General features: G+C 49.0%; 2 protein-coding genes across 4 annotated transcripts; one reads left to right on the top strand and one right to left on the bottom strand.

Annotated features, from left to right (window-relative positions):
• Positions 1-836: 836 nt before the first annotated feature.
• On the top strand, positions 837-4,511 carry BOLA1 (bolA family member 1). 3 transcript variants are annotated; one of them, XM_083477433.1, is made up of 2 exons: positions 837-909; positions 3,698-4,511. In XM_083477433.1, the coding sequence occupies exon 2, from the start codon at positions 3,708-3,710 to the stop codon at positions 4,155-4,157; it is 450 nt and encodes a 149-aa protein (XP_083333559.1). In that variant the 5' UTR covers positions 837-909; positions 3,698-3,707; the 3' UTR covers positions 4,158-4,511. The 3 variants fall into 3 exon arrangements, with proteins under 3 accessions (XP_083333559.1, XP_083333558.1, XP_083333560.1); XM_083477432.1 differs by having other exon boundaries at positions 849-957; XM_083477434.1 differs by lacking the exon at positions 837-909 and adding an exon at positions 2,826-2,899.
• Positions 4,512-16,304: 11,793 nt separating this feature from the next.
• On the bottom strand, positions 16,305-67,782 carry SV2A (synaptic vesicle glycoprotein 2A). Its single transcript, XM_083477057.1, has 13 exons — positions 67,457-67,782; positions 50,916-51,994; positions 35,738-35,918; positions 34,300-34,451; positions 33,702-33,835; positions 31,674-31,763; positions 29,141-29,251; positions 28,794-28,882; positions 24,996-25,160; positions 23,841-23,974; positions 23,297-23,500; positions 19,408-19,567; positions 16,305-16,647 (listed from the first exon to the last, which is right to left on the bottom strand). Exons 2-13 carry the CDS (start codon positions 51,502-51,504, stop codon positions 16,464-16,466), a joined length of 2,193 nt encoding a protein of 730 aa, XP_083333183.1. The 5' UTR covers positions 51,505-51,994; positions 67,457-67,782; the 3' UTR covers positions 16,305-16,463.
• Positions 67,783-70,704: the final 2,922 nt, after the last annotated feature.

Here is a 70,704-nt window from a genome sequence, read left to right as displayed (position 1 = left end):
AGTCAATCAGCTTCATCTGCCATTCTTCCAAAGGTGCTTACAAACCATGGCGCAAGAGAGGATGCGTTTGCTATAAACTTCATTTTAACTACCTGGATTAAGTCCTGGGTGGATCGGATATTCTTCCATCGATTCTAAAACACAGTACTCCGAAAGGTCTCTATTTGTACAGTATATCCTGGCAGAAAGGCTCTTAGGGGCGAAGTTTGCGCCACTCCGTGGTCAAGCAGCAAACTGCAGCCTGATTCCAAAACTCCGTACGCTTAAAAAGCACGTGGCTTTTTAAGAATCCTGGGAAATGTAGTTTAGCGGGGCCGGGCCGAGCTACAATTCCCAGCGCCCTTAAACTACAGTTCTCGGGGTTCTTTCGAGGGGTGTGTGTGCAAAGACAGGCATCCCCAAACTCGACCCTCCAGATGTTTTTGGGACTACAACTCCCATCATGCCTAGCTAACAGGACCAGTGTTCAGGGATGATGGGAATTGTAGTCCCCAAAACATCTGCAGGGATGAGTTTGGGGGTGCCGGATTTAAGAAAATCTTAAAGCTAGGGTTGCCATATTCCCAAAAATGAAAATCTGGACAGAGTTGTGGCTGTTGTTTTTTTGCTAATAAAGCGTGCAAGTAAATTCTTGTTGCATTATAGGGCGTAAGGATGTGTTACAGGTAACAGGCAGCCGCCACTTCTCTGCGCATTCAGAGGTCCCACATTTCGCAGAGCAAAAAAACTCGGATCCCTTTCCCATTTCGCATTAAAAGACCCGCTTTTGCCCACGGGAGCAAAAAAAGAACTACAGTTCCCAGAATGCACCGAGGAAGCAAGCGAGAGGGGAGGGGCGAGGGCCCCGAGGCATGCTGGGAACTGTAGTGCTGTTGACGCTTCCTAGAATCCCAGCCGAGGAGAGAGAAGGTCAGCGGTGCAGGAAGCGCAGTTTGGAGACTCTACCTTGAAGGACAGGTGGGGGGGAGGCGACTGTTTTTGGAGGGTGGGGGGGGAGCTTTGGGGGTTTGGACCCCGGCGTTGCAGGGATGCTGGGGGCGGGGTGGGGGGGGAGTGACAGGCTGTATTTTCCATGCACTGCGTGTAAACTGGAGCTACCTCGCTCGCCGTTTTGCAATGCGCTCAACTAGCAACACCCCCCTTGTTTTTGCAATGCATGGGCAAAATTCCATACCAATCATTTGTTTGCATGCTCGCTAATAATCATTCCAACCCCGCCGCCTTCCCCTTTATTTGCAAAAAAGCTTGCATGCCTGCAGGCCACCTCCCACCGGTAATGACCGCCCGCCTCTCCAGAAAGCCCCCTCCCCTCTGTTTTCGCATCTGGCCTGCTAGAGCCATCATCGCCCCTCTCGTCCTTTCTCAAACCCCCAGGTCCGGATGCAACCCCGGAGTTTTAATTTCGGAGGCAGACTGCCCTGGAAACTTAGCTTGGTTACTTGTTCTGGGATGTGTGGAAAGGCACTTTGCACATGCTCTGGGGAGCAGCGGCTCCTCCAGTTCTGGGCCTTTTGCCCAAGAGATGGGTTCCAGGACTTAAAAATAGAGGGCCCTCATTTTGCTGTTTCACAAACCACATATGTTGTTTATTTGTTGCATCTGTATTTATTTATTTATTGCATACCCAAAGAGCTCAAGGGGGTGTATCGATAGTCCCCCTTCCACCCCGATTTAATAGTTCACCTTATCCAGAGTTTGGATCATTCGTCATCTCTTAAGCGTATTTCCCTGACAAACATTTGATCTTCTGGATGCTGAACAAACAAAGTTTGCCGCGCAATCTCAGTCATTTCACTTATCTCTCATCCTTAACCTGATTCGAAGGATTTTTACGGGGGTTTCAAAACAAAACAAACCTAGCCCCCACATCAGTCTTCTTAAGGAAAAGGTCAGAAGACATAAAACAATAAATCAGCCATAGAAGAGGAAAAGAGATTTTTCCCCCTCCCGGACAGTCATTGCAAGAACCCCTTAACTAGAAAATAGCTCCAGAATTTCCCCTTTCTCCACTCTTCCCTACCCCTCTATTTTCCTTTTGGGCTGCATCTTTTTAAATATTGCAAACATGAACCCAAGGACTGTCCTGCTGCCGTGGACATTTGTAACAGCTGTGGTAAGCCAGCTAAAATAAACAAGCAAAGTTGCGGATAAAAATAAAAAAAAATGATTCAACGATAGAAGAGGGAAAGAGATCTTTCCCTCTCAGCCAGTCATCACAAGAACCCCGTAACTTAAGAAACAGTGCCAGAGCTCTCGCATCTTTCTCCCTCTTCCCTCCCCACCTGTTTTCCTTTTCTGCTGTGCCCTTTTTAAGACTGAAAACATGAACCAAAACAAGCTACCTTCTGCGTTGCAGCTGCAAAGAAAACAATTTCCCTTCTGACCGGATGTCGCAAGAACCCTATAACTAAGAAAAACTTCCTCCTTTCCCCTTCCTCTTCCCTCCCCGCCCATTTTCCTGTTTTTTTCCAAAAAATGTTTATTGATTTTCACAAAATTATAAACAAACAAACAAAAAACATAACCTTATTAGAAATTACACTTATTAACATTGCTAAGTGACTTCCTCGCTTCCCCTTGGTTGAATTTCAATGTATATCCTTTTAACGGTTTTCCAAATCATAGTTCTAATAAATTAACTTCAGCGTTAACATCCTTAAATCTTTTCAATTTGTAATTAAACATATTAGTTCGTCACTTAGCTTATATAAAATCCTAAGCCAATTAAATATCTGCAAGCTGTTTCCCATTAATTTGACTTAACATATTTAACTAAATACTCATTAAATTTTGTCCATTCTTCCTGATACTCCTCCTCCTTCTGGTCGCGGACTCTTCCAGTCAGGTCGGCTAGCTTCGAAAAGTCCATCATCTTTCATCTGCCATTCTTCCACCGTTGGTAATTCTTGCATTTTCCACTTTTTAGCTAATAAAATTAGAGCAGCAGTTGTGGCATACAAAAAAAAAAATTAACATCTTTCTTGGGCGATTCCAAACCTGTTATTCCAAGAAGAAAGGCCTCTGGTTTCTTGATAAATGTATATTTCAACTTTTTTTTTCAATTCATTATAAATCTTTTCCCAGAAGTCTTTCACCTTGGGGCAAGTCCAGTACATGTGATAAAAAGTTCCTTCCTTTTCTTTACATTTCCAACATAAATTATCACAGTTATGATATATTTTTGCTAATTTAACAGGAGTCAAGTACCATCTAGGCACGCGGGTGGCGCTGTGGGTTAAACTACAGAGCCTAGGGCTTGCCAATCAGAAGGTTGGCGGTTCGAATCCCCGCGACGGGGTGAGCTCCCATTGCTCGGTCCCTGCTCCTGCCAACCTAGCAGTTCGAAAGCACGTCAAAGAACAAGTAGATAAATAGGTACCACTCCAGCGGGAAGGCAAACGGTGTTTCCGTGCGCTGCTCTGGTTCGCCAGAAGTGGCTTAGTCCTGCTGGCCACATGACCCGGAAGCTGTACGCCAGCTCCCTCGGCCAGTAAAGCGAGATGAGCACCACAACCCCAGAGTCAGGGGTCCCTTTACCTTTACTAAGTACCATCTGTACATCATTTTCATTATACTTTCCTTTAACACAGTACATGCAGTGAACTTAACCACCCGCCTGTTTTCCTTTGGTGCCGTGCCTTTTTTTAAAGATCGCAAACACGTATCTGAAACGAGTGAACCTCCTTGTCTCTTCCAGGCCTCTCCCGATGCTGTCCTCGGGCTTGCTGGCCCTCCGCCGAGCTATCTGCCGGCCGATCTTCTCCGCCGGCTACTCGGCGCTGGGCGGCTCGCCCATGGAGAACACCCCCGTGGAGGCCTCTATCCGGGCCAAACTGAAGCAGGCGTTGGAGCCCGTGCACCTGGAGATCATCAACGACAGCCACATGCACGCTGTGCCACGGGGCTCCGAGACGCACTTCCGCGTGGTGGTCGCCAGCCGGCGCTTTGAGGGCCTCTCGCTCATCCACCGCCACCGCCTGGTCAACGACATTCTGCAGGAGGAGCTGGCCGGGCCCGTCCACGCCCTCTCCATCCAGGCCAAGACCCCCCAGCAGTGGGAGAAGAACCCCAAAATCATCCAGAGCCCCGAGTGCCTGGGGGGGTCCAAGCACGACCCCCAGATGGCCGGGAAGATCGGGGGGACGCCCCGGGCATGAAGCGTTCCGCTGCCAAAGGCCGGATCGGAGCATGTTTCTGGAGCGGATAAATGAGAAACACCTGTTTGCCGGTTCATAGCTGCAATTCCCGCAATCGCAGGGGTTTGGGGTTAGGTGCCATCATCTTCTACGATTCCCTCCCTGCAATGGACACTCTGCACTATTCCTCGGAGTGTCGTTCTGGCTTGCTTTCATGGAAAAAAATGAGATCATGTGTGCATTTTGGAGCTTCCGTTTTTCTGCCGATAACCGGTGTTTTTTTCTGGGGAATTGCTTGGGTTTCTCAACAGTTCATTCTGGCCCGGCTTTTTGTAATTTGAGCAAATTAAAGTTTCGGCTTTGGAATTTGCAAGGCGCATGGCTTCTCACAGTGGTTTGTTTCCCCTTTTGGGGGGGGAAATTACAGTGCCGCAGCGGGTTGGGATAGATGACCCTTGTGGGTCCCTTCCAACGTTATAATTCTGTGGTTCTGCCTTGGGGTTTCAAAAGGAGGAGAGGAAAGCAGTGTGGTGGGGGTCATGTTTAAATCACTCCCCCCCCCTCCCCAGTTTGAGGCTTGTCCCAACAGAGGCTGGTTTGGGTCATCGGTGGCGGAAGAACCTCTTTCGCACCTGGAACGCCTTATCTCCGAGATAAGCGCTCAGGTCTTGGCACCTGGTTGGCTACTGGGAGAATAAGGTGGGCTCCCAGCTCCAGAGGCAGTCTATCTGGTTCTTTGGGATATTTGGCTACCATGAAAACAGGAGCCTGGCTTGGATAAAACCCCTTTAGCCTGATCTAGTTACAGTGGTACCTCGGGTTAAGAACATAATTCGTTCTGGAAGTCCATTCTTAACCTGAAACTGTTCTTAACCTGAAGCACCACTTTATCTAATGGGGCCTCCTGCTGCTGCCGCGCCACCGCAGCAGGATTTCTGTTCTCATCCTGAAGCAAAGTTCTTAACCTGAAGCACTATTTCTGGGTTAGCGGAGTCTGTAACCTGAAACGTATGTACAGTGGTGCCTCGCAAGACGAAAATAATCCGTTCTGTGCTTCCCTTCGTCTAGCGGTTTTTTTCGTCTTGCGAAGCAAGCCCATTGAAGGATTAGCGGATTAGCGCTATTAGCGCTATTAGAGGCTTTTAGAGGCTTTTAGCGGCTTATCTGCTAATCGGATCAGCTGATAAGCGGCTTAGCGCTATTAGCGGCTTATCTGCTGATTGGATCAGCTGATAAGCGGCTTAGCGCTATTAGCGGCTTTTAGCTGCTTTTAGCGGCTTATCTGCTGATCGGATCAGCTGATAAGCGGCTTAGCGGCTTAGAAAAGGGGGGGAGGGGGGAAACCCAGCAGGAACTCGCAAGACATTGTCGTCTTGCGAAGCAAGCCCATAGGAAATTCGTTTTGTGAAGCACCTCCAAAACGGAAAACTCTTTCATCTAGCGAGTTTTCCGTCTTGCGAGGCACTCGTCTTGCGGGGCACCACTGTAACCTGAAGCGTATTTAACTCGAGGTACCACTGTACTACAGGGGTGATGGTCTGAAATCTGTAGCGGTCCAGCTGAAGGCCAGGATTGTATTTATTTCAGATCTGGCCAATCCAAAATCTCCCCTGCGCTAGCCAATCGCATGAGCTAGTTCCTTATTCGTGGCCTACAAGGCCTAAGTCTCCAGAACGCATTCCTTGCCTACAAAACCCATGGTTCTCCTCACCTCATTTAATCTTCACAAGAGCCCTGTGAGGTAGACTCAGGGTTGAGAGAAGGCAGGGACTGGCCCACAGTCACCCCTGCAAGAGCTTCACAGGGGGGGGGGGATTTGAACCCGGATCACCCGGGTCCTAGTCTGACACTCTAGCCCAGAGCTTTCCTCCTGGGGCTGGTAAAGGGGTTACTTTAACCTCCTAATAAATAAATAAAAATAAAAATTGCCCAGTGGCACCCTAAAGCTAAAGTTACCCCTGACCGTTAAGTCCAGTCGTGGACGACTCTGGGGTTGCGCGCTCATCTCGCTCTATAGTCCGAGGGAGCCGGCGTTTGTCCGCAGACAGCTTTCCGGGTCATGTGGCCAGCATGACTAAGCTGCTTCTGGCAAACCAGAGCAGCGCACGGAAACGCCGTTTACCTTCCCGCCAGAGCGGTACCTATTTATCTACTTGCACTTTGATGCGCTTTCGAACTGCTAGGTTGGCAGGAGCAGGGACCGAGAAACGGGAGCTCACCCCGTCGCGGGGATTCGAACCACCAACCTTCTGATCGGCAAGTCCTAGGCTCAGTGGTTTAGACCACATCGCCACCCGCGTCCCTTGCATGCACACTTCTTCAGAGACATGCACACAAAAGCTTATACCCACAACAAACTTAGTTGGTCTCTAAGGTGCTACTGGACTATTTATTTATTTATTTATTTTGACTGCGTCAGACCAACACGGCTACCTACCTCATTCTTTAACCTCCGAGTAAAACTGAATTGTGAAATAATGCGTGTCTAAAAAGTGTGTCGCCAACATGAAAAGTTTGAGAAGCTCTGCTCTAACCACTACACCACCGCTGTCTCTCAGTAGATCGTCCCAGGGCTAATGTATAGCTTAAGGAAAAGTTAAACAAATCACTTAATCTTCAGATACAAAATGTAGCGGGGACATCAAGGTGGATCTGTTAATGGCCAGATAGGTTCCTTATACACCTTGGGGAATGAAGGGCATGTTGTGTTCTTCAGCAGCTGCACAGCAGCAAAATCCAACAGGTGAAGCTTCTCCCCTCCCAGGCACTCACTAAGCCATCTGTGCCCCTGTTGGATTTCTGTCTCATCACCGCAAAGCATCTTAATGGAAAAGGAGGCAAAGATGCCTTGCTGGGCTGGAAATAATCCAGAAGAACCTGTTTGGGGGGGAAACAGTTTGCAACTTTTGCATTTTCAGCTTTTAGGTGCAGAGAAGTGAGAGGCCAGAAGAAATCTGCAGACTTGTCCTCGTGAGGCTCTTATAGCATTTGATCTCCCTTGTGTCCCACAGCACAATAACAGATTTATTTGGTTTTGTTAGATGCAATGCTTCCCCTACATTGTTTTATTTACCTTTAAATGTATATCCCACCTTTTCCTCCCACGGTGGCCCCTCTCCCATTTCATCCTCACCACAGGGAGAGTTGGGCAGACTGGGAGGGATTTGAACCCTGGTCCCTCTCTCCCAGGCCTGAGGCCAGCACCTTAACCACTGTGCCACGCTGCCACGCAATTGCTGTCTGGAGCACAACGAGAACAGGACGAAAGCAAGCCAGAGTAGTACATGAAAAGTTGATGGATCCTAGCAGGAGGTTAAAGGATACGTGCTTATTGGTGCCCCAAAACCTTTGCAGGCGCCCGCACCATTGAAAGCGGGGCCAGGCTTGACCTTGCATGCAGCCGTTTGCCTGAGCGGCTGGAATGTTTGTGAAGACTCCATACTGACCTTGAGCCAGTGGTCGGCATTTAAACCATACCAGACCCTGCTTAGCTTTGTAAATAATGTTAGCATTTTATTTTGTTTTTGCCGCACCAATAACAAGGTCCCCAGCATCTCCAGGTTGCAGTGTGAAATCCCCTGCTGCTTCCAGTCTGAGTGGGCAATACTGGCCTAGGCAGTCTGACGGTTGTATAAAGAAAGGTTCTTATGTTACTACCTGTAAATCAGGCAGAACCATGAGAAATAATAGCTTACTCTTGTTTTTTTAAGGGGAGGACCAGAACGCAGGGTCAGGCATGCAGACCGTGCCAGGCTGAGTCCCCAGTGTCATCGCTAGGTAAGACCGGGAATAGTCCCCCGCCTGTGGAGAGCTGCTGCTAGCCAGTGTTGGCGCAACTGTTCTGTCCCATAGAAGGCAGCATCCCGTTTCACATTTTGGAAAATGGGCACAGCCGCTGTTTTTCTCCCCCTTAACAAATCTATACAGTGGTACCTCGGGTTACATACGCTTCAGGTTACATACGCTTCAGGTTGCAGACTCCGCTAACCCAGAAATAGTGCTTCAGGTTAAGAACTTTGCTTCAGGATAGAAATTGTGCTCCAGCGGCGCGGCAGCAGTGGGAGGCCCCATTAGCTAAAGTGGTGCTTCAGGTTAAGAACAGTTTCAGGTTAAGTACGGACCTCCGGAACAAATTAAGTACTTAACCCGAGGTACCACTGTACATCCTTGCCTTCGTTTTCACCCTTCTGATTTGCCGCCGCTGCGTCGAGCGCTTTCAAAGTTTATCCAACGGTCCGTTGCAATTTTGCAAATGGGCACCTGTCTCGATCCAGGGTGCGAGGAGGACCTTTGCAAAGCTCAGTCGGCGGAGCATGAGATTCCTAATCTCAGAGTTGGGGGTCTGAGCCCCACGTTGGGCAAAAGATCCCTGCATTGCGGGGGGGTTGGAGTAAACCAGACATGCCCAACTTGAAGTAGGCTGTGTGGTTACATGCGAGCAGCACCATAACATAGCTGTCAACCGTCCCTTATTTGGAGGGACAGTCCCTTATCTCAGCGCCGTGTCCTGCTGCTGTCCCTCATTGATGATGTCCCTTAAATTTCCCGGGTTTCAAAGGAAGCAGCTCCTCTCCCTCCCTCCCTGCCAGCCAGGGAGGAGGGAGGCTCCAACTGTGTTGCTTGGCTGCGTTGCTCACCCAATAAGGAGTCTAAGAACGACTGGGGGGTGGAGCTTGCATGCCTTGTGCCGATCAAATCGGCCATGTTGCCTGGGGGCTCGCCTTTGCTCAGCGCTTCCCAGCGGAGAGGTGACGGTGGTTTTCCTTGCTGCATCCCCTTTGCCGGGTTGCTGCACTGTGGGAACCACCGCTTGAGGCTTCATTTGGCTGCTGGCTGGGCTTTCTGCCTTTGGCTCGGAGGGGCTCAGAAGTTGAACATACCTGTGCTTGGAAAATCCCTTATTTTGGCTGTTGATCCCTTATTTTCGAGGCTGCCGGTCCCTTATTTTCAAATCTGTAAGTTGACAGCTATGCACCATAACAGCCTGTTTCCTCTGAGCTCAGGACAGGGTAGTGGTTGCTCAGGACCATCACCAGCGAAGGGGGCGTTGCGATCGACCAGAATTCATCTCAGGATCGATTGCTCAATCACAATCGATGCCTTGGACATGTCTGGACTAAATGACTCTGGGAATCCATTCCAACCATAATTCTATGAACCTTTCGTTATACCCAAATTTCTTTGCACATCCCCAACAGAATAACGAAAAGGAAAAACTCAACACGCACAACCATCGTTCTTTCAATCTTTTATTTTATTTTTTCATTTTTACATAGATTTTTTTTTCTTTTTTTTACTATGAGTTCATAATTCCAGAGGGGGGGGGAGATTCATGTGTAGGGCCAGAGCCAGACTTACATATTTTTAAATCCTTTCCCTAGCAATCAAAAACTGTGCACGCACCACCTCTTTTATTTTTTAAAACCTTAAATCATTATCATCATCCACAGCACCTTTAGGAATATTTATTTCTCGACGCGGCATTTAAAACAACCGTCTCATCTCGTCGTCATTCTTGGCTTCTGTTTTTTTATCTTTTATTTTTTATTATTAATACAAAATGAAACAACCCGGAGACGACAACTGAAGTTAATGACTATTCTTATTTTTTTCCTGATTTTTTTTTCTTCTCAATTGTTCTTTTACAAACATCTAAAAACAGCTAAAACCACAACACAAGGTTTTTTGTCATTTTTTTGATTTTATTTTGCATACAGACAGAACTACGTATGGTTTGGATGTGGGGGGGTTTTGTTTTTGTTTTTTTGTTTTTAAAGACCAGCTACACTGTAAAGGATGGAGAGAGACCGAAGGGTAGGTGGGGGGAAGCGTCACAATTTTGGGGGAAGGCGCAAAGGAGGGGCGTGTGCTTTGATTGATAAATACTTCCCGTGTGGATCTGTTTCTTCCCAAAAGCAGCTGCTTAAAATAGGACCTTATTCCAGAGGCGTCAAGATTCAGAAAGGTTAGGTTGCATGTAAATTTATTAGCTGCGTTCTCGTTCAACGTTGCAAGGAGGCGTGGCTTCAGCAGGGCACCGCTTAACCAGTGGAACTCCCTGCCTATTGAAGTTATGCAGGCTCCCTCTCTATATTCAGATAACTTAAGGGCTGTCGCAAGGGGAGAAGGGAGCAAACTTGTTTCCTGCTGCCCTCGAATGGAGGACCCAAACGAAGAGATTCGGATGACGAGAAAGGAGATTATGACCAAACATTAGGAAGAACTTTCTGACGGTAAGAGACCTTTGACAGTGGGAGGGACGGCCTTCGTGGGAGGTTTTTAAATAGAGGTTGGATGGCCTTCTCGGTGGTGGCGCCCGCCCTGTGGAACGCCCTCCCACCAGATGTCAAAGAGATAAACAACTACCTGACATTTAGAAAACATCTGAAGGCAGCCCTGTTTAGAGAAGTCTTTAATGTGTGAGATTTTAATGTATTTTTAATCTTTGTTGGAAGCTGCCCAGAGTGGCTGGGGAGACCCAGCCAGATGGGCGGGGTATAAATAATAAATTATTATTATAGTTGCAATGCGTGCATTGTAGGAGGTTGGAGTAAATAACCAACTTGACTGGCACATCCCAACACATGATTTAGTTACTTGTAGCCTTTTCTCCCAATTCATATTTGCTTTTAAGTGGTTTGGGAATTTTTGCTAGGTTTTATTTCTAATATTATTCAGACACTACTTGGAGATAGATAGATAGATAGATAGATAGATAGATAGATAGATAGATAGATAGATAGATGATAGATAGATAGAGATAGATAGATGATGATATAGATAGATAGATAGATAGATAGATAGATAGATAGATAGATAGATAGATAGATAGATGGATGATAGATAGATAGATGATAGAGAGAGAGAGAGAGAGAGAGAGAGAGAGAGATGATAGATAGATAGATAGATAGATAGATAGATTATATGCTTTTTAAACAAATGACTTTGAAGGAAAGCCCTGCTTGCATCAGACTAAACCAGGGGTCAGCAAACTTTTTAAGCTGGGGGCTGGTCCATTGTCAGACCGTGGGGAGGGCCGAACTATATTTTGAAAGAAGAAGATAACCCAGAGATGCAGTTTAAGTAAAAGGACACATTCTACTCATGTAAAAACAAGCTGATTCCTGGACCGTCTGCAGGCCAGATTTAGAAGGCAATTGGGCCGGATCCATCCCCTGGGCCTTAGTTTGCCTACCCATGGACTAAACTATCTGGTTCTGTGTCCGATTTCCTCAGTGGCCGCCCAGGTATCTAGAGATTTAACTGGAAAGGGGAGGAAATTCGGAGGGTAGATGGGCAGCTGTGGGAATCTCCTGTATTGTCACTTGAGGATGTTTTCCTAAAGCCAAGCAAATGCCATTCAAGGTGACGGTCACCTGGGCTGCCCACAGTTTGGAACAGGAGACTGGGCAGAAGTTACCAAAGTATAAACGGGCACAAATGAAGGCCCAAGGTCTACCGCTTCGTAGCTTCCTTAAAAGCGTAAGAACAGAAGGAGAACCCGCAGGATCAGGCCAATAGCCTGTCTAGTCCAGCAGGCTGTTCTCGCAATAACCAGCCCGATTCCTGTAAGAAGCCAACAAGCCGGAGCGCTCTCCCAACCTGTGGTTTCCGGCCGCTGCTATTCAGAAGTATTGCTGTCTCTGATCGATGGCTAGAAGCCTTCAATGGCCCTCTCCAACTCCATGAATCTGTCTAATCCTCTTTGGAAGCCACCCTAGGCCATCGCTGCCTCTTCCGGAAGGGAGTTCCACAGTTTAACTATGTCCTGCTCTGGCCAAGAACAAACCCATGATGTGCACACTGAAAACTGCAAAATCACATTTGCACCACCTCCAGCAATCTGTTCCCAGGATTCCTTGCAAAATCGAAGTGTTCTCAGCAATTGCAATTTTTAAAAAAATCTTGCAAATAAATTCAGAATTTGACTATACGGTTTTAGGAGAAAAGGAGCCCTAAACCACACAAGGTTTTCCGGAGGAGGGTTTGTGTGTCTCTCGGAAACTCCCTATTCTGCTGCAGCCGGAGGGAAAGACCGTTTGTTTGTGCTTTAGCGCCACCCCCTCCAGCTGGCCAGAGGGGGGTATTGCAGCTGCCGGGGGGCCAGGTGACAAAGGGGAATGACACCTGGACCTTTGAAGATGCTGAGTTTGACTTAGTGCTTCATTTATGACACAGGGTTCCTCTGTGCTTCCCCCCAGACTACTGACCAACAGTATTAGCCCTCTCCCTCCTGGGGAATTGGGGAACCAGAATTATCCTAAATGGATAATTCCACAGTGTGAGCCAGGGGCTGTTGGGACTCCAGCTCCCACCATTGGTCACGCTGGCTGAAGGCTGAGAGTCCAGCAGATCCTTGCCACTTCTGGTATTTTTTCTGCAAAGGGGGGGGAAAAACCACACCGCTTTCTAAAAAGAGAGAGATTGGAATGAACGAGAAGACCGGATTCGCTATCCTGCTGAGTTAAAATGTGCTTTGCTGGGCAGTTTTTGGTCCACAAACGTTAAATTGGAACAGCGATTCTCCCACCTTTCCTCTTGGTCGTGAAATATAGGGCTAAGAATCTCTCTGTTTGTATTAAGAGTCCTGGCCCCCGGCTGCCAATGAGGCCCCTGAGTGGAGATGCGAAGGCAGGGATGGGGAACATCTAAGACCATAAGAATAGCTTGCAGGATCAGGCCAGCGTCCCGTCTAGTCCAGCATTCAGTTCTCACCGCAGACAAGTGGGAGCTGAGCGCAGGAGCAACAGTCTTGCCCCTCTGTGGTTTCCAACAAAACAACACCACCACAAACTGGCTTATAAGTATAAAACCAAATTTACTTGAATCATAACTAGAATAGAGATAGACTTGTAATCATTCAAGCAACAAACATACTAAGGTGCCATGTGCAAGACAAAGCGTGGAGATACTGTAAACATGGAGTGGATAAATGTACAACTGTATCTTAACAAGTTACATGTGCAATAAACGTTATACAGACTGGATAAATGAACCGTTCAACAAGTAGCGTAAGTCCAATCACAGAACGGCAACCCCGTGCTGCCACAATGGCAAGGGTAGCACACTGGAGAATATGGAAAAGTTTTTCAAAGCTGTTTTTCAAAGACTGAACTGGATGAGATGTTCTTCAATAGGTCTTGAGTTGGAAACACAAAGCAAGTGGACTACTTGTTGAACGATTCATTTATCCAGGCTGTATAACGTTTATTGCACGTGTAACTTGTTAAGATAAAAAGGTAAAGGGTAAAGGGATCCCTGACCATTAGGTCCAGTCGTGACTGACTCTGGGGTTGCGGCGCTCATCTCGCTTTATTGGCCGAGGGAGCCGGCGTACAGCTTCCAGGTCATGTGGCCAGCATGACTAAGCCGCTTCTGGCGAACCAGAGCAGCGCACGGAAACGCCGTTTACCTTCCCGCCAGAGTGGTACCTATTTATCTACTTGCACTTTGACGTGCTTTTGAACTGCTAGGTTGGCAGGAGCTGGGACCGAGCAACGGGAGCTCACCCCGTCGCGGGGATTCGAACCGCCGACCTTCTGATCAGCAAGTCCTAGGCTCTGTGGTTTAACCCACAGCGCCCCCCGCAACTCTTCTTAACAAGTTACAGGTGCAATAAACATACAGACTGGATAAATGAACCATTCAACAAGTAGCGTAAGTCCAATCACAGAACGGCAACCCCGTGCCACCACAATGGCAAGGGTAGCACACTGGAGAAGATGAACAAGTTTTCAAAGCTGTTCGACTTACACTACTTGTTGAACGGTTCATTTATCCAGTCTGTATAACGTTTATTGCACCTGTAACTTGTTAAGACACAGTTGTACATTTATCCACTCCATGTTTACAGTATCTCCAGGCTTTGTCTTGCACATGGCACCTTATAGTATGTTTGTTGCTTGAATGGTTACAAGTCTATCTCTATTCTAGTTATTATTCTAGTAAATTTGGTTTCATACTTACAAGCCAGTTTGTGGTGGTGTTGTTTTGTTGCATTATTATTACTGTCACCACGTTTGATACTTGGTGTATATCCTCTGTGGTTTCCACCAATTGGCACTGCAGAGTCTTAATTTGTCTTGGGATCCACATTAAATCAAAGTCACATGAATACACGCCCCTCATCTGAGAGCAGTTGGTGGCAGTCAACCATGGGGCGAGATGTTCCAAAGGTCTGGGCCGGAAGATGGTAAGTTCTTCCGTCTAGATAGGAAACGAGACCAACCAAGCGAAAGGCAAGCTCTCCAATTAGACTGGCGGTACTTTATTGTCATCATCTCTGGATAAAGGGCCATCATATTGTGATAGGAATTTTATGGTCTTAGATATATGGTAATGTTCATAAGTGTACCAACCAAGCACGTACATAGATCATCACAGGAAGACCAATCTGGAACCATTTTGATTCCTAAACTGAGCAAATGTTTTCTCTGCGAGGTCAAAGTGGGAAACCTCCCATTGTCTCTTTCCTCACAAATCCTGTCTTAAGGGCACATTTAAGATATGAATAGGGTGTGAGCCTGTGACCTGGCTCAGGAACTAAGTGTTTATCATTACAAAATACTGGCCAGGCTCCCCAGGCAATCCAATCAAGTAACCTGCCAGACAGGAGATAAACAACGACAGGAGAAAAACAACATTCAAATTTCTGTTTTAAGACCGCCTTTTCTGTGATGTAGGTATGATGTATCTGAGGGGTGGTCTTAGGTTACACCCCTTCTGTGATGTATGTATCATGTTTCTGGGGGTGGTCTTGATCTACAGGGTGGCAATTTCAAAAGTCTTTATAAGGCCTTGCATGCCATTTTTCTGGGTTCCTCTTCCTCTCCTGCTGGTGAGGGGAGACCCTGTTGCAACAGATCAATAAAGCTTACTAGCTGCTTTGCTTCTCAATATTCTCTGGTTGGCCTCTGTTATTTTCTCCTACCAATAGGGAACCTATGTAAGGACTCTATATGGGCTCTTGGATACCCCATATGGGAAAAGGGCAATTTTTGTTTACAACAATAGCTTGGCCTTGCAAGCAGAAAGTCCCAGCTTCCACTCTTTGAAGGCATCTCTGCAGAGCTGCTGCCAGTCCGAGTGGACAATACTGACCTCTTGGGCCAGCTTCAGATGTTCCTATATCTTGGGAAAGGGCGGGGGCAATCTCAGCGGAGGAGAACCCCGAAAGGCCCAGGCTCCAATCTCTAGGTAGGCCTGGACGAGACCTGACACCCCCGGAGCGCCGCTGCTGTCTGTCAGTGTCAGCAACACTGGACTAGATGGGCCCAAGGCCCCTGGCTCGGAATTATGGCAGCTGACTCGAGTCCCAAAGCAAAACAGATCCACCAGCCACCAATGACACAGATGCACAATGAATGTACAGATTGTGGAGAGGCTCACAAGAGCGAAGCCCGGTTTGCGGGACGGCGGGGCCTGTTTTGCACCGCACCCAGAAACCCAAAGGCTCTTCTGCCGCAGCGGCGCCAACCCCATCCGGAGCCCTGGAACGTCAAGCTAAACAAAATCACACACCCGAACCGACGCTAGTTTTACACACCCAGAAACGGACGCTACAATGTGGGGGAGGTTGTTTTGTTTGTCTCCCCCCGCTGTATACACACACACACACAAGTGGGATGGGTGTGCACCGAGACACAAAAGCGTGCCTCTTGAGAACCCCTTTTTTAAAAAATAAAAAAGAAGAAGAAGATGAAAGGAAAAGGGGACGTTGGGAGCACGTTAACACACCCGAGATCTGTGAGATTCACTGTTTTGTACAAGCTTACACATTGGTGTAAAACATCGTCACATGTCCTCTACCAGATAGTTGGACACACATGCACACATACCCCAGCTTGGATTGGCAAAGTGGTTTGCGGGGGGGTCACACACCCTGAAATGCCGTGGGTTCGGGAGGGGGGGTCACGCCGCCCCCCCCGATGTTTGACCTCTGACCCATCTGCGTCTCTTTTGCGCAGAGAGACAGAGAGAGAGAAAAAGAGAGAGAGGCGACTTTGCGCCTCGTCCGGTCCCCCTGCTATTTCCTTGGGGTTGTTTTTTGGGTGGGTGGAGCGGGGTGAGGATTCACACGTACACCGATAACCACAAGAGGAAATTGGGGAGAAGGGCCGGGGGTGAGATTTGTCTGCGGGCGAAAGCCCGGACCACGGTTGGTTCCCCCCCCCCCGGTTGAAATGGTACGACAAGACAGTCACAGTGTCTACAACTCTAGATCTGCCACTTGCCCCCCTCCCCTGGCAAGTGGGACGGGGCAGGAGCGGATGAGGGCCGAGTGCGAATCTCTCTCTCTCTTTTTCACACGCTCGCACGGACGCACGCTCACTGCAGCACCTGCCCCCGTGTCTCCGGCAGCTTGAGGGCCAGGGAGCTCCCCACGGCCAGCGCCGCTGAGGCCAGAAGGATGGGCACTGCTTTCGTGATGCCCACAAAGGACGTGAAGATGCTGATGCCCAGGACAGCGGCCAGTTTGCACAGGGCATTGAGGAAGCCGAAAGCAGTCGTCCTAGAAGCAAAGGAAGAAATAATAATAATTTTATTATCAGGAGGTTGGCGGTTCGAATCCCCGCGACGGGGTGAGCTCCCGTTGCTCGGTCCCTGCTCCTGTCAACCTAGCAGTTCAAAAGCACGTCAAAATGCAAGTAGATAAATAGGTACCGCTCCGGCGGGAAAGTAAACGGCGTTTCCGTTCGCTGCTCTGGTTCGCTAGACGTGGCTTAGTCCTGCTGGCCACATGACCCGGAAGCTGTACGCCGGCTCCCTCGGCCAGTAAAGCCTGTTTGTGCTGCTCCTTTGAAATGGACCTCAACCACTGTGACCTGACCTCTAAGCTTTTGCCCCCCTCTCTCTCCTCCCACCGAAAAAACGCAGCACTGGGTTTCTGCTCCTCTTCAGGAACCATTCATCCTGCCTCCTCTCTCTCTCTCTCTCTCTCTCTCTCTCTCTCTCTCTCTCTCTCTTCCCCTCTTTCATCCCCCTCCTCCTTTTCTCCTGTGCTGCCAAGGTCCCTGCGGGCAGCCTGGGCTGGCGTGTGACTGGCAAGCTGGATGCGTCACTTTTTCTCGGCTTGCCCTCATTTCCAATGCTAGGCAGCTTCTCGCTTCCCCCCTGCAAAGTGTTTATCCCTGGAAGGACATTGGGGGCGCTGGGAGGGAAGGGACAGGACTGCACCGTCATGAGATTTGGATTTTACACTTTCTTTTCTAAGATGTTGCAATGCAGGGAGAGATGCAATTAACCGCTTTGGGCCACCTCTAGAGTCCTTAGCAATCTAGACAGCTCCCATAGTTCTGGCGTTGCAGAAGCATTTGGGCAGTGCTTCTGAACCCTCCTGTCCCCATTCCCCGAAAAATCATATACATTGTTGTCCTTGTAAACCATGAGGACTATCAACTTGGGATTTGGGGGTTCTTTTAAGAGAAATTCTTGATTTGCAACAGGAGGGTTTGCGGCGGCATCTGAATTCATAGGAGCCAAAAGAAAGATCCGTGACACACTTTGCGAGGACACCTTCCCCCTACTTTGTACAATCGTAGAGTTCGAAGGGACCGCAAGGGTCATTTAGTGAAGTTGGTGGCGCTGTGGGTTAAACCACAGAGCCTAGGACTTGCTGATCAGAAGGTCGGCGATTCGAATCCCCATGACGGGGTGAGCTCCCGTTGTTCGGTCCCTGCTCCTGCCAACCGAGCAGTTCGAAAGCACATCAAAGTGCAAATAGATAAATAGGTACCGCTCCGGCAGGAAGGTAAACGGCGTTTCCATGTGCTGCTCTGGTTCACCAGAAGCGGCTTAGTCATGCTGGCCACATGACCCGGAAGCTGTACACCGGCTCCCTCGGCCAATAAAGTGAGATGAGCGCCGCAACCCCAGAGTCGATCACGACTGGACCTAATGGTCAGGGGTCCCTTTACCTTTACTAACTCCTCCCAAATGTTCTGGATTGCAGCACCCATCACCCCCTGCTCAGATGATGATTGCAAGGGATGTCAGCTGGTGAGTTATGATTTCGGGGAAATGGCCTCAGTGGCCAGGATTATCCTCTGGGTTCCCCAACCCCGCAGTGAAAGACTGCCCTCTGCAAATGGACACCCTGCCAGGTGTCAACTGCTGATGGACAACAGAAAGATCTCTGCAAGAAACGTCCGCACCTTATAGATCTTGGAACTTCCAGTACAATTTCCTCCTCCGTCTTTCCTCCTTGTGATGGCCTGGGACTCAGGCTCAGACTCCAGAGGAGTCTCAGTCTGCACCAGACCCTTTGCCTCAGGCATCATCTGAACCTAGTCTGGGGCCTGGTCCTGAAGAGTCCCAGTCTGCACAGATTCCCCTGCAACAAGCACCAGCTGGGCCGAGTCAGGGGCCTGAGCCTGCCAGGGCTCCAGATGCGGGGATGACCTTGTTGCCTTCAGCTGGGCTGTTACTTACAGCTGCTCCACTACCGGTTGGGTCAGGGGAGGCTGAGGCGGCCCCTGGGTCTAGTAACCCACCGACGTCTCCCGAGCTGCAGAGACTGAGTACTCGCAGGAGGGAGAGACCTGAGTACTCGCAGGAGGAGTGCTCGCCTTCGGGTGAGACAGGGAGGTGAGTCACCGGGGGATCAGGACCGGCCGTTACCCCGACAAAGGCTGTCAGACCCTGCCCCAGATTGCGGGAGCAACATTGCTGTATGCTAGATCCTGCCTGAGATCCTGTACCTGTCCTTGCCTGGTTTCCTGCCTCGTGTCCTGCCTTGCCCCTGTCGGACTGACTCCTTTGCAGTGGCGTAGCGTGGGTTGTCAGCACCCGGGGCAAGGCAAGTAATTTGTGCCCCCTAACTCGTGGATTTTAGCAGGGGGCAGAGAGCTGCGAGTGCGAGCGCCCCCCCCAGATGTTGCGCCCGGTGCGGCCGGCCCCCCCTGCACCCCCCACGCTACGCCACTGCTCCTACGGTTTCTGGACTGGTCCTGGGCCGTGTTTCACGGGTTACCCCCGGGTCCAGCACACTCCTGCGCACCTTCTGCAGAATGACCCTAGGAGCCAACCCTCAGTGGCTGACCCACCTCCTTTCCCTCTGATTGGCTCCAATCAGCACAAAGGGAAAGAGGGCTTCTTCTCATTGGCTAGGAATGCTCCCCTTTCATGCCGATTGGTCGGCTCCAGGATGGTGGAGGCGGGGTCTCTGCTGCAGAAATCGCCTTTGACCACCACTGAACAGCAGACCCCTTCAACTCTGGTAGGCTTTCCCCAAGAACTGGGGTTTCTGCGAAGAGGGGGAGCCAAGGCTTACCTTCTATCTGATGGGTAAAGCTCGACCGTGAGGACGTCCAGGGCGTTCCACGAAGCTATGCTGACCCCACCAAATAGGCAGAGGAGGGCGATCATGGCGGACTCGCTGTTCCCAAATGACAGGAAGAAGCAGCTCACGCAGGACATGACGCTCGACCCAGCTTGATGTGTCAGGGAGAAGATGGGAGGGGGGGAAGGGAAGAGAGAGGAGTCAATGGGGTAGTCTTAATTCAAGGTTAGGCATGTCTGACTGCACCCATGGCCCTCTGCATCCATCGCAGAAGCCGATCTTTTAGGAATCGTCAAACAAGTTTCTAGACCTCATGGGGGGAAAGGTTCAAAACCCAGAGGAGGGCTCGGGTTCTGCAATAGTGTTGATCAGGCATCCCCAATCTCGGCCCTCCAGCTGCTTGGGGACTAAAATTCCCATCATCCCTGACCACTGGTCCTGTTAGCTAGGGATGATGGGAGTTGTAGTCTGAAAACAGCTGGAGGGCTGAGTTTGGGGGTGCCTGGTGTTGATTAACAGGTGGTACCCAGCTAAGTCCTACTCAGAGTACACCCATTGAATTAATGGAGCCCAGTTAGCCATGCTGACTTAATTCAACCAGTCTGCAATTCCAGTTGAATACAGCCAAATAATAAGAATGTAGCAAACTTTGTTATTAGTTCTTTCCTGTATACAAAGTGTGTAAATATGTTTGTATTTATCTCAAGAGAGTAAAAGAAAATGCTCTCTCTCTCTCCAAAGCTGTCAACTTTTCCCTTTTCTTGCGAGGAATCCTATTCGGAATAAGGGTAAGGTAAAGGGCAAAGGGACCCCTGATCATTAGGTCCAGTTGTGGCCGACTCTGGGGTTGCGGCGCTCATCTCACTTTATTGGCCGAGGGAGCCGGCGTACAGCTTCCGGGTCATGTGGCCAGCATGACTAAGCCGCTTCTGGCGAACCAGAGCAGTGCACGGAAACGCTGTTTACCTTCCCGCCAGAGCGGTACCTATTTCTCTACTAGCACTTTGACGGGCTTTCAAGCTGCTAGGTTGGCAGGAGCAGGGACCGAGCAACGGGAGCTCACCCCGTTGTGGGGATTCGAACCGCCGACCTTTTGATCGGCAAGCCCTAGGCTCTGTGGTTTAACCCACAGCGCCACCTGCGGTCCTACGGGAAAAGTTGACAGCTATGCTCTCTCTCTCTCTCTCACACACACACACTCATTAATTTCCCAAGGTATCTGGGTAACAGTTAGATGCAGTAGACTTAACCTGCGCCTGCAAAAGCATCACTCTTTCAGCTCTGTGTGCTTTTCAAGGGAGAAGAAAGGTCGTCACCCTCACTAGCTCATGTTCAAAGAGGTGGAGGAGCTCAGGGAATTTGGGGGAGACCTCAAGGGGGGGCCCAGAGGGCTCCCAGGTGCCACGATGCCAACCCTCCCACGGATGTAAACTGTTCATCAGGAATCCTGCCCATGCACCAATTTGGTTCCTAGTTCTCCAGAAGCTTCATTATTCATTCATTCATTCATTCAAAATCAGCAACTATTCACACAAATGAAAATGCAGTCCTGTTGCCTAGGAGGGTCTTTTGAGCAAATCGTACGGTCTCTTTCGTGGGGAAACATTAACGAACAAGGCCAATTAGCACGAAAGTCAAAAGGGCCACAAAGCAACAGATTCCCTGCCCCTCCGAAACCTTTCTTTGCACCAAAATGCACTGCCACAGAATCGTAGAGGCGGAAGGGACAACGAGGGTCATCTAGTCCAACCCCCCGCAATACTGGAGTCTTTTTGCCCATGGGTAGGCAAACCCGGGGGCCGGATGCGGCCCAATCACCTTCTAAGTCCGGCCCGTGGACGGTCCGGGAATCAGCATGTTTTTACATGAGTAGAATGTGTCCTTTTATTTAATATGCATCTCTAGGTTATTTGTGGGGGACGCGGGTGGTGCTGTGGGTTAAACCACAGAGCCTAGGACTTGCCAATCAGAAGGTCGGCAGTTCGAATCCCCATGACGGGGTGAGCTCCCATTGCTCGGTCCCTGCTCCTGCCAACCTAGCAGTTTGAAAGCACGTCAAAGTGCAAGTAGATAAATAGGTACCACTACGGCGGGAAGGTAAACGGCGTTTCCGTGCGCTGCTCTGGTTCGCTGGCCACATGACCCGGAAGCTGTATGCCGGCTCCCTCAGCAAATAAAGCGAGATGAGCGCCGCAACCCCAGAGTTGGTCACGACTGGACCTAATGGTCAGGGGTCCCTTTACCTTTACTAGGTTATTTGTGGGGCATAGGAATTCATTCATTCCCCCCCCCCAAAAAAATAATATAGTCCAGCCCCCCACAAGGTCTGAGGGACAGTGGACCGGCCCCGTGATGAAAAAGTTTGCTGACCCCTTTTTTTGCCCAACATGGGGTTTGAACCCACAAGAGTCTCACGCTCTAGCGACTGAGCTGCATTTCATGTGCAGCGCAAGAACTGAGGGGAGTCCGATACTAGATCAGAATTGCAGTTCAGGTCTGGGGCAATCATTTTCCCCTGTGCCCTTTTCTTAAAGAAAACGCCCTCCTCCTTTGCTCCTGAAAAGAACCTGTCATTTACACTCATAGAGCAACTTAAAATTCAGAGTGTGGGGGAGCAGTTTTCAACAGGAAAACAGCACAAAGGACTTGGCTCTCGCTTCTTACTCATGCCACAATCCTGGTATGGATCTGGGCTCCCTGCAGCTGGCAAAAAAATAACTTTTCAAAAAGTCTTAAATAGTTGTTCATTTTTCTTACTGCTATTTCCTATTGTTTTATCATCTTTTTTATCATCAAGTGGTGCATGCATTTTATGAAACATAGTAAATAATATGTGCTTACAAAACACTCCCCCCCACACAAAAAATGGTGATTTGTGGATTAGTAAATGCTCAAGGCTTGACTACTCTGTGGGGGGTTGCCCTTGGACCTGATGCAGAAGACCCCCGCAGGTGCAAAAAGCTTAAGGTCCATGAACAACCATTGTTGAGAGGTCCCAGGCCCTAAGGATGTCCGACTATCCTTCGCCAGGGCCTTTTCAGTGATGGCCCTGACCTGGTGGAATGCTCTGTCCCATGAGACTAGGGCCCTTCAGGATTTAACCTCCTTCCGTCGGGCCTGTAAGACAGAGCGATTCCGCCTGGCCTTTAATTTGAATTCAGCCTGATCTTTTATTTCCCTTCTCTTCCTTCCCCCTCCCCTTTTATGAAGATCACCTGCTCTGAGACCCCACAGCTAATTCTCCCCTGGTCTCCTCACTGGCCCAAGTAGGACCAATTCAGCTGGCTAGCCCTGGGGATTATCTAATGCTTATTTCCCCTGAATTGATTTTTGAATTTTACTGTTATTCATATTTTTATACTGTATTTTATGATGCTTTTATAATTAAGTGTTTTAAATTTGTTGTTAGCTGCTCTGAGCCCAGTTTTTGAACCAGGAAGGGTGGGGTATAAATAAAAATTTATTATTATTATATCTCTTTAATCTGTCAATAGGGACGCGGGTGGCGCTGTGGGTTAAACCACGGAGCCTAGGACTTGCTGATCAGAAGGTCAGCGGTTCGAATCCCCACAACAGGGTGAGCTCCCATTGCTCGGTCCCTGCTCCTGCCAACCTAGCAGTTTGAAAGCATGTCAAAGTGCAAGTAGATAAATAGGTACCGCTCCAGCGGGAAGGAAAACGGCGTTTCCATGCACTGCTCTGGTTCGCCAGAAGCGGCTTAGTCATGCTGGCCACATGACCTGGAAGCTGTACGCCGGCTCCGTCGGCCAATAAAGCGAGATGAGCGCTGCAACCCCAGAGTCAGCCACGACTGGACCTAATGGTCAGGGGTCCCTTTACCTAATCTGTCAATGGGGACAGGACTACCTCTAACCCTTACCCAGCATCCGAAGTCGCCCGATTTTGTCCATCAGGAGCGCAGAGACTATATTCCCTGGCAGGACGGCGAGGGTGCCCAGGAAGCTGACAAAATAAATCATGTAGGCATTGTTGTCATCGCTGAAGTCCAGCTGGCAGCCTTCTTTGTTGTGGAGAAAGGTGCTGTTGATGATCCGGCTGTTGATGAACTTGTATTCAAAGAGGTCTGTGGGTCAAGAGGAGACAGACGGAGGGTTATTTTATTTTTATTTATTAAATGAACTGCAGGGGGTCAGACTAGATGATTCTTGGTGTCCCCTCCTTCTCTACAGTCCTGTGGTTCTACATGGGCTCCCACAATGTATAAAAGAATAAAAGGGAACTCACTTAAACAACTGGTCCTACCAGGAGGTGGCCTGACTTAACCATAGAATAGGAAGGAGCACCAGGATATATATATATTTTTGTTTAAATGTAATTTTCATTGTAGGAAAAATTGGAAAAAGAAAATATTTTTTTTAAGGTTTTTGTCTGCTTTTTTGGCACGCGGCAGCCTCAGACTTTACCCGTGTTGTAGAAGACGGTAGAGATGAAGGTGCAGTTCTTGAAGAACGTATTGCTAGATGTGATGTCCTCAAAATAACATTCCTCAAACAAGGAGTCGATGAAGGACACAGACTTCATTTTGAGGCTTATAAACCTGTCGTGAAACAGAGAGGTTATGGGTTTGAGTCTGGTGAAAGATTCCTGCATTGCCAGGGGTTAGTCTAGATCAAGGGTAGGCAAACTAAGGCCCAGGGGCCGGATCCGGCCCAATTGCCTTCTACATCCGGCCCATGGACAGTCTGGGAATCAGTGTGTTTTTACACGAGTAGAATGTGTGCTTTTATTTAAAATGCATCTCTGGCTTATTTGTGGGGCCTGCCTGGTGTTTTTACATGAGTAGAATGTGTGCTTTTATTTATAATTACAGGGAACCAGGCAGAGGGCCTTCTCGGTAGTGGCACCCTCCCTGTGGAACACCCTCCCACCAGATGTCAAAGAGAAAAACAACTACCAGACTTTTAGAAGACATCTGAAGGCAGCCCTGTTTAGGGAAGCTTTTAATGTTTAATAGGTTATTGTATTTTAATTCCAATATTCTATTGGAAGCTGCCCAGAGTGGCTGGGGAAAACCAGCCACAGATGGGCGGGTTATAAATAAATTATGATTATGATTATTAAATGCATCTCTGGGTTATTTCTGGGGCATAGGAATTTGTTCATATATATTTTTTTCAAAATATAGTCCGGCCCCCCACAAGGTCTGAGGGTCAGTGGTGAAAAAGTTTGCTGACCCCCGGACTAGATGACCCTCATGGCCTCTTTCAACTCTACAGTTCTATGATTCCATCCCTAAAATTCTCATCCAAGGATACGACAGGGACAAGTCATAACCCCACCCCGCTGAAAGTTGAGCACCACCATCAAGGGCAGTGTAACCACCAAAACAGAAAGGTATTAGTCTGGCATTAAAAGATAACCATCTTGGTGCTAGGCCTGTTTCCCAGCAGAAAACATTCCACAAATGGTAGAGACAGGGGCCACCACTGAAAAGGCCCCGTTCTTGCCCAGAACCAACCAACAAGGAACAAACTCCCAATGGTCTCGGTCATGACCCGTCTGGCGAATGAGAGCCAGGGTTGCCACATTTCGAAGAGCAAGAGAGAGCAGCCACCTACTTGTCGTTGAAATACTCGCTGCGGGTGTGGATTTGGTTCTCCAGTGTGAAGTTGAAGGTGATGTGGCGCACCGACTCGTTGTTGAACACCTTGGTGCGAGAGGCATATTCGATGTTCTGGAGGTGCTTGATCATGTCTGGGAACCAGACGGTCAGACCGTAGTAACTGCCGGAGGAAGGGGGTTGAAAGAGTTAGGAGGGGGAGGACTGAGACAGAAGGGAAATCTCTGGGGACTTGAGTCAGATTGAACCACAAGCGTTCTATGCAGAGAACATCTCGTAGCACTTCATAGTTGATTGCACCAGTTTGCTTCTGAATACAGTTCAGAGACCCCCCACCTATAAAATGCCCAATATTGGTTGGGGGTTTTGTGGCCGTCCGGTTGCAAGACTAATTCAGGGGCTGGCATTTTTTTGGTGTTTTTAAAGGTGTTTTTTTAATTTTTAATTTCACGTTTATACATTTCATTAGTTCTACAATCAATTTAACATTTCAAAATTTGACTTCCTTCCCACTCTTTCTGCAGTATAGAATTTATTTATTTTTTTAAATATCTTCTGCCTATCCAGGTTCATTCCACTTGCTCATTTAATTACCTACTGTAAATATATACTATTGTGAAACTGCAGGTTGTTACAATAATCCTGCTAATGGTTTTATCTGTTTACAATTTATCCGCAAATATTCAATAAACCATTTCCATTCTTTTATAAAAAGTCTGTTATCTTGATTTCTTATTCTTCCGGTTAAGTTTCACCATTTCTGCATATCCCTTTAGTTTTTGTATCCATTCTTCCTTTGCTGGGACTTCTTCCTCTTTCCACTTTTGAGCAAGTAGCATTCTTGCTGCTGTTATGTACTGAAGTTCTCACCCTGGACCAGCAGTGGGATACTGTAGATAGTTATGCAAATGAAGGATCGAAAGTGACGTTCAGTGATTGGCTAGTTACAGAAAATGGTTACTGTTGCATTCTAGTGGAGCTCTATATAAGCAGGCTGACTGAGCTCCTCAGTTCAGTTCAGTTCCAGCTTACAAATAAAGAGCTGCTTTGGAAGAATCGCTGTGTCGTCTGATATGTTTGGCCACAACTTAACAGCTGCTGTAGTAGCAATCATGAATAAATTTCCATACAATTTACAATTTAGGTAGTTCTGGGCTGGCAAACTCTGAGGGGCCTTCCCCACCTCTATTCCACAAACTCACCCCCGGTACTCCCTACCCTACAAAAAAACATTATTCAGGATAGCCGTTTCCACAACCCACTAAGGAAGGTAAAGGTAAAGGGACCCCTGACCGTTAGGTCCAGTCGTGGCCAACTCTGGGGTTGCGGCGCTCATCTTGCTTTACTGGCCGAGGGAGCCGGCGTACAGCTTCTGGGTCATGTGGCCAGCAGGACTAAGCCGCTTCTGGCGAACCAGAGCAGCGCACAGAAACGCCGTTTACCTTCCCCCTGGAGCAGTACCTATTTATCTACTTGCACTTTGACATGCTTTCAGACTGCTAGGGCTAGGTTAGCAGGAGCTGGGACTGAACAACGGAAGCTCACCCTGTTGCGGGGATTCGAACCGCCGACCTTCTGATCGGCAAGAGCCTAGAAATTGCCGATCAGAAGGTCATCGGTTCGAATCCCCGCGACGGGGTGAGCTCCCATTTTTCGGTCCCTGCTCCTGCCCACCTAGCAGTTCACGAGGGTGTCGCTTCGTTAGGCTTCGAACGGACTGTCAGCTAAGGAAGCTTTCTCCCCGCACACCTGCAAACCAAATCGCCAGCCTCCAGCCATGACTGATCCACGAGCCGTTTGCAATTATTTCCTCTTTGAAAATTATTTCACTGACAGCTCTAATTAACGAGAGCTGCCTGGAGATCAGTCATGGAACTGCGGCTAGTGACGCTGCCTTTTTCATTCTCTCTCCTTCTCTTTCTCTTTTCTATCCCCCTGAGTCATATCAGCAAATGAGCTTGGTGGTTACGGGCTTTTGGAAGAAAAGGGGGAAAACATAAAAAAAATATTTTTAAAATATTCTCCTTACACCGCTGCCTTTGATTCTGGCCGCATGGCAGTCTTCGTTGCATAAATTAAATATCAGCTCCGTGTTTAACTGTTGCAGCAGCTGGATATTCACTTGCTAATGAACTCACAGGCGAGTTAGCGAGGTGGGAAGTTGCGGGTATCATAGCCTATAATCATAGCTCTGCAACCCCAGAATTCAAGGGGGCTGCTTCGCAGGGTAAGTGGGCTTTAACAGGGGGGAAATTAGAGTACAGTGGTACCTCGGGTTACAGACGCTTCAGGTTACAGACTCCGCTAACCCAGAAATAGTACCTTGGGTTAAGAAATTTGCTTCAGGATGAGAACAGAAATCGTGCTCTGGCGGCCCCATTAGCTAAAGTGGTACTTCAGGTTAAGAACAGTTTCAGGTTAAGAACGGACCTCCGGAACGAATTAAGTACTTAACCTGAGGTACGCAGGTGGTGCTGTGGGTTAAACCACAGAGCCTAGGACTTGCTGATCAGAAGGTCGGTGGTTTGAATCCCCGTGACGAAGTGAGCTCCCGTTGCTCGGTCCCTGCTCCTGCCAACGTAGCAGTTCGAAAGCACGCCAAAATGCAAGTAGATAAATAGGTACCGCTCTGGTGGAAAGGTAAACGGCGTTTCCGTGCGCTGCTCTGGTTCGCCAGAAGCGGCTTAGTCATGCTGGCCACATGACCCGGAAGCTGTACGCCGGCTCCCTCGGCCAATAAAGAGAGATGAGCGCCGCAACCCCAGAGTCGGTCATGACTGGGCCTAATGGTCAGGGGTCCCTTTACCTTTTACCTTACCACTGTAGCTGGAGACTGGGGTAGGAGGTGAAGGAAGCAGTTTTGCTGAAAGAGGAATGGAGCTATCAGGCACAGCGCTGAAAAAACTATGACCCCAACTTGGATTACAGTGGTACCTTGGTTCTCAAACACCTTGGTACTCAAACGCTTTGGTTCCCAAATGCCGAAAACCCGGAAGTAAGTGCTCCGGTTTTCGAATGTTTTTCAGAAACCGAACGTCCAATGCAGTTGTCGGCTATTGTTTCCAGGGAGCCTGCACCAATCAGAAGCTGCACCTTGGTTTTTGAACATTTTGGAAGTCAAACAGACTTCCGGAACTGATTAAATTCGGCGCTTTTGTTTTTGCCATTTATTTTGTGGTTTTGATGCTTTTTCGGTTAATTTGTTTTTGTGACTGTGTGGAACCCAGTTCAGCTACTGATTGATTGATTGATTGACTGATTGTGTGACTGTGGAAATGGATAAAAGCCCCCCATCCAAACATTGACCATCAACAGTGTAGGTAAGAAAAAATATATAATTCTAATTGTTATCATCTACAATACTGTCTTATTTATTTTATAGTACAGTACATTGATTGTTGCTTTCCTTTTAAGGATCAATGGTCTCGTTAGATGGTAAAATTCATGTTAAATTGCTGTTTTAGGGGTTGTTTTTCAAAGTCTGGAACGGATTAATCCGTTTTGCATTACTTTCAATGGGAAAGCACGCCTTGGTTTTGGAATGCTTTGGTTTTGGAACGGACTTCCGGAATGGATTACGTTTGAGGAGCAAGGTACCACTGTATATGTTTTAGTCTATTCTATCACACCTTTAACTTTCTGTACGGTTTAAATTATTGTTGCCAAAACAAAATTGTGATAATTTTATTGTTTTTATATATTCTTTGTAAACCGCTTTGCGGTTTTTCCCCCTATGATCAAGCCGTATATGAAGTTTATGAAATAAATAAATGGAATAAAGCAATACTAGCCCCACCTGAAGGACATGGTGAACCACACTGCCATCATCATCAGGGTCACCCGACGGTATTCGGGAGCAAAGCACTGATGGAAATTCGCCCAGACCTGTAAAAAGAGAAAAACATATTTTGAGCCTCTCCAGGGTGGGGCTAGGGGGAGGGAACAGGGTAAATCAGTGTAGGTTTTCCACAGTTTGCTGAAGTGTGCAGGATCGGACTCTGAAGGAACTTCCTGTCTGTCTGCAAATCGTTGCGAGAGTCAGGGAACAGCGACGGAATGTGGCCAAACAGTGCAACCTCTGTGAGGGAAGTGAGAGGGCTGTTTGGCTGGGCCCACCAAGCCTTCGTTGCTCCGGAAACTAACCTGCTGGGAAAGGTTCAAGAAGCGGACCATCCAGCGCCGGTACCAGGTCCCCGTGTCGGACTGGATCTCTACCAGCTCGTCCTCCTGTTTGATGGTCTTGATGTGGGTCACCTGCGGAGTAATTTAAAAAAAAGTTGGAGAGGGAAAGTGACCTGGGGAAATGATGACACATTTCTCTTCCAGGCTTTTTGGAGCATGGTTTCCCCAAAATCTAGGGTTCTGGACTACAACTCCCATCATGCCTAGCTAGCAGGACCAGCGGTCAAGGACGATGTGCATTGTAGTCCCAAAACAGCAGGAGATCTAAGTTTGGGAAGTGCTGCTTTAGATTCAGGGCAGGACCTTGCAAGTTTTTATACAGTGGTGCCCCGCAAGACAAACGCCTCGCAAGACAAAAAACTCGCAAGGCGAAAGGTTTTTTCGTTTTCAAGTTGCTTTGCAAGACGAATTTCCCTATGGGCTTGCTTCGCAAAACGAAGCTTGCCCCTGCACCCCGGACCTCTTTTGAAGCAAGGGGCGGCGGGGAGAAGATCGCTTCTCCCCGTTGCCAGCCCCGCAATCTCCGGGGACAGAGGGGAAGGCGCGCGCGCACCTTCCCCTCTGTCCCCGGACCCCTTTTGAACCAAGGGGCGGCAACGGGGAGAAGCGATCTTCTCCCCTCCGCCCCTTGCTTCAAAAGAGGGGACAGAGGGGAAGGCATGCCCGCACCTTCCCCTCTCTCCCCGGACCCCTTTTAACCAAGGGGCGGCAACGGGGAGAAGCGATTCTCCCCGCTGCCCCTTCCCTTGCTTTAAAACAGGTCCCCTCTGTCCCTGGACAGTCTCCATAGGAACGCATTGATTGATTTTCAATGCATTCCTATGGGAAACCGTGCTTCGCAAGACGAAAAACTCGCAAGAAGAAAAAACTTGCGGAACGAATTAATTTCGTCTTGCGAGGCACCACTGTACTGTGAAAGATTCCCAGCAAGGGCATTGCAAGGCACTGGGGTGTAAACACAAGAACTAACAGATGCAAATTTAGATTTTTAATATCACAGAGGTGAGCCCCTCACCCTGCAAGATCACCCCCAAAGCAGTTAGAACCTAAGTAGATAAGAAGAGTCCTGCTGGATCAGGCCAGTGGTCCATTTAGTTCAGCATCCTCTTTTCACAGTGACCAACCAGATCCCTCTTCTGGGAAAGGAGCAAGCAGGATTCGAACAGAAGAACCCTTTCCCCTCCTATGGTTTCCAGCAACTGGCGTTCAGAAGCTTTGCTGCCTCTGACTGTGGAGGCAGAATACAGCCATCCTGCCTAATAGCCACCGATAGCCATCTCCTCCTCCACGAATCTGCCTAACCCCCTTTTAAAGCCATCTAGGTTGGTGGAGAAATCTGAGGGCTCCCTTGGACAAAAACCAAGGACACCAGCCAGGAATACCAGAGCAAAACAGCAGCCAGTAGGCTTGGTCTTTATTGAAGACTGTTGCGACAGGACTCCCACCTGCCACAAGGTGGAACAAGATGGAAGCCCCGAACAAAAGAGCCCCCAAACTTTTATTAGATGCAGGTGGCGCTGTGGGTTAAACCACAGAGCCTAGGATTTGCCGATCAGAAGGTCGGCGGTTCAAATCCCCGCAACGGGGTGAGCTCCCGTTGCTCGGTCCCTGCTCCTGCCAACCTAGCAGTTCGAAAGCACAAAGTGCAGGTAGATAAATAGGTACCACTCCGGCGGGAAGGTAAACAGCATTTCCATGTGCTGTTCTGGTTCTCCAGAAGCGGCATAGTCATGCTAGCCACATGACCAGGAAGCTGTACTCGGCCAATAAAGCGAGATGAGCGCCGCAACCCCAGAGTCGGTCACGACTGGACCTAATGGTCAGGGGTTCCTTTACCTTTTTTAATCCCCATGTTACACCCCCCAAACTACATCATTAATACATCATGGTTATGTCATGAAAGGGGAGGTCTGGTGGCTGTAATCTGAGCATCCTGGACCCTGCCCCATGCCTCCCCTTGCCCTCCACCAGACACCTATCAAGTGTAACAAAAGAGATATTTACATTTTCCGTTTCCAGCCAAGTTAATCCCACCCTTTTGTCTTCATCTGGGTTTGTTATTTCTGGAATGGCTACCTGTCTGGCACTCAGGTATCAGGATGCCAGGGATTATCACTCAGGCAGAGGGGCTGCTGAGGAGCTGAGCTCACATGTCTATATGGATTGCTGAAATTTTCCCAGTGAGCCAGTACAGAGATACATTTATCAGTGAATTCTTACATTTGGTATCATGCAGCAAAGGCCCTTTGAATAGATAGGAAGAAAACTCTGGTGAAGTGTTTTGTGGGGACAAATCACAAAAGTCACAAAAGTGATTGTGCTGATTTTGGTAGTGGGCTGCATGTGCATGATATCTGCTGGAGGGGCAACCCCCCCCAAAAAAAACCTATATAAAAATTCCTGCAACAATGGCCATCATTGTCTCCTGTGGCAAGGAGTTCCACAGTTCGATTATGCGCTGTTCGTCCATTTTAGTCTGCTGATGATCCCTCACCGAAAAGACTCGCTCGGGGTGACCCTTGGCTCTCATGTTGGTATCGTGGACCTGCTTCAATACCATCCAGGCTTCGTCGTGCTTCCCGTTCTATAAAGGGAAATGTTACATTTTAAAAAATAACAAAGCCATTAACCAATATTCTGCCCTGGACAGCTCTGGAGCACAGACACTGGAGAATTCTGACGAAAACAGAAATTTGCCAGCATTCACTTATTGATCAGAAATCAATTCAGCGGATACGATTGAGATTCACTGTTGTTGCTTTTTGAGATGCAAATGATATGCAGTTGATTGCATTTCCCTCTCTACATTGTGTTTCCTTTGCACAGATAGGGTGCAAGAACATAATGACAACGTGACCTATGTAATGTACTTCATTAATCACATAATTTACGTAAGTTGTGTAAATCATGTATGTTACACACGTGTTCTTATGTTCTTGCCGTTATGAATCTATATACGCTATTTCCTATCAAGGAGAAAATCAAAGTGGTTCACAAAGAGCAAAATAGCCAAGAATAAAACTGATGACAAAAAGGCATCTACTGTAATTAAAATATTAGTATTGGCATCAGTATTTGTATTAAATTAGTATTCAGTCAGTTAAATTAATACTAATACTGATTTAATTAGTGTTAAATCAGTATTAGTATTAAACCTGCATGTCCCTGCCTGGGCTGGTTACAGACATTTAAAATTCAGTATTAGAAAAAGTTAAAACACATTACAATCATAGGGTAGACAGAGTAAAGCACCCATAATTAAAATATACAATAAACAAGCCCATTAAAACAGTGTGCATGTTAAAAATTAATAATAATAATAATAATAATAATAATAATAATAATAATAATAATAATACTTTATTTGTACCCTGCCCATCTGACAGGGTTGCCCCAGCCACTCTGGGCGGCTTCCAACATATATAAAAACATAATAAAACATGAAACGTTAAAAAGCTTCCCTGCACAGGGCTGCCTTCAGATTCCTTCTAAAGGTTACATAGTCACATATGTCATGCAAGCTTTGCTATTTCTCCACAGCAGACCAGCTGAATGAATAATGACAGTTTTGGCAGGAGGCAGACTGCAGCAGAATGGAAACAGCGCTGCGTGCGAGGGATAGAGGGCGAACGGACAGCGGCGCCTTGGCACATCCCCATGTTTGAAATCAGAGGCCAGCTCACCCATCAGGCAAGGTGAAGCGATCCACTTGGGTGGCAGGATCCACAGGGCAGCAGATCCCGCCTCTGAGGAATGCATCACCCAAGGAATGCTGCAGCAGTGGCAATGACAGCTGTGGCTCACTTCTCTGCCGCTTCCTCAACACCCCTTCCCACTGCCTCTACAGCGGCCTCCTGGCAATCTTTATTCACCCTGCCCCCTTGTTCCTGATGTAGATCGTCATTTACCCCCTTCCTCTCTTGCCAGAACCTATTGGTGTTTCGCAACTCTGACTAATTGCAAGACCTTAGCCAGACCTAGCAGAGTAAACGCAGAGTTCATGAAAGCAATTGGCAACTTGGCTGCAGACAGGATGGACGAAGCAGGAAGCAGGAACTTGTAGTTATATACAGTGGACTATTTACAGGAAAAGAACAGAACACGGATCTTTGACTAGCTCCCTCATACACAACTCACAACTCCTACACTCAAACTCGTACTAACACACATTCCAGTTAGTAGGCCATTAATCATTATTCCCGTTGAGAGAGCTTGACCAATCATGGAGCTGTCTCCATGCCTCTGTATCACCAGGCAGACTTACTCCTTCACACTGCCTTGGCTGTCTGCCAAACCCTAATTGACTCTGTGTGTGAATATGTTAGCTGCACATATGCAGATTCCCAATATCCTCACCACTAGGTGGGTGCCATTTTGAGGTTCACCTCTGGTGCCAAAATGTCTTGGGCCAGCTCTAGTAACACCAACACATTGGGTCTTTCCCCTCCCCACATTCCAGCCTTGCCCTGATGCCTTCCTCCGTCTCTTCCCCACCTCCCTTAAGCCGTTCTGTTCCTTTTACCTCCAAGAAAAAGCGGGGGCTCTCTGGCATGGTGGTGAGGGCTCCTATGGCGAAGACGGACGGGAAGGCACAGACCAGGACGAAGACGCGCCAGCTGTGGAACTGGTATGCAGACCCCATTTGGAAGCTCCAGCCTTCGGCGGGAAAATATCCCCAGGGGGTGGGAAAAGAAGAGGATGGAAGGATTGGAAAATAAAGATCCGTTACACCCACCTCTCTCCACACATTTGCCCCAAATCTCTTCCATTTCACAACATGCCACAATTGTGCACCTTCCAAAGCAGAAACATGCAAGCTCAGAAGTTTGCACTGGGTTCGGTTCAGAATGCAGATCCCAAGTTTCCAGCCCCTAAGATGGATAAGGGGTGTCAAGAAGGCAAAATAAAATGTCTAGCGGTTTTTGAGGCAAGGTGGTTTGCTCCTTGCATGAATCCCCTTCACATATATGCAAATGAGCCCCGTATGCATAATCAATAGCCCATGGGTAAAATCCAGCTCTTTTCCCAGTATAGGATTTGTGCATGATTGGGGCCAAATGGAGAGAGGAAGCCCCCGGTCAGTTGGTCTCCTTCGTCCCTGGCGATTTCCCATCCCTTACCATAATGGGGGATGATCGCCCATGCCATGGCAGACGCATAGATGCCCCCAATCATCCAGAACATACACAGCCAGCTGAGGTGCTCCCCGCGCTTCTCCTGGGCCAGGAACTCTGAATAGTAGGAGAAAACGATGGGAATCGACCCGCCAATACTAGAAAAAGAGGAGAGAGAGAGAAAGAGATGTGAAAAACATGCTGGTGGGGTCTGAACCACTTCCAAGTTCAAGCTGGGCGGAGGGCAGAGGGTAATTTTTGTTTGACTTTAGGTAAAAAGGTAAATATAAAGGTAAAGGACCCCTGGATGGTTAAGTCCAGTCAAAGGCAACTATGGGGTATGGCGCTCATCTCGCTTTCAGGCTGAAGGAGCCGGCGTTTGTCCACAGACAGCTTTCTGGGTCATGTGGCCAGCATGTCTAAACCGCTTCTGGCGCATGGAGGTTCATGACAAGTGCCAGAGCGCACAGAAATGCCATTTACCTTCCCACCACAGTGGTACCTATTTATCTACTTGCACTGGTGTGCTTTCGAACTGCTAGGTAGGCAGGAGCTGGGACAGAGTGTGGATTCGAACCGCCAACCTTCTGATCAGCAAGCCCAGGAGGCTCAGTGGTTTAGACCACAGCGCCACCCGCATCCCTTGTTTGACTGTAACTCTAATTCGAAAAAGCAAAACCCAGACAACCCACTGGATGGTGTCAGAGGGAGAATCAGGCCAGCAGATCAATTAGCTGTACATTTCTTTGTTTTTTAGTTCTAGCATAAAATCCAGATGAACCAATGTGTTTCGAGCAGGTGTGTGCAAACATTTGCATGACCCCAGTTCAGTCTTCACCAGAATTTATTCCCCAGAGCCAGAAGTTCAGCACATGGCTGTGTGAGGATATCCATCTCTCTCACACACCTCCCTTCATTTTAAAAACAATTTGGAAAAGCTAAGTTCCTAGTTCTCATAGTTTGAATCCCCCAATGGGGTGAGCTCCCGTTGCTCAGTCCCTGCTCCTGCCAACCTAGCAGTTCGAAAGCACATCAGAGTGCAAGTAGATAAATAGGTACCACTCCAGCGGGAGGGTAAACTGTGTTTCCATGCTCTGGTTTGCCAGAAGCGGCTTAGTCATTCTGGCCACATGACCCGGAAAAACTGTCTGCGGACAAACGCTGTCTCCCTCGGCCAGTCACGTGAGATGAGCTCCGCAACCCCAGAGTCGTTCACGACTGGACCTAATGGTCAGGGGTCCTTTATCTTCCTTTTTAAGTTCATAGTTCATGGTGATAGAAAAGGAGGAGGAGGAAGAGGGGGAGGGGGAGAAAACGAAGAAGAAGAGGAGGAGCAGGAGGAGGAGGAGGAGGAGGAGGAAGAGATGATGTGCTGAAGGCTCGAACAGAGATCCCCAAAGGGGATCTCCCATAATCTGGGGACCGAACACAGAACATGCCTTACCCCACGCCGGAGAGGAGCCGGCAGAAGAGGAAAGTGCCATAACCCTGGACAAAGGAAGAGAAGAAGGCGAAGACACTGTTGACAGAGAGGGACATCAGGAGGCACTGCCTGCGCCCAAGCCGGTCCGCCAGGCCGCCCCAGAGGAAGGCACCGACCATCATGCCCAGGTAAACAATGAGTCCTAGAGGAAGAGAAGGAGAGCACATAGCAGAACCACTCACCCCTCATCGGCTGCAGTTAGGGAAGATTCGCCGCCAGGGATGGGGAACTATTCTCTGCCCAAGGGCAACAACTGCTTATGGGAAACCCTTTGGGGGCCACGACTGCCCTCTCTTGCACAATAGGCTACTTTTCTGCAGAACTAGCCCTGTCACAGGCAAACATTAAGACTCGTTCCACATTCGTAAAGCAATCGATCGTTTAGTGTGGCAGCACCAGCCCTTGGGAACTCCCTGCCTGTTGACATGGTGCAAGCCCCTTCACGGTACAGTCGTACATCGGAAGTCAAACGGAATCCATTTCAGAAGTCCGTTTAACTTCCAAAACATTTGGAAACCAAAGTGTGGCTTCTAATTGGCTGCAGGAGCCGTCAGACGTTCGGCTTCCAAAAGAACGTTCGAAAACCGGAACAATCACTTCTGGTTTTCGATCATTCAGGAGCCAGAACGTTCGACTCCCAAGGCATTCGGGAGTTGAGACGCATGACTGTACTTTTTTCGGATCCTGCTAAAAACACTTTTGCTTAGACAAGCCAACTTGGACATGGAGACACATGCTTCAATCCGCTTTTAGCGTGTTGCTGGTTTTTTTCTTTTGAATATGTCACAGGGCTGTTTTTACTGATAATTTTGTTTTATTCCCTTTGCAACACACTTTGAGATTTTGCAAACTCATGTACAGTGGTACCTCTGGTTAAGAACTTAATTTGTTCTGGAGGTCCGTTCTTAACCTGAAACTGTTCTTAACCTGAAGCACCACTTTAGCTAATGGGGCCTTCTGCTGCCGCTGCGCGATTTCTGTTCTCATCCTGAAGCAAACTTCTTAACCCGAGGTACTATTTGTGGGTTAGTGGAGTCTGTAACCTGAAGCGTCTGTAACCCGAGGGACCACTGTATAAGTTTTGTCAAATGATGAATAGATAATACACACATGCACACTCTCTGTCCCCCATTCAGGCAAGCACAGGCATTATCAGAGTTCAAAGACATGTCCCAAGCCAAGCAAATACATTCCAGGAGGGTTTGGACAAGAGGCATGAGCTGGGGAGTTTTGGATTTGATATCCCGCCTTTCACTCCCTTTAAGGAGTCTCAAAGCGGCTAACATTCTCCTTTCCCTTCCTCCCCCACAACAAACACTCTGTGAGGTGAGTGGGGCTGAGAGACTTCAGAGAAGTGTGATTGGCCCAACGTCACCCAGCAGCTGCATGTGGAAGAGCGGAGACGTGAACCTGGTTCACCAGATTACAAGTCCACCACTCTTAACCACTACACCACACTAGCTCTCTCACACTGGGGAAAACTCCAAGGGCCAGACAGGGGAGTCTTTTGGCCCCCAAGCCAGAGATTCCCCATCCAATGTGGTGTAGTGGTTAGAGTGTCAGACTAGGGCATGGGAGACCAGGGTTCAAATCCTCTCCTTGGCATGGGGCAGTCACTACCACTGAGCCTAACCAACCTCACAGGGTTGTTGGGACAAAATGAGGAGGAGAACTGTGAATGGCACCTTTAGCTCCATGGATGAAAAAAGGGTAGGATATAAATGTGAAAATAAAATTTAGATGTGAGGGTCCCTGCCCCCTCCCCCCAGATACAGCCAGGCTGACGTCCCAACTTTCCCATGCGGTTTCATGAGTTCTTGGAGAGTGCTGGAGTTTGGGAACTCTGCTCTCTTATATACAGAAAAATGCAAGGCTGTCGTCACACAGCCAGCATTGGAGGACTTGCGTGAAGTCAGAGCGCAGTGCCCATTGACGGATTTGCAGCGCCGCATCACAAATCTGGATTTGTATAGCAAAGGCGGGGAGAGGGGAGCAAATGAGAACGTTGTTGTTTAGTCGTTTAGTCGTGTCCGACTCTTCGTGACCCCCTGGACCAGAGCACGCCAGGCTCTCCTGTCTTCCACTGCCTCCCGCAGTTTGGTCAAACTCACGTTTGTATCTTCGAGAAAACTGTCCCACCATCTTGTCCTCTGTCGTCCCCTTCTCCTAGTGCCCTCCATCTTTCCCAACATCAGGGTCTTTTCCAGGGAGTCTTCTCTTCTCATGAGGTGGCCAAAGTATTGGAGCTTCAGGATCTGTCCTTCCAGTGAGCACTCAGGGCTGATTTCCTTCAGAATGGAGAGGTTTGATCTTCTTGCAGTCCATGGGACTCTCACGAGTCTCCTCCAGCACCAGAATTCAAAAGCATCAATTCTGCACAATACCCATGGTCTGACTCCGTACTGGGCACCTTCCCGTGTTTCTAGACCCTTTGGCCTCATCCAGCAGGCTCTCCTTATCTTCTTCCACCACTGCCCAAACTGTAATGGCTTTCTGACCACAGTGCATCATCCTCAGGCTGCACCTGGCAAATGAAACACCCTCAGCTCCTTCCCTTCGCTGGGGGTGATGCAAAAGGGCCAGGGAGACTATGCCTGGCTCAGCAGGGGGCTCTGGTGACTGAGCACGTGGGTGTCGTGCGGCAGCTGGAGTCAAACGATGGCAACAGCGCCTGGGCGGTTTTCACTGCAGTGGGACTCGGCCTCCGTGCGGCAGCGTGCTTTCCTCTGGGCACACAGGGGTGGGGAGGGGGTGGCGTAAAGAGAGGAGGAGTGGGATGGGAAAGGCCATGGCTGCGTCTTGCCCTCCTGTGGGCGGTGGGCAGATAATCCCTCCAGCCGTGATGAGAACTGGGCTCCCTGCGGCTGCCAAGTGGCTCCACTAAGCCGCTTGCCACTGCGTCCAGCTAATCCCCGGATTAAGCCACCAGATATCAGGCCAACTACGCAGCCCTGACAGATGCAGCGGATTTCGTTTCATTTTGCTTCTTCCCCTGCAGAGATGAGATTCCTCCTCGCAAACCCTTTTACCTGCACCAGTTCACTCATATATTCATTCATACAGATGTGTGTGTGTGTCAATAAGGGATTACCAGCTTCCCCTTTTTGCATCAGGCACTGTATGCACGTTCGGGACTGCACTGCGGCATTCAATGCCCTCCCCCCGCTGCCGCCCCCACCAGACCACTTTGTGGCCCAGAGTCACTTCCGAAAACTAGGCGCCTCTCGCAGAAGCTGTGGGATCTCCAGTGCTCAAAATATGGCAGGCGCCACCAGCGCCCTCGTTTCTCACAAGCAAAGGAGATGACCATGGGTCTCATAGCATATCATAGACAGGGCCGGGTTGGGGTTTCACGAGGCCCTAAGCTACCGAAGGTAATGGGGCCCTTTATATGTCCAGCTGTCCTTTGTCAACAACAAATTGTCGCTGTTTTTTTGTGTTGAATATATGCTATATGGTAATTTATGGAGCTAATAGGTATCTAGAGCCTTTTGTGCATGTTGCCATGCAACCAGTCCATGCAGAATGTAGGCACCCTATAAAGGTAAAGGGACCCCTGACCATTAGGTCCAGTCGCGGACGACTCAGGGGTTGTGGTGCTCATGTCGCTTTACATGTCGAGGGAGCCGGCGTACAGCTTCCGGGTCATGTGGCCAACAGGACTAAGCCGCTTCTGGCAAACCAGAGCAGTGCATGGAAACGCCGTTTACCTTCCCGCCGGAGTGGTACCTATTTATCTACTTGCACTTTGACATGCTTTCGAACTGCTAGGTTGGCAGGAGCAGGGAACGAGCAACAGGAGCTCACCCCATCGCGGGGATTCGAACCACCGACCTTCTGATCAACAAATCCTAGGCTCTGTGGTTTAACCCACAGCGCCACCCGTGTCCCATAATTGTTTTCGGAGTTAAGCTGAAAAGGTATCTCTCTCTCTCTCTCTCTCTCTCTCTCACACACACACACACACACACAAATGCCATAAGCCATGGCTGAATGCAAGGCAGGCGCTATGGCCTGGGTAGATGGGGCCACCGAGACGAAACCTCCAGATGCCAAGGGACTTCTGCTGCGAACGAGAGGATTTTTACAGGGAGAAGCGAGAGGGAGAGCCGGGAGGCAGAGTGTACGCAGCAGAGAGTGAGGTCTATTTTTATCCTGCCTTCTCCATAAATCTGAACTGCAGTCACAGGGCTGGGATGCGGCTGAGCGATGGGAAGTGACAAACGGGAGGAATAAGACAGCAGTTTTTCAGCCGCCCAATCCCAGCAGGGTGAAATAGGGGTGGGGGGGTGTTGGGAAATAATGACATCAGCAGAATGAGAAGTGCCCTCATCTGGCACATACACACACACACACAGAGAGAGAGAGAGAGAGAGAGAGAGAGAGAGAGAGAGACCGCTTCCCACCTTCAGAAACACCTTTCAAAAACACGAGGCCAGTGGAAGAATGGACTTACTTCTCCCTTTTTCTCTTGGAAAAAGGGCTCGCTCTAAACAATTTGCTGAAGTTTGGCAGCGCACAGGGCTGTGGGAAGCTGCATTTCACTGAAGCAGACCATTAGGGTGCATCTAGCTCAGTATTAGGGACGCGGGTGGCGCTGTGGATTAAACCACAAAGCCTAGGACTTGCCGATCAGAAGGTCGGTGGTTCGAATCCCCGCGACGCGGTGAGCTCCCGTTGCTCGGTCCCTGCTCCTGCCAACCAAGCAGTTCGAAAGCATGTCAAAGTGCAAGTAGATAAATAGGTACCGCTCTGGCAGGAAGGTAAACGGTGTTTCCGTGCGCTGCTCTGGTTCGCCAGAAGCGGCTTAGTCCTGCTGGCCACATGACCCGGAAGCTGTACGCCGGCTCCCTTGGCCAATAAAGCGAGATAAGCGCCGCAACCCCAGAGTCGGCCACGACTGGACCTAATGGTCAGGGGTCCCTTTACCTTAAGCTCAGAATTGTCCACACTGACTGGCAGCAGCTGTCCAGGGTTTCATGCAGGGAGGTCTCTCCCAGCCTACCTAGAGATGTATTTGGGGGTTGAACCTGCTGCTAGTAAAGCTTGTCTATCAAGACCTGAGCGGCTGTCATTGCAATTTTAAACCCCCTTAAATCCTGTCCCGTGTTATACATTTCTCAGGCTTCAAGGACGTTTTCATAATCTTTACAACAACTCTATAAACTGTGTTGTTGCTGATGGTGCCATCCCTGGGAGATTGCAATCAAATCCAACACTTAATATTCTTGCTAGTTTTGAGTTTAGGGGCTAATGACCACAGAGCTGTATTGCTGATAGGCAGAGACCCAGACCATAGAAATGTGATTGGTAGAAAGGGCTCTGTGTGATGTCATTTCCCCTCCTCTCTCGAGCACGAGGAATCAAATAAGTATTTCCTGTTCCCTTTCTCTCTCTCCTTCTCCTCAGTCAGCCAAGAACCTCCCTCTGACTTTAATCTCAATATCAGTATTTTACCTGCATAGTTTTAACTGAAGAAGAAGCTGAGAACCAATGCATGGCTATGAGTAAGTAAATCATACTTCAAACTTCTCAGTTTGTTGTCTGATTCTTTGTTAAGCAGGGTAAGAATTTGGGGAGCCAGCTTGCTTCGCAGCGGGACTTAATTAAAAGAAGACTTTGCAGACTGTTCATATTTGCTTTCCATTTTTCTGCTAAGGATGGGACTTTAAACTCTGCTCAGTGTATGTTCAACCCACACACGTGGGAACCCAGAAGGATAAATTGCAATTAATATATCCTCTCCTATCTATTTAAACCCACCCTGCACTATCTTCATCCCCAAATTGCAGATCTGGAAGGGGTTTGGTGCTAAGAGAACCGCCAGTGGTTTGGATAAATCCTTACAGCAGCCCTTTGAAGTTGACCGGCGTTGTCATTCTGAAATTTCAGACTGAGGCTGAGCAGCAGGATGCCTTAGGGCTGACCGCAGAGGTCCATGGCCCAGTCACGATCCTAACTGCAAACATCTGGGAGCCACTGGCATGTGGGGGAGTGTGGCATAAACTCCTTTCTTTTTTCCCCTCCGTTGGCCAGTGGCCACCCAGATGTTCCAAAGGAAAGAAACGATGGCTTATGAGGAACGGCTAAGGGAGCTGGGCATGTTTAGCCTGGAGAAGAGGAGGTTAAGGGGTGATATGATAGCCATGTTCAAATATATAAAAGGATGTCACATAGAGGAAGGAGAAAGGTTGTTTTCTGCTGCTCCAGAGAAGCGGACACGGAGCAATGGATCCAAACTACAAGAAAGAAGATTCCACCTAAACATTAGGAAGACCTTCCTGACAGTAAGAGCTGTTTGACAGTGGAATTTGCTGCCAAGGAGTGTGGTGGAGTCTCCTACTTTGGAGGTCTTTAAGCAGAGGCTTGACAACCATATGTCAGGAGTGCTCTGATGGTGTTTCCTGCTTGGCAGGGGGTTGGACTCGATGGCCCTTGTGGTCTCTTACAACTCTATGATTCTATGATTCTAGGAAACACAAGTAGGGCTTTCACTCTTGCTAGAAGCTCAGCCTTGCCCTCACCGGTTCTGGAAGGCTCCTATAGAAGGGTCCCGTATGCACAGAGACTTTACACCTGCCCATTAGGGGAAATAGGAAGCCCCAAACATATATTTTTAGATGTCCTTTTTATGTTGAGATTCATAGAGACACCATTGATCCTTTGCTGATGAGGCTCGCCGATCTTTCAGAGAAGTCTAAACTTCATTCTCTCCTCTCAGGCTGGTAGCCAGATTCTGCGCCCAGATTTGTAGGCACAGATCATCCTCTGGAATAAAATAGCTTACTAGGGAAATGCTGAAGTCGCCCTTTGGGGTGCCTCAGGGTCAATTTTTTATGGTAGCCCAAATCTCAGTTGTACGGGTGTATGTCTATATCTCAATTTTAACTCATGAGCTATTGCTGCAATCTGCTCCGATTGTATATTTTATCTTTACGAACACTGTTTTTATTGTGTTATGTTATGTGAGCTGCTCTTTGCCTGTAATAAATTATCTATCTATCCAAAAGGAAACCAAGCAGGACCTGAGCAAAGATTCCTTGGGCACAAGATCCCTTTGGTGTTCAGCAACTGCTGTTCAGAATCATCGTTGCCTCTGATGGTTGGAGGTAAAGGTAAAGGGACCCCTGACCATTAGGTCCAGTCGTGGCCAACTCTGGGGTTGCGGCGCTCATCTCACTTTATTGGCTGAGGGAGCAGGCGTACAGCTTCCGGGTCATGTGGCCAGCAGGACTAAGCCGCTTCTGGTGAACCAGAGCAGCGCACAGAAACACCATTTACCTTCCCGCTGAAGTGGTACCTATTTATCTACAGTGGTGCCTCGCAAGACGAAATTAATTCGTTCCGCAAGTTTTTTCTTCTTGCGAGTTTTTCGTCTTGCGAAGCACGGTTTCCCATAGGAATGCATTGAAAATCAATTAATGCGTTCCTAGGGAAACCGCCTTCAGACCAGGTCCGGGGACAGTCTGTCCCCAGACCTTTTCTGAAGGCTGGCGGGGGAAGAAGGAGTTCCCCGCAGGGCTCTCCAAGCTGCGGATAGCAGCCTGCTGCCCCGCACGAGGGGCGCTGTTAAGCAGAGCGCCCCTCGCGCGGGGCAGACATCTGCAGCTTGGGGAGCCCTGCAGGACTTCCCCGCAGGGCTCTCCAAGCTGCGGATAGCAGCCTGCTGCCCCGCACGAGGGGCGCTCTTTAGCAGAGCGCCTCTCGCGCGGGGCAGACATTCACAGCTTGGGGAGCCCTGCAGGACTTCCCCGCAGGGCTCTCCAAGCTGCGGATAGCAGCCTGCTGCCCCGCACGAGGGGCGCTGTTAAGCAGAGCGCCTCTCGCGCGGGGCAGACATTCACAGCTTGGGGAGCCCTGCAGGACTTCCCCGCAGGGCTCTCCAAGCTGCGGATAGCAGCCTGCTGCCCCGCACGAGGGGCGCTCTTTAGCAGAGCGCCTCTCGCGCGGGGCAGACATTCACAGCTTGGGGAGCCCTGCAGGACTTCCCCGCAGGGCTCTGCAAGCTGCGGATAGGCGCAGCAGGCTGCTATCTGCAGCTTGGAGAGCCCTGCGGGGAAGTCCTGCAGGGCTCCCCAAGCTGCAGGTGTCTGCCCCGCGCGAAGGGCGCTCTGCTTAAGAGCGCCCCTCGTGTGGGGCAGCAGGCTGCTATCCGCAGCTTGGAGAGCCCTGCGGGGAAGTCCTGCAGGGCTCCCCAAGCTGTGAATGTCTGCCCCGCGCGAGAGGCGCTCTGCTTAAGAGCGCCCCTCGTGCGGGGCAGCAGGCTGCTGTCCGCAGCTTGGAGAGCCCTGCGGGGAAGTCCTGCAGGGCTCCCCAAGCTGTGAATGTCTGCCCCGCGCGAGAGGCGCTCTGCTTAAGAGCGCCCCTCGTGCGGGGCAGCAGGCTGCTATCCGCAGCTTGGAGAGCCCTGCGGGGAAGTCCTGCAGGGCTCCCCAAGCTGCGAATGTCTGCCCCGCGCGAGAGGCGCTCTGCTTAAGAGCGCCCCTCGTGCGGGGCAGCAGGCTGCTATCCGCAGCTTGGAGAGCCGCTGCGCGCCTTCTCCTCTGTTCCCGGACCTCCCACCACAAGCCTTCAGGACAGGTCTGGGAACAGAGGAGAAGGTGCGCTGCGTTTCCCCGCTGTCCCAGGAGATTTCCCTATGGGCTTTCGTCTTGCGAAGCAAGCCCATAGGGAAATTCGTCTTGAGAAGCCTCTAAAAATCGGAAAACCCTTTCGTCTTGCGGGTTTTTCGTTTAGCGAGGCATTCGTCTTGCGGGGTACCACTGTACTTGCATTTTGATGTGCTTTCGAACTGTTAGGTTGGCAGGAGCAGGGACCGAGCAATGGGAGCTCACCTCGTCGCAGGGATTTGAACCGCCGACCTTCTGATCGGCAAGCCCTAGGCTCTGTGGTTTAACCCACAGCACCACCCGCGTTCCAGATGGTTGGAGGTAGAGCATAGCTATTCTGGCTAGTGGCCATCAGTAACCCTCTTCTCCTCCATGAGTTTGTCCAATCCTCTTTTGAAGCCATCTAGATTAGCGGCCAGTGTTTAACTCTGCGCTGCGTGAAGAAGTCCTTTCTTTCGTCTGCCCTGGATCACCCAACATCCGTCTTCACTGGAGCTCCTCAGTCATCCAGCCCTCCCTCCCCCAGTGCCACCCCACCATGAAAGGACAAATCTCTGCCTTTCCGGAGCATCCCTCTAGTCTCATCATTTGCATGAGTCACAGCTTGCTTTTCTCTCTCTCCCTCCCTCCCTCCTGCTCCAAACCATGCTGATTAGGAATGGCAGGTTGCTCAGGGCTTGCTAAAAAGCAATTTAGGGGCTAAGGGTGGGTGGCAGAGAGGAAAATAGAAAGAGAAGAAGACGTGCGTTTTCTCCTCGCCCTTAATCAACTGCTGGGAGAAATCCCCTCCTGATGAACTGTTGGCTTGGCAAAACATTGCCCCTCCTCCGCCCAGAAATCCACCTGATGCAGCCACAGCGCTACAAATAAGTTTGGGGGCAGATCCACGCCATATATTCAAAGCACACTCAATGCACATTTAAAGTGCACAGGGAAATCTCTCAGGGTGAGAGGCTGGGGAAAAAGAGGGACCCTCCCCATGTGTGAGGTGGGAGCACACACCCTTTACTGTATGGCTCAAAAGTTAAGATATATCTGCGAGAGATGATTCTGTACTTATCTATCCTTTCTTTCTTTTCTCTGTTATTTTATTCTTTTTCTTTTTATTATTTTTGTGTGTGTAATTAGTTGGCCTTTTATTGTACAGTGGTACCTCGGATTAAGAACTTAATTCGTTCTGGAGGTCTGTTCTTAACCTGAAACTGTTCTTAACCTGAAGCACCACTTTAGCTAATGGGGCCTCCCGCTGGCGCCACACAATTTCTGTTCTCATCCTGAAGCAACGTTATTAACCCAAGGTAATATTTCTGGGTTAGCGGAGTCTGTAACCTGAAGCGTATGTAACCCGAGGTACCACTGTAATGTGAAAAGTGTATATAAAACTGTATCAAAAAAGCGCACGGCTTTTCCCAAAGAACACTGGGAATTGTAGTTTCACCCTTTGCGGTGCTACCTTTCCCAGCGCCCCCAGCAAGCCGCAGTTCCCAGGATTCTTGGGGGCGGAGAGGTAAGCTGTACTGTAAATGTAAGACATGGCTTCAGTTTGAGGCTGACCACCAGGAAGGAAATATTGACTGTATTTGACTGCGTTGACAGACTGTGTTGACATAAGAGCTCTTGTGATGAGTTCTTGCTTGCGGTTTTCCCAAAAGACGCACCTGGTTGGCCACTGTGAGAGCAGGATCCTGGGCCAGATGGGTCACTGGCCTGATCCAGCAGGGCTGCTCTTACGTGCTTCCATCACCTGCAGAGGATGGCGGGGTCTCCTGCCAATCAGCTGGTCGCCAGTATCTCCAAGGCGCTGTTCCTTTGCTGGGGTGGTTTGATTTCCAGCGGGGCAGGCAAAGGAAAAACAAGCCGTCATTGTGACACCAGGCGACTGACATGTCAGTTGCCCGACTACATGGGACACAGGTGCACACACAACCTGCTTTTAATCTCTGCTGATGGGGTGCTAAGGGCAGCCCTACACGGCAACCCCCAAACTGGTTAAACAATTCTCCCCGTTCAGCCACATCGCCTGACAGAGGGAGAGGAGGCGCCATCCATCCAATGCTTCAGAGCCAGCTATTCCCGGCATCTGCTCCCTGGCAAGAACGCAAGCGGGTCATCTTCGGTCGAGGACGCTCCGAGTTCAGGAAGGGAAGACGGAGGAGGAGGAGGAGTTGATGGAGAGCAGGCAGAAAGAATCCCAAGAGGGTTCCCAGTTGCTGCCAGGCCAAGTTAGTGATGGCTTGAAGCACAAGCTCTCTGCGTGGATCTTTGGCAAGGAGGAGCTGCGGCTGACTTGGCCCCGATCCGCAAAGGGTGCCAGAGCTCAGCCTTCCAAAAAAAGATGTTGGCAGGTTCCTATTTAAATCAGTCGCTTCAACAGAACTGTGAGGACCGTGATCTTAGCTTATTTTTATAGGAAAGGCTGTATGAGGCTTCAATCCCCAGCATCTCTCTGGGCAGAGATGAAAATAGCATTTAAGCGCTGGGAAGCAGTCCGTCTCCAAAACGATGGAGAGCTGCTGCCAGACCGAGCAGACAACACTGGCCTAGATGGGCCCCATTGCTCTGACTCACTTCTACGATTCGATGAACAGAGAGACAGTGAAGACCCCCCCCTCTCTCTCCATAGCCTCTAGGCCAAAGGGAACCCCCTCCCCGGCCCCAATTTGGGGGCCTGTGGGAATGTGATGTCCTGTCTCTGCAGGCGTTCAGCAGGGGACATCAGCCTTGCCGCAGTGCAGTCTGCGCGGAGAAGCCGGTGTCAGTTTTGCCTCGAAATGCCAGCGTTTCCCCCCCACACACACATCGCCCCCGTAGGCCCTCCTCACTTTGGCGCCCCCGCAAAAAAGCACGGTTTCCTCTGCTCCCCCCGCCCTTCCACCACAGTTCCTTTTCAGAGGGATATAATCCTGCCTAAGCTTTTCCGCCACAGCAACCAGGGCCTCCGCAGTGCCTTGTGAAGCAGGGAGATAAGCTTGGGGGCCACTGCGATTCTGACACATTATTCCTAAATTAGGAATGGGGAGGGGGGGAACGAGAGAGAGAGAGAGAGGAGGCGATGAGTCACAACCTTGCCGCATTCCGCTCTCGAGCCTGGAGCAGAAATCCGGACTGATCACACCAGTGCAAAACTCAGTTGGGCCCAATTCGCCCCCTGCCTCCCATGACTGCAGCGGGCGAGGCTTCAACCCCGGCCTCTGAGCATGCAGCGACGTCCCTCTGCTTCGAGCCAGTTTTGTCGCATGAGATGGCCGAGTTAGGGATTAAGGCTGCGATGATTTTTGTCGTTGTCGCGATTCTACGGGGCTCCCCGCCTTTCAGCCCAGGCCATCGGGAAATGGCTGCTGTGAGGTCCGGTCTGTTTGCCAAAGCATTGTTGCGTTTATCGCTTTTTAAGATGCCGGTGATGTATACTGCGCTTCTAATAGGTTCTTGAGGTTGGTGGCTGCCTTGCGTTTTAATGAACTGTATTATTGTAGCAGAGACATCACCTTGCCTACAAAGGTCCATATAGTTAAAGCTATGGTTTTCCCAGTAGTGATGTATGGAAGTGAGAGCTGGACCATAAAGAAGGCTGATCGCCAAAGAATTGATGCTTTTGAATTGTGGTGCTGGAGGAGACTCTTGAGAGTCCCATGGACTGCAAGAAGATCAAACCTCTCCATTCTGAAGGAAATCAGCCCTGAGTGCTCACTGGAAGGACAGATCCTGAAGCTGAGGCTCCAATACTTTGGCCACCTCATGAGAAGAGAAGACTCCCTGGAAAAGACCCTGATGTTGGGAAAGATGGAGGGCACAAGGAGAAGGGGACGACAGAGGACGAGATGGTGGGACAGTGTTCTCAAAGCTACCAGCATGAGTTTGACCAAACTGTGGGAGGCAGTGGAGGACAGGAGTGCCTGGCATGCTCTGGTCCAGGGGGTCACGAAGAGTCGGACACGACTAAACGACTAAACAACAACAATTATTGCAGCTTAATGTGGTCTCCCATGCTTGGATCCTGCATGCTAAGGGATGGGTTGCCAATGCAATAAATAGTCAAGGGTGATGTTAAAATCCCACAATCCCACGTGTAATAAGTGAGCTTGACAAGGAGAAGGCACTGACTTCAGAGGAACACCAGAAGAGCCCAGATGCTGGAACAGCTGCCCAAGGGGGCCTGCCTAGTCCAGCATCCTGTTCTCACAGAAGCCAAATTCACCAAAGAACCTAGAAATCCAGATAGACTGCCTCTGGACCTGGAAGTTTCAAGATGACCCAAGAAGAGCACAGCTGCTGAATCGAGCTGAAGGGGATCATCAAGTCCAGCATACTGTTCTCACAGTGGCCAACCAGATGGCCAAATGGGGAATCCCGCAAGCGGGGACCTGAGTGCGAGAGCCCTCTCCCCATTTGTTACTCCCAGAAACTGGTATCCAGGGGCATGCTGCCTCCAACAGCCATTGTGACTAGTGGCCTCATCCTCCGCTGGTGAATTTGTGTAAGCCATCAGGCCAAAGGAGGCCCATCAAATCCAACCTTCTCACAGTGGCCAAATGCCCCTAAGAATCTAGGAGTTTAGATAGACTGTCTCTGGACCTGGAGGCTCCATCAGGACATGAGAAGGGCCAGATGGATTAGGCAAATGGCCCCCCTTGCCCTGTTCTCACAGTGGTCAACCAGATGCGTCTCCTGGGAAGTGCATTGGCAGGACCTGAGTGCAACAGCCATGCTCTCCCTGTCTGTGATTTGCAGCCACTGCCCCCGATAGAGGAGGCAGAACTTCACCTTCATGGCTAGTAGCCACCAGCAGCCTTTTCCTCCATCGATTTTTCTGAACTCCTTTAAAAATTGTGTCCATTGATACACCATGCGGCAGGGAATTCCATACTCCAGACTATGTCTCAGTCTGTGTCCAGACTGTTTAACATCCTGGCACTTGAAGGCAGCTCCGCAAAACGAGATGGTCAGGATTCAGGATGAACCACTTTGAACTCCATGTGGAGTAGAGGGCGCCTATGATTTCAGGGCAATTCCCAGTAAAAACCAAAACAAGAATGCCCTGAACGTAGCAAGCTAGCACATCAAACGGACAGCTATACAAAACCAAAGTCTTCCTGAAGCCCTAGCTCGCTACAGGTTTTTATCGTTAAGAGGCGGGGGAGAGGGGATCCCATGTAGAGGAATGTTTACAATTAATTAGAAGCTTCATCACTCACGCACACGCTGCCCAGCATCTGCCGACTCACTCTGTCTAATGGTAAGACCAGAGTTTGGACGTTGTTTCAGCACCAGCCATGCTTCAACTGAGTGTCCTTCTCCCCGCAGTGTCACGTTCCTGGGATCAGGCTCCCTTTACTTATTATTTGTATTTATTGTATTGTATTTCTCTCCCACCTTTTTCTCCAAGGAGCTCAAGGTCCTGGTCCGACACCCTAACTGCTACATCACCGCTAGCACTTCTCCTTCAGGGGATGAGGCAGGGGGCTGGAGTTGGAGAGGGAATTCTCCTAACCTGCCCCAGATGGGCACACTGAACCAGAAGAAGCCCTTGCACAAGAGGAGGCTGTTGGGCTGGTAGCCATTCAGCCCAAGGAGATGGCGGTGCCCTCCTCTAGTTGCTGCTCTAAAGCCCCAAGCAAAACCTCACCCTCCCCTGCTCTGTTGGAGTTGATATCTGCTAAAACATCTTGGGCCCCTTTAAATAAAGAGGCTCCTCCCACAGAAGGCGGGGCTAGCTGCTCAGATAGAGTTGCCTATTTATGTATCCGTTCTGGCTGGTGCTGAAACAACATCCAAGCTTTGCTCTCATGCATCCCTGCATGGAGCTGTCCAGAGTGCTGCTGAGACCTTATCTCCATATTACTGAGGCTGTCACTCAAGACACAACACGGCAAGTGTCCTTGCATTTGTGCCAAAAGCGGGGATAGCCAGCAGCTTGACTTACAGGTGCTGTTGGACCATGTCTCCAATCATCTTTGACTCTTGGTCGCTCTGTCTTGGACAGATGGGAGCTGTAGTTCAACAACCCCTAGAGGGCACCATGTTGGATATCCCTGTGCTAGGGTCAGCCGGCTCACCCTCTGCCTAAAACCCATGCAAACAGCTTATAGAGACTGTCAATGAGGCTTTTTCAAACTTGGATTTCGCACTTGTGTGCTATCTTGGGGCAGGTGGAGTTGTCTGAAAGGCGGCGTACAGTGGACGCTCGGGTTGCGAACGTGATCCGTGCAGGAAGTACATTCGCAACCCGCAGTGTCTGCAACCTGCAGCGCCACGTCTGCGCATGCGCGGGTTGCAATTCAGTGCTTCTGCGCATGCGCAAAGTGTGATTTAGCGCTTCTGCGAATGCACAAGCGCCGAAACCTGGAAGTAACCCATTCTGGTACTTCCGGGTTTGGCGTGGTGCACAACCCAAAATCACGCAACCTGAAGCATCTGTAACCCAAGATATGACTGTACACATAAATGCCAACCTATATCCCAGCCCCTTAAATTCAACATCAAGTTGCCGCCGCCACCAGCAGCCCATTTTCTCCTTGGTTGGGGAGACTTACCCAGCATGCCTTTATTGGAGTCCGACAAGCACATATCCTTCTCGGCGCTGGGAAGAACAAAGCCCACCACGAAGATCTCCACCCCGTCAGCCATGAGGGCCAGCCCCAGCACAAAGTACAGCGTCCACTGGAACCTCCCGTGTCCACATTCCTGGAGGATCAGCTCATACTGCTGGGCCAGTTCTTCCTTCTCCTTCTTCTTGTCCCCTTCCAGGTCGTCAAAGTCCCTGAACTCGCTCACCACCTCCTGGTTGGCCGTCAAGTGGTCCCCACTCTTGATGGAGTCATTCCGGGGGATGCCCTGGTACTCTCCTTCGTAGATCTCATCGTCCTCGTCGTGGCCCTCGGTGGCGTCGCTAGAGGCCCCCTCATCGTCCACTGCCGGCTCCCCACGATAGTAGCCATCCTGGGGCTGGTAGTCCTCGTCGTCATCATCCTCCTCAAAGCGGGCATAGGAACGCTTCGTGTACTCATCCTGCACCCGGTCTACCCCTTTGCCTACCTTCTTGGTGGCGTGCTTCTTCACTTCCTTGGCAATGTCTTTCGCCCCGCGGATGAAGGCGGTCCGGTCTCTGAAACCTTCATCCATGGTGTTCTGGCTTTGGGGGTCAAAGGGAGAGGAATATGCTCGGGAGGTCTTCTCAGTTCAGCACCCAGAACGGGTGGACAGCTCCTTCCTTCCGAATAAGAGAAACCTGCAGGGTCTTCCCAGTTCAGCACCCAGAAAGTGTGGACAGCTCCTTCCCTTTGTTGGCAGATAAATGCACTCCAGAGAACTAAGCTTACAGAGTCTTCTCAGTTCAGCACCCAGAAAGGGTGGATAGCTCCTTCCGAATAAGAGAAATCTGCAGGGTCTTCTGAGTTCAGCACCCAGAAAGGGTGGACAGCTCCTTCCCCTTGGAGGGTTATCCACCCAAATTACAAGGCTAACTTGAGGCCTTCCAGCAGGCGGGTGAGAGCCGTTTCGAGGGCTGCCCTCTGCCAAGCTGAAGCCCCCATCCGTCTAAGTCCTAGCTTGCCTTTGGGGAGCCAACGGGCCAGTGGAGGGAGTCGCTCCTTCTGCGTGGGTGGTGATGGGCCTGCAACGACGACAAAGCAAAAACCAGAACACTTTAGACATGGAACGAAGGACAGGAGCAAATTCACACAGAAGGGAGCCTGTAAATTGTTCTGCCCAGACACTCAGGTCCAGCTCCGAGGGCCTTCTGGCGGTTCCCTCGCTGCGAGAAGCCAAGTTACAGGGAACCAGGCAGAGGGCCTTCTCGGTGGTGGCACCTGCCCTGTGGAATGCCCTCCCACCAGATGTAAAAGAGAAAAACAACTACCAAACTTTTAGAAGAGGCAGCCCTGTTTAGGGAAGCTTTTAATGTTTAATAGGTTATTGTATTTTAGTGTTTTGTTGGAAGCCGCCCAGAGTGGCTGGGGAAACCCAGCCAGATGGGCGGGGTATAAATAATAAATTATTATTCTTATTCTTATAAATCAAACTAGCATGGCGAAACTGGCCAAAGGAGGAATGCACATTTAGTGGATCTGGCCCCATAAAGAACATAACAAGAGCCTGCGTGAGGGAGTTCCATAGTTTAACTATACCCTGTCAAAGAAGTCCTTTCTTTTGTCTGTCTTTAATCTTCCACAACCCAAACCTGCAAGATCCTCAGAGTCTCTTCCAGCTCTAAAATTCTATGATTCTATCATATGAGTAGCCAGCTTCTCCGAACGAAATAACTGTGACAGAGCCCACACTAACCCTACCGCCCCAAACTAGGAGTCTGTTACCGCTCGTGACAAACTTATGCTTTTTGAAATGTAAGCCAAAAAAACCGGAGAGTGCTCATCTCCAGGAATTCCGGGGTGTGCTCTCGCTCACAGGCATGCCTCTCCCACCAGGAAAAGAAATTCTTCCACCTTTGCATGGAACTAGCTGGCAGCGCTAAGTACATTTAAAATAATAATACTAATATTTTTTATTGAATGATTTTATGTTACAAAAAACATTACAACCATACTACCGCTAAATATAATTGAGAAATAAATACATCAATATTTAGTTTATTTGTTATTTACCGTCTTCTTTCCTCCCACACATTCCATACAAAACACACATATGTACACACACACACACACAATGAAAAATGATAATAAATGATAATAATGAAAGTAAATATTTTCCCCCTTTTATCTTACAAAATCTTTTCTTCAGTTTTGACTTCCTGTCAAGTCCCTTCGCATACGTTTTATCTTACAATCGAATGTACACAAAACAATAAAACAATACAAAGCAGTGCTAAGTACATATTTTGAAAGCTCCAGACTTATCCCCAGCCCCCCCCAAAAAATTTTTTACCTCCAATACATAGTTAAACTATGGAACTCCCTCCCACATGAATTAGGGATGGCCAACAGCTCTGAATACCAGTTGCTGGAAGCCACAGGAGAGGAGAGTCTTGCCCTTGGGCTCAGGTCCCGTTTGAGGGTTTCCCACATCATCTGGCTGGCCACTGTGAGCACAAGATGCTGGAGCAGATGGGGCCCCTTTGGGCTAATCCAACAGGACTCTTCCTATGTTAATAACATAGGATGGGGACCCCCCCACACACACACACAAAACACAACCCTGGGCATTGAATGAGAATGCTCCCCCTCCTTGCGTTAAGGGCATCTGTTCTTTCTGCAGGGGAAGAACCATTTTAACATCCCCCAACAGGCAGCAGGCAGGCCCCAATTTCCAAAAACAAATCAAGCGCACAATTTGCCGGAATGAAAAGGCCCAGACAACGAAGCTCCCTTGCTGCGGCAAGGGAGAAATAAACCTGCCGTTGTATATTTTTAATATGCTTGTTATTCGTGAACTATGGCGCTGCACTCCTGAACTGTGAAAACTCAGCCGTTGTAAATAAAGCTGACTCTGGCGTTTTCGTTTTAGCAGAAGGAGGGGTGTTTGTGTGTGTGTGTGTGTGTGTTTTGGAGAGTGGGGAGATACAGTGAGAAGTATTTGAATGGTAAAGGTAAAGGGACCCCTGACCATTAGGTCCAGTCGCGGCGCTCATCTCCCTTTATTGGCCGAGGGAGCCGGCGTACAGCTTCTGGGTCATGTGGCCAGCAGGACTAAGCCGCTTCTGGCGAACCAGAGCAGCGCACGGAAACGCCATTTACCTTCCCACCGGAGCGGTACCTATTTATCTACTTGCACTTTGACGTGCTCTCGAGCTGCTAGGTTGGCAGGAGCAGGGACCGAGCAACAGGAGCTCACCCCGTCGCGGGGATTCGAACCGCCGACCTTCTGATTGGCAAGCTCAAGAGGCTCAGTGGTTTAACCCAGAGTCCCTCATTTGAATGGTAGGGTTATGCCATTTGACTTGTAGCACAGACAGTCTTCTCAGAGCGGGCAGATTCCTCCAGGAAGCCCACAGTCCAGTCATGGAGACAAGAGCCCTCACTGTGACTCAGAAGAACAGAGAATCATATAGAAGGGACCCTAAGGGTCATCTAGTCCAACCCCATGGAATGCAGGAATCAGAGCTAAAGAATCCCTGACAGATGACCACCCAACCTCTGCTTACCACATACCTATGGGACCGCCTCTCCTGCTATGCCCTGCAGAGGACCTTAAGGTCCACAAATGACAACATTTTGGAGGTCCCAGGTCACAAGGTGGTTAGATTGGTCTCAACTAGGACCAGGGCCTTTTCAGTACTGGCCCAGACTTGGTGGAACGCTCAATCACAAGAAACCAGGGCCCTGTGGGACTTGACATCTTTCCGCAGGGCCTGCAAGACAGAGCTGTTCTGCCTGGCCTTTGGTTTGGACTCAGTCTGACCCTTACGTTTTCCCCTCCCCTTATGGTTTTGATCTATGAGCTACTTTTAAAATGAGGCTGCATTTTAAATTGCATTTTAACCTGTATTTTAAATTGGTAGGTTTTTTCCCCCTATTACGTTTTTACTGTAATTTTACTGGTGTTAGCTGCCCTGAGCCCGGCTGTGGCCGGGGAGGGCAGGGTATAAATAAAATGTATTATTTTTATTATTTATTATTATTATTATTATTAATTAATTAAAAACCTCCAAGGAAGGAGAGTCTACCATCTTCCAAGGGAGTCCGTTCCACTGTTGAACAACCCTCAGAAAGTTCTTTCCAAGGTTGAGTCGGAATCTCTTTTCTTGCCACTTAAATCTATAGGTTCAGACCCTGCCCTCTGCAGCAGACAAGATTGCTCCATCTTCCGGGGGGCAAACCTTCAAATATTTGAAGATGGCTGTCATATTGTCTTCTGCATCGTGTCTCCTGCAAGCCTTCCAGATATTGCTGGACCCCAATTCCTGGCCATTCCCTATGTTCACTGCTAAGACCTATTGGAGTTGGAGTCCAGCAACAATATGGCCACATTACAAGTGAACAGTGAAGCCCAAGCAGCCCATAACAAGCCTTATATTTTATTAAAATTAAGCGGCAGCGTTGATCCAAGATGTTCGCATCGGGCTCGCAGCCAGACAGGCACCCAGGCCGGGAGCCAAACGGCAACCGAAGGGGAGAAGCTGGGGAGATCTTTTCACAGCCTTGTTCAATGTCAGCCTTAAAACAAAGAGGAAGTGTTGTGTAGTGGTTAGAGCATTGACCTAGGAGCAGGGAGAGACCACGGCTTAAATCGCACACATTCAGCCATGAAGCTCACTGCGTCTGACCTTCAGCCAGACACTGTCTCTCAGCCTGATCTACCTTACAGGTTGTTGTTGTTGGGAGGAGGGTCTTAAACGACAACAAGGACCTGGGAGACTAGGGTTTGAATCGCCCCACTTAACCAACCTTTCAGGGTTGTCGTGATGATTGACTGGAGGGGAGGAGAGAGCTATATACACCACCTTGAGCTCCGTGGAGAAAAGGGTGAGGTCGAAAGGCCATAAAATAAATGAATTGGGATTTTGTTGTGGTGGCAGCAGCGTTTGTTGCTGCTTTCGATATTAACCTTTTGTACCTCTATTTTAGATCCTGTGCTTTACGTGGAAATTGTTTAAATTGGTTGTTTACTTTTGGGGGTTTTATTCATAGCCTGTTATTACTTTTGCTATGCTTATAATTATGTGATTTTTTTGTTTGTGCCATTATTTTTTATTATTTTTACCCCGCCCATCTGGCTGGGCCTCCCCAGCCACTCTGGGCACCCTCCAACAAAATATTAAATTACAGTAGTGCATCAAACATTAAAAGCTTCCCTAAACAGGGCTGCCTTCAGATGTCTCCTAAGAGTCTGGTAGTTGTTTTTCTCTTTGACATCTGGTGGGAGGGAGTTCCACAAGGGGGGGTGCCACCACCAAGAAGGCCCTCTGCCTGGTTCCCTGTAACTTGGCTTCTTGCAGTGAGGGAACTGCCAGAAAGCCCTCGGCGCTGGACCTCCGTATCCGGGCTGAATGATTGGGGTGGAGACGCTCCTTCAGACAAGCCATCTTGAGCATGGCTATAACTACGGAAAGCGTGCAAGCCAATAAAATTACGTTCACGGTGCTATGTGAACCTTGGCTAAGACTTTACCGTTCTTCCAGACATCCTTACATAAGAGCAGCCTTGCTGAATCAGGCCCATGGCACCCACTACCCGGATGCCCCAAAAGGAAGCCCCTGAGCAGGATCTGACCACATTCTCTCCTCCATTATTTTGTCAAAACATTGCTACCCCTCCTCAGAGGGCATCCCCCTGTTTCTAGACAGCTAAGCATTTAGGACGTTCGCTTATCAACAACCAGATGAAACTGAAATGAAAAGGAGGAGGGGAGGAAACACGAGGAAACACGTCACTGATAAATCCTGTGGGCCGTGAAATGGATTTTTAAATTTTATTTTAAATAGACCAACCGGTTGTTTCAAAGACTCTCGGTCCCCCCTTTTTTTTTATAATCGCCTGCCCCAGGGAAGAGGGGAAGCAAGGGGAGTAAGGGAAGGGATTTATGAGGATGAATGCAAGTATCCCACAGTTTGCCAAGCAACCCTGCTCCCTCTCTCTCTCTCTCTCTCTCCTCCGCTCGAAATAGGATGCTATTTTTAAGCACTGGTAGCAGAAGCATGTCTGGTAGGAAGAGGAACAGGCAGGTTATGCATGAACAGATGTCTGAGTATGGATGTATACAAGGTTTTTTAAAAATAAAAAATACAAAACAGACACTTGTCCGGTCGCCTGTAGCAAGCTGAAAGGACCGGCCAGTGAATTTTGGAGCAGAATACACCTTTCTAATTTGTTACATTCCCATTTACATGTCTCTAATAACTGAACAGGGACGCGGGTGGCACCGTGGGTTAAACCACAGAGTCTAGGACTTGCTGATCAGAAGGTCAGCGGTTCGAATCCCCACGACGGGGTGAGCTCCCATTGCTCGGTCCCAGCTCCTGCCAACCTAGCAGTTCGAAAGGACGTCAAAGTGCAAGTAGATAAATAGGTACCACTCTAGCGGGAAGGTAAACGGTGTTTCCGTGCGCTGCTCTGGTTCGCCAGAAGCGGCTTAGTCCTGCTGGCCACATGACCCGGAAGCTGTATGCCGTCTCCCTCAGCCAATAAAGCGAGATGAGCGCCGCAACCCCAGAGTCGGTCACGACTGGACCTAATGGTCAGGGGTCCCTTTACCTTTACCTAACAAAGAAGTATATCATAGAATCATGGGATTGTAGAGTTGGAAGGGACCCCAAGAATGATTGAGTCCAACCCTCTGCAATGCAGGGATCCTGCCCATAGCCATCCCTGGGTGGGCTTGAACCAATAACCTTTTGTTAACAGCCAGATGCACGACCCATTGTACCACCTATAAATGCATGAATGGATTTCTGAGTGTTGATATATATAAGGTGGGTTGGTTGGGTTTTTTTAAGCCACTTGTCTGAATGCCTGCAGTGAGTCGAAACTGCTTCCAGAGAACCAGACATCTTTAACTAAAATATGCCTTTTCCCGTTGGTTATGCCCCCATTTCCAGGCCGTCATGGATACTAGCCAAGTAGAGCCAACCTTATCTTTTGCTTGGGAAACCAGAGTTTAATGGGCCAGAAAGGAATAGCTAAGTCGCTAGAGCATGAGAATCTTAATCTCGGGGTTGTGGGTTTGAGCCCCATGTTGGGCAAAAATATCCCTGCATTGCGGGGGGTTGGACTAGATGACCCTCAAGGTCCCTTCTGACTCTACAATTCTGTGATTCTATGATAATGCACCCTATAGGGTTTTGGACTACAACTCCCATCAGCCCCCAGCCAGTATGGCAAAACTGCCTGCTCCGGCACACCCATACTATCTGGGGGCTTGATGGGAGTTGTAGTCCGAGAAGATCATCTAGGGGGCACCAGGTTGGGAATAGCTGGTTGGATGGGTGGGTTTCCTCAGGAACTGAAGTGTACACATAGATCATCCCTGGGATGGCAGAGATATTGGGAGAGGTCAGGAGAGCCCGAACCAAAGGATTGACTATGCTCAGTTACAGATATGCCTTATCTATCTACCTCTATCTATCTATCTATCATCTATCTATCTATCTATCTATCTATCATCTCTTTATCTAGAGCACTTGTACCCCGCTGTTCAGCCAAAAAGTCTCCTGGAATGGCTTTTGTTGTTGTTTAGTCGTTTAGTTGTGTCCGACACTTCGTGACCCCATGGACCAGAGCACGCCAGGCCCTCCTGTCTTCCACTGCCTCCCGCAGTTTGGTCAAACTCATGCTGGTAGCTTTGAGAACACTGTCCAACCATCTCACCCTCTGTCGTCCCCTTCTCCTTGTGCCCTCCATCTTTCCCACCATCAGGGTCTTTTCCAGGGAGTCTTCTCTTCTCATGAGGTGGCCAAAGTCTTGGAGCCTCAGCTTCAGGATCTGTCCTTCCAGAGAGCACTCAGGGCTGATTTCCTTCAGAATGGAGAGGTTTGATCTTCTTGCAGTCCATGGGACTCTCAAGAGTCTCCTCCAGCATCATAACACAAAAGCATCAATTCTTCAGCAATCAGCCTTCTTTATGGTCCAGCTCTCACTTCCATACATCACTACTGGGAAAACCATGGCTTTGACTATATGGACCTTTGTTGGCAAGGTGATCTCTCTGCTTTTTAAGATGCTGTCTAGGTTTGTCATTGCCTTTCTCCCAAGAAGCAGGCGTCTTTTAATTTTGTGTCTGGTGTCACCATCTGCAGTGATCATGGAGCCCAAGAAAGTAAAATCGCTCACTGCCTCCATTTCTTCCCCTTCTATTTGCCAGGAGGTGATGGGACCAGTGGCCATGATCTAGAGTGGCTTACATACACTCAAAACAATACAGTCCCTGCCTGCACAGCCTTCCATTCTGAAAAAGAATGACACACAAGGACAGAGAGCTCAGTTGGCTAGAGCCTGGCACTGATAAGGCCAAGGTTGCAGGTTCGATCCCCGTACAGAACAGGTGCATATTCATGCATTGCAGGGGATTGGGTCCCTTCCAACTCCACAATGCTAGGATTCTATGAAAAAGGGACAGGGAAATAAAAAAAAATTAAAAAACCAACTCAGGCACTGGTTTCTAAATTTTGTTCCTCTAAGGAGAAGCTGGTCCAGTTCATTTAGAGAAAACGGGTGATAGAAGTGTATAAAATTACAAGTGGGAGGGAAGTTCTTCTCCCTCTATCAAAATGCTAGAACTCCTTGGACATCCACTGAAGGTAAATATGGGGAGATTCAGGATAGATAAAAGGAAGCCCTTCTTCATGCAGCACAGAGTTAAATTTTGGAACTCCCTCTCACATGAAGCAGTGACAGGACCAATCTAAAAAGCTAAAGGTAAAGGGATCCCTGACCATTAGGTCCAGTCGTGGCCGACTCTGGGGTTGCGGCGCTCATCTCACTTTATTGGCCGAGGGAGCCGGCGTACAGCTTCCGGATCATGCGGCCAGCAGGACTAAGCAGCTTCTGGCGAACCAAAGCAGCACACGGAAACACCGTTTACCTTCTCGCCGGAGTGGTACCTATTCATCTACTTGCACTTTGACGTGCTTTCGAACTGCTAGGTTGGCAGGAGCAGGGACCGAGCAACGGGAGCTCACCCTGTCGCAGGGATTCGAACCGCCAACCTTCTGATCAGCAAGTCCTAGGCTCTGTGGTTTAACCCACAGCGCCCCCCGCGTCCCTGTTCAGTTATTAGAGACATGTAAATGGGAATGTAACAAATCAGAAAGGTGTATTCTGCTCCAAGATTCACTGGCTGGTCCTTTCAGCTTGCTACAGGCAACCGGACAACTGAATCTATCCTATATTCAGGATAGATGAAAGGAAGTCCTTCTTCGTGCAGCGCAGAGTTAAACTTTGGAAGTCCCTCCCACATGAAGCAGTGATGGGCACCAATCTAGACGGCTTCAAAAGAGGGTGGGGCTAATTCATGGGAGGAGAAGGCTATCAGTGGCGACTGGCCATGAAGACTATGCTCTCCCTATGCTCCTGAATACCAGTCGCTGGAAACCCCAAGAGGGGAGAGCGGTCTTGTGTTCAAATCCTACATCCGGGTTGGCCACGTCAGAACAGGAGGCTGAACTAGACAGGGGGCCCTTTGGCCTGATCCTGCAGGCTCTCCTTACGTTCTTAAAGCTAATAAATTTAAGTTTCCGCTTCCTGTCTCTCCCACGGAGGCAGCTTTCCCCAGGTGACAGGAGAAGAGCCCCGGTGGAGCTGTGCTGCCAAAGCAAAGCTTCCATGTAGAAGAAATTGCAGTTTGGGGAACAGACGGGCACCAAGCAAGACAGGGAGCAGATCAGAGAGCTGAGCCATCATCTGCTAGGAAATTCTCTCTTTTTCTCTCACCATCCAATGTGGGGCAGTGGGTCTCTTGCCTGAGCACAAGGAGTCTGCCTCCGACGAGACCAAAGTTGTGCACATGTAAATAAACTAAATAATTACAGACGGGCTGGAGGCCAAATCCCTGGTCCCAGGGGCTTTCTGCTACTCGGGGAACAGGTGGAACAGCAGGTATGCTTTGTGCCAGAGGGAAAGTATGTCTTGGCTAGTAACTCTAGAGTTACTGGGAAGCTAGCGTGGCGTAGTGGTTAGAGTGTCAGGCTAAAGCCTGGGAGACTAGGGTTCGAATCCTGCACTTGACCACAAGGCTCACTAGGTGCCAGTCACTGCCTCTCAGCCTAGCCTACCTCACAGGGTTGTAATAATAATAATAATAATAATAATAATAATAATAATAATAATAATATATTATTTATACCCTGCCCATCTGAGCCACTCTGGGCGGCTTCCAACAGAATATTAAAATACTATAATCTATTAAACACTAAAAGCTTCCCTAAACAGGGCTGCCTTCAGATGTCCTCTAAAAGTCTGGTAGTTGTTCTTCTCTTTGACATCTGCTGGGAGGGCGTTCCACAGGGTGGGTGCCACCACCGAGAAGACCCTCTGCCTGGTTCCCTGTAATTTGTTGTGGAAGTTACTCAAGGAGGGGCAGAACCATGTACACTACCTTGAGCTCCTTGGGGGGGGGGGAATGTAGGATATGAAGGCAGTGAATGAATAAATAAACTTTTAATGGACTTTGGCGGGGTGCCTCCAGGCTGTCGGAGTTACTTGGGAGAGATACCAGCACACGCTGCAAATTTCAGTTTGCACGATTAAAGTGGGTCAAGGCTCATCCTGTCGCCGCGGCACAACAAATCCATTCCTTTTAAAAAATAATAATAATAAAGAAACTGACATTTTGCAGTTTGGACGAATGACTTAACAGGAAGACGTGCAAATGCCCCATAAGAAAATCAGAGTGGAGGCTCGTTTTCACATGGCCAACCCCGTAAACAAAATCAGAACAAACAATAAATGCTGTGTGTGGCTTAATCTCCCCGTAAGCTCTGGTCAAAGAGGGTTATTTATTTGTTTCATAAAATTAAACACCACTTGGTGTTAAACAAAAAACAAACCGCCAAACTTAAAGCAGTTTACCAAAAGGATAAAGTGATTAAAATGATCGGTAAGAAAAGGGAAGGATGCCACTAATGTCCATCTGCCTATTCACAAATAGAAACATGCTTTTTAGGGATGTTCAGAGATATATGCTGAAATTTTTATTTCCAAGGAATGCAAGTAAGCGCAGGAGGTTTCTAGTGGAGATGACGGGAATCCAAAAAGGGGTGGTGAGTGGCGGAACGAGAGGGAGAAAATGCTGACACAAACGGTAAGAGAAGGGACAGGATTGTGCCATAGAGGACGTCAGAAGATGCCTAGAAACGTATCTCTTTCACAGACCCTCTAAGTATCCCTATTTTTCCAGGGCCATCCATCCCTGTTTTAGAGAAGCTGTTCCGGTGTCTGATTTCATCCCGGAATGCCCCACTTTTCCTTCGGGTGCCCATCTCCTTCAGCCTCAGTTGTCCAGCCTTTAAAATGGGAACATAACACTGTCCTCGCCTCTCGACAAAAAATAAATCCTGGATTAATCCTGGATTTGCCGGGGGGAAATGAACTATCGCTTGCTAACGTTGGGGCTGTGTATTTAGCTAGCAAGGTGCTTGCCATCCTTCTGGGCTTAGTAGGGGAGATAGCATCTTGCAGACACACACCCACACACCCTGGGCATGTAGACAGAGTTTTAAGGACCCCCTCCCTCATTTCATAGGGGGTGGGGGGAGGAAAAGGTCTAGGCATCTACTGTCAAGACCATGGGTAGGCAAACTAAGGCCCGGGGGCCAGATCTGGCCCAATCACCTTCTAAATCCGGCCTATGGACAGTCTGGGAATCAGCATGTTTTTACATGAGTAGAATATGTCCTTTTATTTAAAATGCATCTCTGGGTTGTTTGTGGGGCATAGGAATTCGTTCATTTCCCCCCAAAAAATATTGTCCGGCCCCCCACAAGGTCTGAGGGGTGGTGAACCGGCCCCCTGCTGAAAAAGTCTGCTGACCCCTGGTCAAGACGGTAGGTGCAGTTTGGACCCCAGCCTCCCAAAATCCAGCAGCCGCTTTGCTTTCTATTATATGGAGGAAATATATGGAAATATATGGAGAACCAGTGTGGAATAAGGGGTTAGAGTGGTGAACTAGGCTCTGGGAGACCAGGAGCAGTGGCGGACTTTGGGGTCTCAAATTTCGGCAGGGCCCTGAATTTGTGCCATGCCGAAATTTGTGCAAAATCCATGCCTCTTGTGCTGCGTTCTACACCACGGTTGTGGCAGCCGACCAGTGAAACCACATCAGCCGCCCTACCCTAAAACCGCCTCTGCTGGGTTTGAATCCAAACTTGGTTATAAAGCAGACTTAGGCTGTGGTACTGGGAGCTGATCACTGTCTCTCTCGGTCTCACCAAGGTGTGGCGCTGTGGGTTAAACCACAGAGCCTAGGACTTGCCGATCAGAAGGTCGGCAGTTTGAATCCCCACGACGGGGTGAGCTCCCGTTGCTCGGTCCCTGCTCCTGCCAACCTAGCAGTTCGAAAGCACGTCCAAGTGCAAGTAGATAAATAGGTACCGCTTTGGTGGGAAGGTAAACGGCGTTTCCGTGCGCTGCTCTGGTTCGCCAGAAGTGGCTTAGTCATGCTGGCCACATGACCCAGAAGCTGTACGCCAGCTCCCTCGGCCAATAAAGTGAGATGAGCGCCAGTCACGACTGGACCTAACGGTCAGGGGTCCCTTTACCTTTACCTTTAGGCTGTGGTCTCACATACCTCACAGGGTTGTTTATTTTATTTTTAAAAATACCTTTCATTAAGGTTTCTAGAGAAAAATACAAAACTTAATATCTTTTTTCATATATATATATACCAAACCAAGACTTTTATCTAGGTAGAATCAAAACACAAAAGGGAGGGGGAGGGTCAATAGAAATGAATAAAAAGCATAGAAAAGAAGGGTTAAAGGGGAAAGGTAGAAAAAGGTTGTTGTGGGGATTAAATGAGGAGGGGGAGAAGAATCGCATGTGCCACTTTGAGTTCATTGGAGGGAAACAGTGGGATACCAGTGCAATAAATAAAAAATAAAATGATAAGTTGAGTACTTGGGAACTGTGGCTCTGTATCTGGAATAAGGTTCTTGGGGGGGGGGGCTCAGAGCCACCCACCAGCTCTCCCGCTTCCCTCTCTCATATCTGAAATCTTAAGGTGGTTATCCAGCTAAGTCCTGCTCTGTGAAGTGAATGGGCCTACGTGAGTCACGCTCATCAACTTCAGTGAGTCTGCTCTGCATAAGACTGGCATTGAAAAGACAAGCCTTGGCATTCATCGGGGTTTTGATTTTGTCTGGAAATCCTATCTGCCGTTGAGACTGACCGTTTCTTTGCTCCAGATCCACAGATTACAGTGGAACCTCAGGTTATGTACTTAATTCGTTCCGGAGGTCCGTTCTTAACCTGAAACGGTTCTTAACCTGAAGCACCACTTTAGCTAATGGGGCCTCCTGCTGCCGCCGTGCCGCCGGAGCACGATTTCTGTTCTCATCCTGAAGCAAAGTTCTTAACCTGAAGCACTATTTCTGGGTTAGCGGAGTCTGCAACCTGAAGCGTATGTAACCTGAAGCGTATGTAACCCAAGGCAGTGGAGTAGCGTGGGGGGTGCAGGGGGGGCCGGCCGCACCGGGCGCAACATCTGGGGGTTAGGGTTAGGGGGCGCAAATCCACGGGTTAGGGGGCGCAAATTACTTGCCTTGCCCCGGGTGCTGACAACCCACGCTATGCCACTGACCCAAGGTATCACTGTACATACAACCTGGCTGCCTTGTCTCCCACAGAACTCAATAGGAGCCATTTGGAGCTCAACCTGTCTCTCTTATCCTCATGACCCGGCCCCCCTTAAATCTGCATGGCCCCGCCCAGGGCTCCGTTCGTCACACTGAAGTGTAACACAGAGACTGGAAGCGGGTTTTGAAAGGAGAGGACAATGCAGGGAAATCGTTGTACAGGCTGTGCATTGGCTGTGATTCCTGAATTGCAGGGGGTTGGTCTAGAGGACCTTTGAGGGTCCCTTCCAACGCTACAATTCTCTGATTCCATGTCCCCCTATCCTCGCTTGAATTAATTCTGCGTGCAGAGGCGTTCGTTTTTACCTTCTCTGACCTCTTTCGAATGCCGCAGCACCTCCTCTTGAGCATACGTATTTATTTATTTATTCATTTCTTTATGTAGAATTTATAAAGCGCTTGATTGCAAACCAAAAGCTCAAAGCGGTTTACAAAAGAAGAAGAAGATAAAACCGTAACATTATCACTGGAAAGAAATTAGCAGCAATGATTTCAAAGCCTTTTGAAAAGTGGAAATAGCAATAGACCAAACACAGAATTAAAACTCGCATCAACTGTCTAAACACCTGAGCAGGCCCGGGTTTAAAATAAAAATGTTTTTAGCAGGTGCCAAAAGAGTGCCTGGAAAATGCCACTGCCTGATATCAATAGGCAGGGAGTTCCAAGGTATAGGATGAATTCTGAATAAACTGGTGGTATAGAAAGGGCCTTGGCTGAAGAGGCACACACACATACCTGTGCACATATTGAAACGAACACATACTCAGAAAGAAACCAAAAACGAGAGCACAGAGAAGGTCCCACTGCATGATATCAAGTGGCAGGGAGTTCCAAAGTTTAGGATGGTTGCTGAATAAACCGGTGGTCTAGGAGGGTCCTTAGCTGCAAGGCACGCACACACGCACACTGTGCACAAATGGAAACAAACACTTATGCAGAAAGAAACCTAAACCTGTGCAATGAAAGTGCTTGCCTGATATCAATAGGCAGGCAGTTCCAAAGGTGCCGAGTGTGTTTCCTCCCTGCCTCTGCACATTCAGGATCCTGAATGGGCCTCTGAAGCCGAATCAAGCCCATTCAAAGGTGCCTGCATCAGCTCTCTCCTTCTCCACTGGGATGGGTTTCTGCGTGTGGGTCCTTTGTGACCATCTCTGTGTGTTATCGAACGCAACTTTTGAAACCACAATGAAAGGAAGATAAACACTGCATCTTCAGGGCCTAGTGTTCGGCTTGACAAGGTCACCCACTGAACCACAGCTTTGAAAAAACAACAACCCACATCTTTGCCTTCTCCCTCCTAATTCATTGCCCTCTGATGACTGATTTAAAAGCACACAACACGGATTCAGAGAGAGAGAGAGAGAGAGAGAGGAAGGACATGGGGTATTTATCATGTTGTATTGACCGACTTGGTCAGGAAAGAACTGGCTTACAAATTAAAATTAAAACATCAATGCAGGAGCAGTCACGTGTGGGCTCCCCCCAGCCAACATCTACCCCCACCCAATTCTTCCATCCGTTTTGCATCATATTTGGAAGTCGGGATCTGTCTCTATCTTCTCCCTCACCCCCCAAAATGCTGATCAAACATAGCTTTCCCCCCCACAGGAGTCCAATGACCTTATTTCAATATCACAGCAACATCCACCACCACCACCCCCCAAAAAACACCCTGTAAGGATGCTGTTGAGTCAAGGGACCTGGGAGGGGAGGTTAAAATAATATATAATGGCTGAAAATGATGGTGGGGGGGTTAAGAGAGAGTGGTGACCCCTTTAGGAAATCCCTCCTCCCCGCTTTGTTAGCGTAGCAAAAGAAAGATTCCCGAACTCACCAATTTTCAAAGGCAGCGGGGTAAAAGAGTTTTTAAGAGATCTGAAGGGGGGAGGGTGGAATGAGAGGTTCTCAAAATTCGGAAGCCGGAGGCAGACCCCCAACTCCCCACCCCACGCCTGTCCCACATTTTCCTTGAATGACATATCATAAGCTTCAATTCCAGCCTCTAAATGTCAAAACGCCCTGATTTTCTTTAAAATAAGGGAACCATCTCCAGAAGGCTGAAATTAAAACCTTCCTCAGCACACCCCACACAATCCAGCCTCTCTTTTTTAAAAAAAGGAAAAAAAGACGGGTATTTTTAATTTCTGGCATTTCCTTTCCGCCATCCATTCTCCAGGCTCACCCCGTTCATACAAATGGTGTATGTGGCAAGGATATTGTTGCCGGGGGCAGGATATCAGAAACAACCTCCCCTGAGTGCCCCCCCACACCCCACAATCAAATTATTTGGTGGGCCCTGGGAAGACAGAGGGGGGGGGATCCAGTCTGCAGAAAGATGAGCGCAGAGTTAAGAACAGCCGCTACCACTAAACACCCCGAATTTGCAATTCTGAACACCCCCAAGGTCATTCCTTGCTCTGTGTGTGCACACTTCGGCCCTTCCAAATTTCAATTCCACCCCCCCCCCCCGTTTGCAAAGCCAGATATAAATAAAACCTCCCGTAAAACCGAGATTCCCAAGTCAGGAAGCCTAGTCTTCCCTTGGCCAACTATGGCTCCCAAGCCTGACTGCCAAGAAAGATGAAGGATGCCACAAGAAATTGGCGAGGGGGGGGAGGCGAGAGGAAGAGAGACTTGCAGAAATTCAGGCCGAACCCAAAGGCAAGGTTTTCCAGGACAAAATGGCCACAGCACACCGAGGAAGAGATGTGGTGGTGGTGGTGGTGTAATTTGGGGGGGGGGGTGGTTTTGCCACGCCACGCACCCTCAACAAGGTGGCGGAAAAAGGCAGCCAGGCAGGCACCTAAGGAAGAGAGCGGAGATAACCCTGCTTACCTGGCTCCTGTGGTACCCAGACACAGCTCTCCTCCTATCTCAGGCGCTCACCATCAGCCGGCAAAGGATGCTACTGCAACCAGGATGCAGGAGGAGGGGAAGGACCAGAGCTGGCGGGAGGGAGCAGCGTTAACACTGCAGCTTCCAGCGAGGAGAATGAGGATGGGAGAGTCCATTGTGGCAGGGAGAGGAAGGGAGGGGCGGGCAGGCGAAAGAGAAGGGGTTGATGGGGGGGGGTGAGATGCAGTAAGGGGTTCAGGACCAAGCAAAATTGGGCAGATTTGGGGGAGAGAGAGAGGAAATAATCGGCTCTTCCCCACCCCCTGCGCTCAGTTACCTTCGGTCTCCGTGCTGGAAGACCTTTGCAAGCTCAGGTTTCTGCAGGCTCGGAGATATTTTTTTTCGTTTTAACCCCAAAAAGGGGAGTCGAAGTGACTAATGGCCTCGTTAGGCAGTTCCAGCTGACGGTGTGGTTTTTGTTTTTCTTTTTCTTTCTTTCTTTCCCGGTGGTGCGAAGGCAGGGGCGCCGACTTATAAAAAATATTGGGGGGGCCCATACCGGAACAAAAAGGGGGGAGAGCTTTTTGCTGGTAGATTCCCTTTGAAAGTCCCCAGAATGGGGAACGAAAGGTTAAAGGGTGGGGAAAGGAAGGGTTAAATGGATGCGGGGGGGGGTTAAATTAATCTCGTTTTCTTTTATTTGTAAAAAAAATGTTATTCGTCTATTTGTTGCATTTCTGTCCCACCTTTTCGTCTCCAAAGAACTCAACGTGGTTCTACCTTCGTCCTCGTTGAATTCCACACAACAGCCCTACGAAGTAGGTTGAGATGAGGGGCAGTGACTGCCTCAAGGTCACCAGTGCTGGATTTAGGGCAGTGTGGGCGGTTCCCATGCACAAGGCGACGAGCCGAGGGGGGCGCAAAATTGAGAAGACCCATAACTGAGAAGATCCATTTGGGGGTGACAATTTTTGGCTGCACTCAGGGCGCCATATTACCAGAGATTATCAAAGTCTGCTCCGAGGTCACCCAGTATGCTTCATGGCCAAGTGGAGATTTGAACCCTGCTCTCTCCTGGATCCAAGTCTTACACTCTAACCCTAGCTTTCTGGTTGCAGGGAAGGAAGAAAACAGAACAAGGAAGCTCCTTGGTTGATGTCAGTAGGGACTGATACATACCACACTGCCTCCTCCAACAGGATATTTTAGCCTGCCAGCGGAAGGGAGCCAGTCTAACCTTGTTTGGAAGGCAATCCTATAATCTGGGGCAGCCACAGAAAAGGCTCTGTCCCTTGGGTCACCACCGACTGTGCCGCTGATGTTGATGGGACCAAGGGGAGAGACTCATTTGAGAATTTTGGCATCTGGGCAGGTTCGTATAGGAAGATGCAATCTTCCAGGTAGCCTGGGTCCAAGGCAATATATGCTTAAGACCATGGGTAGGCAAACTAAGGCCCAGAGGCTAGATCTGGCCCAATCGCCTTCTCAATCTGGCTCGCAGACGGTCCAGGAATCAGCGTGTTTTTACATGAGTAGAATGTGTGCTTTTATTTAAAATGCATCTCTGGGTTATTTGTGGGGCATAGGAATTTGTTCTTCTTCTTTTTTCTTTCTTTCAAAATATAGTCCAGCCAGCCCCCTGCTGAAAAAGTTTGCTGAGCCTTGCTTAAGACCATCTCTAAGCAGTCTACAAAATAATAAATACATTGAAACTGTGAAACTACAATATAATGAACTGCTATATTAAACAGCACTACAATGCAATGGCTTTAAAGAAGATGTTGTTTGTTGTTTAGTCGTTTAGTCATGTCTGACTCTAACCCTGGACCAGAGCACGCCAGGCACTCCTGTCTTCCACTGCCTCCCGCAGTTTGGTCAGACTCATGTTGGTAGCTTCGAGAACACTGTCCAACCATCTCGTCCTCTGTCATCCCCTTCTCCTTGTGCCCTCCATCTTTCCCAACATCAGGGTCTTTCCCAGGGAGTCTTCTCTTCTCATGAGGTGGCCAAAGTCTTGGAGCCTTAGCTTCAGGATCTGTCCTTCCAGTGAGCACTCAGGGCTGATTTCCTTCAGAATGGATAGGTTTGATCTTCTTGCAGTCCATGGGACTCTCAAGAGTCTCCTCCAGCACCATTAAAGAAGATAATCCCACCCAAAAACATAGCAGCACATTTTAAAACTTCAGCATTTACACCATCCTCAGAACCACTCCACTTTGTCATTAAAAAAAAAAATCAAGGTCCTAGTCCCTGTTGCTCAAAAGAGCAGCATTGAGGTTTCCATTAAAGGGAGAGGGGTCTTCAGCCACTGCTATAGAACACCTCTTTGCTCCTTTCTCTCTGACTCATGAAACCAAAACAAGACAAAGTCTCCAAATCCACTTCATCCACGTAGTTCGCCCAGATCCTCTGAATTAATTCTTGCTTTCCTGGTGCAGAAGTCTTGCGCCCTTGGTATACTACGAGCCTTTGGATACTCTAAAATGAGCGGTTGGAATCCTCTGTCTGGAGGATCCACGTTTCCACAGATAAGATCCTGAATGCTGAAAGCATTTGAGAGATACATAGAATCATAGAATCATAGAGCTGGAAGAGACCCCAAGGGCCATCGAGTCCAACCCCCTGCCAAGCAGGAAACACCATCAGAGCACTCCTGACATATGGTTGTCAAGCCTCTGCTTAAAGACCTCCAAAGTAGGAGACTCCACCACACTCCTTGGCAGCAAATTCCACTGTCGAACAGCTCTTACTGTCAGGAAGTTCTTCCTAATGTTTAGGTGGAATCTTCTTTCTTGTAGTTTGGATCCATTGCTCCGTGTCCGCTTCTCTGGAGCAGCAGAAAACAACCTTTCTCCCTCCTCTATGTGACATCCTTTTCTATATTTGAACATGGCTATCATATCACCCCTTAACCTCCTCTTCTCCAGGCTAAACATGCCCAGCTCCCTTAGCCGTTCCTCATAAGGCATCGTTTCCAGGCCTTTGACCATAAAGGGGTTCTTCTTCTGTGGGGTTTCTTCTGCGAAGTAGTTGTGTGTGTCTTGGCATAGCCGATGGAATAGACCTGCTTCTTTTTCCCTCCCTCTGCACTGCAGCCTGGTTGGAAATTCAGCCCTCAAGTTTGGGATGGAGAGCGATACGATACGGTACAATACAATACAATATGATCTTCTTTATTGTCATTGTCCCATACAGAACAACAAAATTAAAATTAAAATCTACATAAGACATTCAAAACCAACAAGCCG

The sequence above is a fragment of the Podarcis liolepis genome (genome assembly GCF_965112155.1).
Source record: "Podarcis liolepis genome assembly, chromosome: 15".
Taxonomy (NCBI): domain Eukaryota; kingdom Metazoa; phylum Chordata; class Lepidosauria; order Squamata; family Lacertidae; genus Podarcis; species Podarcis liolepis.
This window is presented reverse-complemented; position numbering and strand designations above follow the sequence as displayed.

Bases quoted from the DNA above. Each gene is read 5' to 3' on its own strand.
- BOLA1 (XM_083477433.1), top strand. From the start codon at position 3,708: ATGCTGTCCTCGGGCTTGCTGGCCCTCCGCCGAGCTATCTGCCGGCCG.
- SV2A (XM_083477057.1), bottom strand. From the start codon at position 51,504: ATGGATGAAGGTTTCAGAGACCGGACCGCCTTCATCCGCGGGGCGAAA. The intron at 31,764-33,701 runs GTAAAAGGAACA...TTCCCTTTATAG, and splicing joins GCCCCCGCTTTTTCTTGGAG to AACGGGAAGCACGACGAAGC. The intron at 23,501-23,840 runs GTAAAGTCTGAG...CTTGACCCACAG, and splicing joins TACCGTCTTCTACAACACGG to ACCTCTTTGAATACAAGTTC.